The 72,089-nt window shown below is 34.9% G+C and overlaps 1 long non-coding RNA gene across 3 annotated transcripts; it reads left to right on the plus strand.

Annotated features, from left to right (window-relative positions):
- Positions 1 to 33,260: 33,260 nt before the first annotated feature.
- LOC105374696 (uncharacterized) lies at positions 33,261 to 52,623 on the plus strand. Of its 3 annotated transcripts, none has more exons than XR_001742504.1 (3): positions 33,261 to 33,334; positions 33,656 to 33,764; positions 52,591 to 52,623. It is a non-coding gene; the product is annotated as an uncharacterized LOC105374696 (long non-coding RNA). The 3 variants fall into 3 exon arrangements; XR_925875.1 differs by lacking the exon at positions 52,591 to 52,623 and adding an exon at positions 36,328 to 36,405; XR_925876.2 differs by lacking the exon at positions 52,591 to 52,623 and adding an exon at positions 34,507 to 34,582.
- Positions 52,624 to 72,089: the final 19,466 nt, after the last annotated feature.

Consider the following 72,089-nt stretch of genomic DNA (forward strand, 5'->3'; position numbering starts at 1 on the left):
TTGTGTGCATTCTTAACACCTTTAAAAATTTGCATCATCACATTTTATGATCTCTTTAAAAGCTTTATTTAATGCTATTTCTAACTTTCAGGTTAAATATTTTAAGCATTTGTATATCTGCTGCTACCTCCAGTCAACCTCTTTAAAAATTCTATTTCACTAAAGTCAATTAAATTTCCTTGAGTCAATTTTTATTGTACACCTAAAATGTGCCAGGCACTGTTTCTGACAAAAAAGATAAAATGACAGTTGAAATAATCCCCACCATTGATGTGCTCATTGTTTAATTCATCTTTTATAATTAAGTATCATTCATTAAACAGCTACTCTTATTCAATAACTATATTTGTTCCTAGTTATAACACAAGGTTACTCCAAACAGACTTTTCAGGTTTCTGATAATGTCTGTCTTTTTAAAAAGATATGTGGCTGGTGGTGTTGCCATGTATGAACATAAGAAGAGAGGCAGATGTGATGAGAGATGAGGGTTTGTGATGTAGCAAATGGCTAGATCACGTCTTATGTTTCATAGTGTAGATTCTATGCTTTCAGTTCGGAGAGAAGTCTCTAATAGCTTAAAGAAAGAAAATAACATGATTCAAATTATGTTTATAAAATTATTTAAAAAGAAGGAATAAAAAACTTGGAGCGTAATAGAAACTCCATATGGAGAAGCTAGAGGAGAAGCAATATCCAAAGACAGCATTTTAAAAATAATAAAAAGCATCATTCTTCAGACTAAAGAAGGGGAGTTTGGGGCAAGATAAGTATATATAAATGTACATCAGCAGATCAGTTAGGACATAGGGACTCCTTTTAAAAACAACTAAAAATGCACATTAGTAGATGGAAAACATACTTCTCAAGAACAAAACTATATGCCAGGAAGCAAGAAAATAATATATTTAAAGAGCTGAGAAAATATGCTACCAACCTGTAATCTTATACCACGATTAACTATTATTTGATTTATACACAATAAAGTATTTTCAGTAAAAAATAACACATAAAACTAAGATAAATGAACTACAAGAACTATAAAAATTGGCATTTCAAAAAGAACAACATTGAATCTAGGTAGGAAGAATAAAATGTAAGATAATTTTGAAGAAAACAAATTGCACAATATAGAGATATTTTTAAAATTTTTGTTAATTCTGGAGGTGGAATATGTTGTCATTAACAAACTCAGACATCATACGAGACAGGAGGGAGAAGTAACAGATTTAAACCATTTCCCGTTTGCTCCAAGAATACTGACCAGCAGTGCTTGCAGCTTCAGTGTTTACCCCCAAATAACTTTTCTACAAAAGATCTTGATTTTATTATTATTTTCACATCACTTTAGTATATCACCTTTCAAAACAAAAGACATCATTCTATTTATAGCATTCTGTTTTTTGTAGAGGTATTTCCATTTACAAAATATAGTAATTTTCAATCGCTGAAAATGTCAAGTTTTAGAAAACATAGCATTCCTAAGTGTGATATTAACATAGTTTTCATACAGGTATTAGCTGAAGATTTATTTGATGAATTCAATTTTTCCTAAACAGATGATTCTGATGATTCAGACGATTCTGAAGTTAGTTCTGTTTAGAAATAAACAGAACTAACTTTTATATTTTATATTTTACTTTCATGTTGGAAATCAGTCGGATTTGCTTCAGCCTCAAAGAGAATGTTTATATAAAATTAAATGAACACAGGCAGTGAGCTGCACGTTTTTTTTTCCTAAACACAAAAAGGGTTCAAGATTTTTCAGCATTGTTCAGCTAGAGGGTGAGGATACAGTTAAATTTCACCTTTTAAGAAAAATGTCTGTATGCTTTAAAAAAAAAAGAAAAACAGATGAACACTGAATGAAAAATGGTAGAATACAGAAATTCTATACCTTTGGGTTATGGGGAGAAACCAAAGGAAAAGAGCAGAAAATGTGATCAATCCAATGGGAGGCAGAAAAAGAGAAAAGATAGAAAAATGAGAGATAATAGCAAAAAATGTAGTAAAAATGATTACAAGTAGATTACTGATAACAATAAATGAAAAAAATTTACCATGACACTTAATGAAAATTACTAACAGAAAGAATATAAATATAAGTTAACTAATATACAGATTAATAAAGATACATCCAAATAAAAATCATACAAAAAGTTATAAGATACATGATGGAAGAATAAATAGATTAATAAATTGATAGATTTCAGATAGACAAACGCATGTAGCTCAGGTAAGTATAAAACAAATGATGCTGGATTGTTCATATTAATGTTAGATAAAATTATCTTATATGAAACATCATTGTTAAAGATTAAGGTAGATACTAAAATAGAGTAAAATATAAAATTTCCAGTAAGTCATAACAATTGTAATGTAGCATGCAGCTAATAATAAAGCTTCCAGGATACATGAAGCAAAAAAAAAAAAAAAAAGAAAAGTCAAAGTCAACATAATTTCAAAGATAACTGACAAATATCCAATCAGAATGAGAAATTCTAACACATTTTTCATAGTATTAGATTAGGAAGAAAATTTTGATAAAAATCGAAACAATTGGAACAATATAATTAATAACTTTGACTGAAGATACATGTATAAATTACTATATCCAATGCACAGAAATAGAGATAATTTTGACCTACATGAGAAATATTTATGATATTTTAACATAGACTAGGATATAAAGAAACTCTCAACAATCTCCATGTATTATTCCATTTTCACACTGATGATAAAGACATACAAGAGGCTGGGCAATTTACAAAAGAAAAAGATTTAATGGATTTACAGTTCCACATGGCTGGGGAAGCCCCACAATCATGGCAGAAGGTGAAGATCAAGTCTCACATGGCAGCAGAGAAGCAAGAGAGAACTTGTGCAGGGAAATTCCCGTTTTTAAAACCATCAGATCTCGTGAGACTTATTCACTACAATGAGAACAACATGGGAAAGACCTGCCCCCATGATTCAATTACCTCCCACCGAGTCCCTCCCATAACATGTAGGAATTCAAGATGAGATTTGGGTGGAGACACAGCCAAACCGTATCACTCCGCAAAATAGCAAACATTAGAACTTGTTCTTTAATCAAAATCCAATTAAATTAACATCATCGGCAAGCACAGAACAACACACAACAGCAACAACAAAACCTTTAAAATAAAGGTTTTTTACCCCCAAGATGACAGATTAGGGGCTTTTAGCATGCCTTCGCTACTTGGAAACAGCAAAACAGTGCATAAAGATCTACTTTGAGAGCTTTAATTCAAGAAGGAAGATGGTATTTCATCAGAAAAATGAAGAACAACCCAGACTCCAGAAATGACAAGGTGGACAGCCGTCCTTGTGATGGTGATTGACTGATAAAAGTGAATGAAGCCCCAGTAAAGGAGAGGGGCAGTCAGTCTCCCTCTGTGACTTACCTTTCCACTAGGGATCTGTGTAATTCAGAACAAAAAATAGCACCCTATTTCCTCCAAGCCCTGGAGCCGACATGGAGAGAGGCTGAAAGACAGAGAGAGGAAAAGACCCCAGGAAAAGCAAGCTGCAGACATTTTCTCAGTTCCAGAACCAAAAGAAGAGCACCATTTTTTTATCCAGGCTCATACAAAGTCAGTCACTGTTTGGCAACCAGCAGTGGCACCCACAAGAATTTTAGTCTTGGGCCAGAGATTGTAATTACTGCTCTGGAGTGGGGTAAGGGCCCACATAGCCAGAATTGAGTGGGAGTGTGGACAGTGCCCCAGAGATGGGCACTGGAATTGGGCTCTCTGGCATCACAAAACTGGACTAGGAGGACAGTTGCTGAAGCTGAGATTTCTCTTAGCGAGTGAGATGTGCAGCTAGAAACGACTTTACAACCTAGAACCAGTCTGCATATGTCATTGCTGGGTGTCTCAGACTGCTCCCTTGGTCAGTTGGGGGACAGTGCCCTACCAGTTTCAAGGAGTAAAACGGAGGTGAACGCCGGTCACTTAGAGATCTAACCCTCGATGCAGACTGCCCCTAAGGGGGTGAGGAGCACAGCCTACCAAAGTCCCCCTGAGTTAAAGGAAATAGAAGTATGGTGCTAGCCTCTGAAGGCAACATCACCAATGTTAGGCATGGACTTGGAGAGGAGATCATCTCTAGCCTCCCACAGGAGCTCTTACCATTAGGATCCAGGTAGTGTGCTGAAAGACACTTCTCAGGTTTCTCCCCTGGTTCTGAGAGGTGACAGCGTGCTGGCAGTCCTCACAGCCCTCTCTCGCTCTCGGCGCCTCCTCTGCCTGGGCTCCCACTTTGGATGCACCTGGGGAGCCCTTCAGCCCACCGCTGCACTGTGGGGGCCCCTTTCTGGGCTGGCCAAGGCCGGAGCCCACTCCCTCAGCTTGCAGGGAGGTGTGGAGGGAGAGGCGCCGGCGGGAACCGCGGCTGCGGGCGGCGCTTGCAGGCCAGCTGGAGTTCCGGGTGGGCGTGGCCTTGTTGGGCCCTGCACTCCGAGCAGCCGGCCGGCCCTGCCGGCCCCGGGCAATGAGGGGCTTAGCACCCGGGCCAGCGGCTGCGGAGGGTATACTGGGTCCCCCAGCAGTGCCAGCCCACCGGCGCTGCCCTCGATTTCTCGCCGGGCCTTAGCTGCCTTCCCGTGGGGCAGGGCTCGGGATCTGCAGCCCGCCATGCCTGAGCCTCCCACCCCCTCCGTGGGCTCCTGTGCGGCCCAAGCCTCCTCGACGAGCACCACCCCCTGCTCCAGGCACCCAGTCCCATCGACCACCCAAGGGCTGAGGAGTGCAGGCGCAAGGTGCGGGACTGGCAGGCAGCTCCACCTGCAGCCCTGGTGTGGGATCCACTGGGTGAAGCCAGCTGGGCTCCTGAGTCTGGTGGGGCCTTGGAGAACTTTTATGTCTAGCTCAGGGATTGTAAATACACCAATAGGCACTCTGTATCTAGCTCAAGGTTTGTAAACACACCAATCAGCACCCTGTGTCTAGCTCAGGGTTTGTGAATGCACCAATGGACACTGTATCTAGCTACTCTGGTGGGGCCTTGGAGAACCTTTATGTCTAGCTCAGGGATTGTGAATACACCAATAGGCACTCTGTGTCTAGCTCAAGGTTTGTAAACACATCAATCAGCACCCTGTGTCTAGCTCAGGGTTTGTGAGTGCACCAATCGACACTCTGTATCTAGTTACTCTGGTGGGGCCTTGGAGAACCTTTGTGTCAATACTCTGTATCTAACTAATCTGGTGGGGATGTGGAGAACCTTTGTGTCTAGCTCAGGGATTGTAAACGCACCAATCAGCGCCCTGTCAAAACGGACCACTGGGCTCTACCAATCAGCAGGACGTGGGTGGGGCCAGATAAGAAAATAAAAGCAGGCTGCCCGAGCCAGCAGTGGCGACCCGCTCAGGTCCCCTTCCACACTGTGGAAGCTTTGTTCTTTCGCTCTTTGCAATAAATCTCGCTACTGCTCCCTCTTTGGGTCCATTCTGCTTTTATGAGCTGTGACACTCACCACGAAGGTCTAGAGCTTCACTCCTAAGCCAGTAAGACCACAAGCCCACGGGGAGGAAGAAAATCCGAACACATCTGAACATCAGGAGGAAGAAACTCCAGACGCGCCACCTTAAGAGCTGTAACACTCACCGCGAGGGTCCGCGGCTTCATTCTTGAAGTCAGTGAGACCAAGAACCCACCAATTCCAGACACAGTTCCACCACACTGAGAGTGAACTTATAATGGGGGAAGATGCTTTTGGTGCTTCTTCATTGCCTCTGACTTCAATGAGGATAAGCACAGGCAAAGAGTGAGAGCCTACCCCCTGGTCCTAACGCTTAAGCACCATCTACTGAAGTACTATCTGAATTACACCACAAAACAAAAGTATGTCACTACGACAAGCAATGTCTGAAAAAGCCACTACACGAACCCATCTGCCACCAAAGAACTGTACAAAGCCTTCACTCTCTGAAAGCACCCAGAAACAAAGCCAATCAATCATACACAACATACACCATAGTTGTACTCTCAAGTGGTAAAAAAAAATCAGGAAGCCCCATTCAAACAAAAGCAAATAAAAAATTAGCTTCCTCAAAAGAGAAGGAACCAGTACAATAACTGCATCATGACAAAAAGCTAGAGTGTTCCATCACCTCCAAAGTCTTATACTACCTCCCTAGCAGTGAATCCTAACCAGAATAAAATGGGAAATGATAACTAAAGAATTTAGAATAAAAATACAAAAGAAACCCTAAAAGATCTAAGAAAAAGTTGAAATTCAACAGAAAGAATCCAGAAAAAAATCCAGTATTTGAAAGACCACATACATATATTAAGAAAAAAACTGAACAGAACCTCTAGAATTAAAAATTTTTCTACAGGAAACATACAGTTGTAAGCCTTAACAACAAACGAGACCAAACGGAAGAAAAAACTTCAGCGTTTGAACACTGGTCCTTTAAATCAATCCAGTCAGGGACAAATAAAAAATATGTTTTTAAAAATGAACAAAGCCTTTGAAAATATGAGATTATGTAAAGTAATCAAATCTATGACTTATTGGTATTTCTGAGAGAGAAGAAGAGAAAGTAAGCAACTTGGAAAACATATTTGAGGATATAATTCAATAGAGACCCCTCAATCTTGTTATAGGGGTCAACATGCACATCCGAAGAATCCAGAGAACTCCTAAAAGGTACCACACAAGATGTCAATCCCCAAGGCACATAATCATCAGACTATACAGAGTTAATGCAAAATAAAAAATTTTAAAGGCAGCTAAATGGAAGGGCCATATTACCTGTAAAGGAATATCCATTAAACTAACAGTAGAAACCTTACAAACCAAAACAGAATGGAGGCTCATTTTTAGCACTCTTAAACAAAATGCTAGTCAAATATTTCATATCCTACCAAACTAAGGATAAATAAAGTCTTTCCCAGACTAGCAATATCTAAGGGAATTCATCATCACCAGACTAGCCTTACAATAGATGCTTAAGAGAATTCTAACCTGGAAATGAAAAAACAATTCTTGCTATCACAAAAGCACATGTAAACACACAGCCCACAAAGCCTATAAAGCAACTACATTATGGAGACTCCAAAACAACTAGCTAACAACACTACCACAGGAACAAAACATCAAATACCAGTGTTAACTTCGAACATAAATGGCCTACATGCTCCAGTTCAAAGATAAAAATGGCAAATTGCCTTAAAAAAAAAATCTGCCCTTTTGCAGTCTTCAAGAGACTCATCTCACATGTAGTAACTCCCATAGGCTTGGAGTACAGTAATGAAGAAAAACCTATTATACACATGGAAAACAGAAAGGATTAGATGTTTTTATCCTTGCATCAGATAAAACAGACTTTTAAACCAACAACAGTAAAAAATAAAAGGACAAAGAAGAGCATCACATAATGATAAAGAGTTCAATTCAACAAGAAGACTTGACTATCCTAAATATATACATAACCAATATTGAAGAATCCAGATTCATAAGTAATTCTAGATCAAAGAAAATACTTGGATGCCTACACAATAATAGTAGGAGACCTCAACACCCAAGTGAAAGCATTAGACAGATCGTCATAGGAGAAAACTAAAAATAAATTCTAGACTTAAATTAGACACTTGACCAATTGGATCTAACAGGCATCTACAGAGTACTCCACCCAACAACCATCAAAATCACAAAAACACATGATAACTAAACAGCTTTCTCCTGAATGATTTTTGAGTAAACAGTGAACTTAGAAAGTAAAAAAAAAATCCTTTGAGATAAATGAAAATAGAGACATAAAATACTGAAACCTCTGGGATGGAGCAAAAGCAGTATTAAGAGAAAAGTTTATAGCACTAAATAACTATGTCAGGAAGATAGAAAGATCTAAAATTAACAGCATAATCTCATACCTAAAGAAACTAGAAAAACAAGAACAAATTAAACTCAAAGCTAGCAGAAGAAAAGAAATAAAATCAGATAAAATCAGACAGAAACAAATAAATGTGAGAACAAAAAAATCAATGAAAGAAAAGTTGGTTCATTGAACACATAAAGAAAATTGATAGACCACTCAGGGACTAACAAAAAAGAAAAAGAGAAGATACAAGTAAGCACAATTAGAAATAACAACGGTGACATTACAAACAATCCCACAGAAACTGGCAAGATTCTCAGAGACTACTACGAACATCTCTATGTGCACAAACTAGAAAATTTAGGGAAAATGGATGAAATTCTAGTAAAACACATTCTCCTAAGATTGAATCAGAAAGAAATAGAAATCCTGAACAGATGAATATTGAGTGGTAAAATCGAATCAGTAATAAAAAAAAAATCTCAGCACCGGAGGGACTCATAGCCAAATTCTACAAAACATGCAAGAAGAGTTGGTACCAGTTCTTTGGAAACTATTCCAAAAACTCAAGGCAGAGAGATTCCTCCCTAACTCCTTCTACAAAACCAGTATCATCCTGATTTCAAAATCTGGCAAATATACAACAGAAAATAAAACTATAGGCCAATATTCCTAATGAAAATAGACACAAAAGTCTTCAACTTGCAAATTGAATCCAGAAGCACATTAAAGAAAGTTGATTCATCAGGATCAAGTGGGCTTTATTCCTGAGATGCAAAAATGATTCAATATATGCAAATAAATAAGTTTTTAAAATTTATAACCACATGGACAGAATTATTTTTATCACAACATAAATTTAGAAACAAGAATTATATGATTATCTGAATAAATTCAGAAAAAGCATTCAATGAAATCTAACATCTTTTTGAGATAAAAACCCTCAACAAACAAGGCATTGAAGAAACATACCTGAAAATATTAAGAGCCATCTATGACAAACCCACAGCCTACCTCATACTGAAATGGCAAAAGTGGAAATGCTTCCAACTGCAATAAGACAAGAACGTTCACTCTCAAATCTTCTATTCAAATGGTACTGGAAGGCCTTGCCAGAGGAATCATACAAGAGAAAGAAATAAAAGACTTTCAAACAGAAAGAGGAAGTCAAATTATATGTCTTCAGTGAAGATATGATTCTACACCTAGAAAATCTTAAAGATTCCAACAAAAGACTCCTAGACCTAATAAACAACTCAGTAAAGTCTCAGTATACAAAATAAATCTACAAAATCAGTAGCATTTCTATACACCAATAACATCCAAGCTGAGATCCAATTTATAAATACAATTTTATTTAAAATAGCCATAAAAAATACATATCTAAGGAAACATCTAACCAAGGAGGTGAAAGATATCTATAAGAACTACAAAACACTGCTGAAAAAAGATAGACCCCCCCCCCCAAAAAATTAGGAAAGCATTCCATGGTCATTGATTGGAAGATTCAATATTCATGATTCTCTCAATGTTAAAATGTCCATATTGTCTAAAGCAATCTACAAATTGAATGTTGTTCTTATCAAATTACCAATGTCATTTTTCACAGAATTAGGAAAAACAATTTCTAAAATTCATATATGTATTACCCCACTCTTGATACCAATTTATTGTATCAGTCCATTTTCATGCTGCCAATAAAGACATACCCAAGACTGGGTAACATCTAAAGGAAAGGAGATTTAATGGACTCATAGTTCTATGTTCCTGGGGAGGTCTCACAATCATAATAGAAGGCAAAGAAGAAGCAAAGGCATGTCTTACATGGTGGCAGAAAAGAGAGATTTTGTGCAGAGAAACTCTCCCTTATAAAACCATCAGATCTCATGAGCCTTATTTGCTATCACAAGAACAGCATGGGAAAAACCTGCCCCCATGATTCAATTACCTCCCACTAGGTCCCTCCCATGACATGGGAGAATTGGGGAATTGTGGGAGCTACAATTCAAAATGAGATATGGGTGGGGACATTGCTAGACCATATTATTATGGAAACAGAAAGGAGTCCAAATAGCCAAACCAATTCTAAGCAAAAACAACAAAGCCAGAGGCATCACATTACTCAACTTCAAACTATTCAACAAGACCAGAGTGACTAACACAGTATGATATTGCTACAGAGAGACACACAGACCAATGGAACAGAATAGAAAACCATGGAATAAACCCATATACCTCCCACCATATCATCTTTGGAAAAGTTGACAAAAATAAATAAAATAGGGAAAAGATACCTGATTCCATAAATTGTGCTGGGAAAACTGGCTAACTATATGCAGAAGAATGAAACTTGACCCCACACTCTCACTATATAAATATATTAACTCAAGATGAATTAAAGACTTAAATGTAAGTTGTAAAAATCCTAAAAGATATTTTAGGAAATGCTCTTCTAGACATTGACTTAGTGAAGGAATTTATGGCTAAGCCCTCAAAAGCAAATCTAACAAAACAAAAAATGAATAATCGGAACTTAATTAAATGTAAATGCTTCTGCATAGCAAAAGAAACAATCAAGAGAGTATACAGACAACCTACAGAATAGGAGAAAATATTTGCAAACTGAATCAGACAAAGGACTAATATTCATAATCTATAAGGAACTTAAATAAACAAGAAAAATAACAACCCCATTAATAAGTAAGCAAAGCATATGAACAGACATTTCTGAAAAGAAGAAATAAAAATGGCTAACAAACATATGAAAAAATGCTCCACATCACTAATCATGAGAGGTACAAATCTAAACCACAATGAGATATCATTTCAAACCAGTTAAAGAGTGACTATTTTGAAGTCAAGAAATAACAGATATTGGTGAGGTTGCAGAGAATGGGGAAACTTAAACACAGTTGGTGGGAATGTAAATTAGTTTAGCTGCTGTGGAAAGCAGTTTGGATATTTTTCAAAGAACTAAAAAAGAATTACCATTCAGTCCAGTGATCCCATTGGTGGGTATATAACCAATGGAAAATTAATCGTTCTACCAAAAAGACACCCTCATTCACATGTTCATTGCGTCACTATTCACAATAGCAAAGACATGGAATCAAGCCAGGTACATATAAATGGTGGATTGGATAAAGAAAATATATACCATGGAATACTATGCAGCCATAAAAATGAATGAAATTATGTCCTTCACAGCGGCAAGGATGCTGCTGGATGTGATTATCCTAAATGAATTAACACAGAAACAGAAAACCAAATACCACATGTTCTCACTTGTAAGTAAGAGTTAAACAATGAGTATGTGCAGACACAAATATAGGAACAATAGACACTAAGGACTCCATGGCAGGGAAGGAGAAGAACAAGAAAAATTTTCTATTGGGGAGCAAGTTCACTATTTGGGGGATGAGATCAATAGAAGGAAAAACCTCAGCATCACTCAATATACCCTGTAAGAAACCTGTACATGTATTCCCTGAATCTAAAATTTAAATAAATAACATTTTATTCAAAGAAGAAACCATAATAAAAATATAAACATATTTATAACTGAACACTAATAAAATCTTTGATATTTAAGATTTTGTTATGCAATTAAATTGGTTTTATTAATTACAGTTCTCCAGGGAAATAGAACCAACAGCATATTTTACTGGTTTACGGCCTGTTGGCCTACTAGTGTAAGTCCTGGAGTCTGAAGCACTGAGAACCAGGAGTCGCAATTTCTGAGAGCAGGAGATAATGGACGTCATGTCTGAGCTCAAAAATAAAGAGGAAGGGAGAATTCACTCTCCTTCTGTCTTCTTTGTTATATTTAGGCCCTCACTGGATTGAACGATACCTCCCTACATTGGTGAGGGCAGATTTTTGCTCAGTCTGTTAATTCAAATTCTAATCTCTTCCAGAAACACCCTCACAGGCACATCCAGAAATAGTGCTTTACCAGCTATCTGAGCATCTATCAGCCTAATCAAATTGACACATAAAATTAATCATCACGTTGGCAATTAGAAGAAAATGGAAGCTCCAAAAGCCATATATATAATATATATATATGCATTTATCAAACTCAACTAATATGCAATTAATATTTGTACACTTCATTGTATTCAATTTTACACAAAAAGGCAACATTTCTTTAATCCTGGTTAATAAATGCACTCTATAATACCTAGGATGAGTGTACCAATATCTGTAATTTACTTTGAGATTCTTCAAAGAATAAGATGAATAAACAGATGTGTTAAACAAGAGTGGTAATGTTAATGTTTGAGTATGTAGGGACTCAGCGTAAAATTATTTCATCTTTGTACTATGTTAGACATTTTTAAATAAAATATTTTTAAAGATATATAAAGTTTAATAAACTTAATCGAGAGTTAAGTACTGCATTACAACAATGCAGTAGTAAAGATTAGTAGTGTTGCACATAGGGCTATTGATTTTGGAGTAAAACAGTGGTCACCCTCCTTCTATGGACATGGAGATGACACTTTGTATCTTATAGTTATTACTTAGAAGGGACCAAACATCACTGCCTCATTGTCATGCTATCTCTTAATATTGCGCTTAGCAAACATTTAATTATCTAGCATTGTCATAGACAATGTACGAGCTTGGGAATATACATACCTGAATTTTAGTCTTCAGCTTGGGCACATCTTGTTACGCTATATGTTTATTTTCAGGCCATATACTAAATGCCTATTTTATTAAATACCTACCCTGTTTCAGGCCATATATTAAATGCCTAAATTATTAAATATCTATCCTGGCAAATTGCTGACCTAGTTCTCTAGGAATACAAATGTGAATAAATCTCTGTCTCACAAGGTAAGGAGAAAATGTTGGTAAGGTAAAGAGATGCAAAAAATAGTCAATATTTCTGAAGAGGTAATTTGTATTAGATAGTAGAAATGAAGATGGTCAGAAATATTTTGAAGGTAATGCCATCAGAATTTCCAAATGGAAAGGTTTATGGTGAGTGAAATAGAAAAAGAGAGAGAGAGAGAAAGTTAATATATGCTATTCACAGGATATATTTTAAATTTGGGGGGAAATACAGCAATACTTAAGATTTGTTAGACATTTTGTGAACTACCAGATGAAAGAAGTTCACTGTTTTAAGATTAGATTGCACTATATTTCTCTCAGTGATATAATATTTTGTAGAAGCTTGTCTTTTTGAAGTTTTTGTGTAAATGGGAAGTATAGTACAAAAATCAATGTAGAAAAAAAGGAAAGTGGTGGCTGTCTAATCAGAACAATTTCTTAGCAACGTTCAAATAGACTTAGACTTCCACACAATAATAGTGGGAGACTTTAACACCTCACTGACAATATTAGACATACCATTGAGGCAGAAAATTAGTAAAGATATTCAGGACCTGAACTTAGCACTGGATTAAATGGGCCTGATAAAGATTTACAGAACTTACCACCCAGGGCCTGATACAGATTTACAGAACTCACCACTCAAAAACAACAGAATATATATTGTTCTCATTGCCACATGGTACTTACTGTAAAATTAATCACATGATCAGAAGTCAAATACTTCTTAGTAAATGCAAAAGAGCTGATATAACAGTCTCTCAGACCACAGAGCAATCAAACTTGAAATCAAGATGACAAAATTCACTCAAAACCTTACAGTTACATGCAAATTGAATAACCTGCTCCTGAATGAGGAAAAAAATGAAATTGAGGCAAAAATTAAAAAGTTACTTGAAACTAATGAGAACAATGGTATAATATACCAGAATCTCTGGGACTCATATAAGGCAGTGTTAAGAGGGAAATTTATAGCACTAAATGGACATATCAAAAAGCTAGAAACATCTTAAGATAACAAATTAACATCAGAACAAAAAGAACTAGAGAACCAGGAGTAAACAAACCCTGCAATTAGCAGAAGACAAGAAATAACCAAGATTAAAGCTGAACTAACCAAGATTAGACATGAAAAACCCTTCAAAAAATCAATGAATCCAGGAGTTTTTTTTTTTTAAAGTAACAAAATACTTTGTATCAGCCCAAAATCTCCTTAAGCTGATAAGCAACTTCAGCAAAGTCTCAGGATACAAAATCAATGTACAAAAATCACAAGCATTCTTATACACCAATAATAGACAAACAGACAGCCAAATCATGAGTGAACTCCCATTCACAATTGCTTCAAAGAGAATAAAATACCTAGGAATCCAACTTACAAGGGACGTGAAGGACCTCTTCAAGGAGAACTACAAACCACTGTTCAATGAAATAAAAGAGGATACAAACAAATGGAAGAACATTCCATGCTCATGGGTAGGAAGAATCAATATCGTGAAAATGGCCATATTGCCCAAGGTAATTTATAGATTCAATGCCATCCCCATCAAGCTACCAATGACTTTCTTCACAGAATTGGAAAAAACTACTTTAAAGTTCATATGGAACCAAAAAAGAGCCCGCATCACCAAGTCAGTCCTAAGCCAAAAGAACAAAGCTGGAGGCATCACTCTACCTGGCTTCAAACTATACTACAAGGCTACAGTAACCAAAACAGCATGGTACTGGTACCAAAACAGAGATATAGATCAATGGAACAGAATAGAGCCCTCAGAAATAACGCTGCATATCTACAACTATCTGATCTTTGACTAACCTGAGAAAAACAAGCAATGGGGAAAGGATTCCCTATTTAATAAATAGTGCTGGGAAAACTGGCAAGCCATATGTAGAAAGCTGAAACTGGATCCCTTCCTTACACCTTATACAAAAATTAATTCAAGATGGATTAAAGACTTAAACGTTAGACCTAAAACCATAAAAACCCTAGAAGAAAACCTAGGCATTACCATTCAGGACATAGGCATGGTCAAGGACTTCATGTCTGAAACACCAAAAGCAATGACAACGAAAGCCAAAATTGACAAATGGGATCTAATTAAACTAAAGAGCTTCTGCACAGCAAAAGAAACTACCATCAGAGTGAACAGGCAACCTATAAAATGGGAGAAAATTTTCACAACCTACTCATCTAATAAAGGGCTAATATCCAGAATCTACAATGAACTCAAACAAATTTACAAGAAAAAAACAACCCCATCAAAAAGTGGGTGAAGGACATGAACAGACACTTCTCAAAAGAAGACATTTATGCAGCCAAAAAACACATGAAAAAATGCTCACCATCACTGGCCATCAGAGAAATGCAAATCAAAACCACAATGAGATACCATCTCACACCAGTTAGAATGGCGATCATTAAAAAGTCAGGAAACAACAGGTGCTGGAGAGGATGTGGAGAACTAGGAACACTTTTACACTGTTGGTGGGACTGTAAACTAGTTCAACCCTTGTGGAAGTGAGTGTGGTGATTCCTCAGGGATCTAGAACTAGAAATACCATTTGACCCAGCCATCCCATTACTGGGTATATACCCAAAGGACTATAAATCATGCTGCTATAAAGACACATGCACACGTATGTTTATTGCGGCACTATTCACAATAGCGAAGACTTGGAACCAACCCAAATGTCCAACAATGATAGACTGGATTAAGAAAATGTGGCACATATACACCATGGAATACTATGCAGCCATAAAAAATGATGAGTTCATGTCCTTTATAGGGACATGGATGAAATTGGAAATCATCATTCTCAGTAAACTATCGCAAGAACAAAAAACCAAACACCGCATATTCTCACTCATAGGTGGGAAGTGAACAATGAGAACACATGGACACAGGAAGGGGAACATCACACTCTGGGGACTGTTGTGGGGTGGGGGGAGGGTGGAGGGATAGCTTTAGGAGATATACCTAATGCTAATTGACGAGTTACTGGGTGCAGCACACCAGCATGGCACATGTATACATATGTAACTAACCTGCACATTGTGCACATGTCCCCTAAAACTTAAAGTATAATAATAATAAAATAAAATAAATAAATAAATAAAAAATTAAAAAAGTAACAGAATACATACACTGCTATCTAGGCTAATAAAGAAGAAAAGAGAGAAGTATGAAATGAACACAATCAGAAATGAAAATGAGGATATCACCACTGATGCCACAGAAACACAAACCACCATCAGAGAATACTATAAACACCTCTATGCAAATAAACTAGAAAATCTAGAAGAAATGGATTATTAAATGCCTATCTGACAAATCACTGACTCAATTCTCTAAGAATACAAATGTGAACAAGTCTCTGTCTCACAAGGTAAGGAGAAAATCTTGGTAAGGTAAAGAGATGTGTATAATAGTCAATATTTCTGAACAGGTCATCTGTATTAGATGGTAGAAATGAAGATGTTCAGAAGTATTTTGAAGGTAAATTAAAAATATTTAAATTCCTGGACACATACATCCTCCTAAGACGGAACCAGGAAGAAACTGAATCCCTGAATAGACCGATAACAAGTTCTGAAATTGAGACAGTATTAAATAGCCTACCAACCAAAAAAAGCCCAGGACCAGTTGGATTCACACCTGGATTCTACCAGAGGTACAAAGAAGAGCTTGCACCATTTCTACTGAAACTATTTCAAAAAATTGAAAAGGAGGGACTGTACCCTATGAGGCCAGCATCATACTGATACCAATATCTGTAAGAGATACAACAAAACGAGACCAACATTTTTGATGAACATCGATGCGAATATCAGGTCAATAGCCTTGATCAACATTGATGCAACAATCCTCAATAAAAATACTGGCAACTCGACTCCAGCACAAAAAAAAGCTCATCCACCACAGTCATGTTGGCTTTATCCCCAGGATGCAAGGTTGGTTCAACATATGCAAATCAATAAATGTGATTCATTACATAAACAGAACCAAAGACAAAAACCACATTATTATTTCAATAAATGCAGAAAAGGCCTCCAATAAAATTCAACATCCCTTCATGTTAGAAACTCTCAATAAAGTAGATATTGAAGAAACATACAGCAAAATAATAAGAGCCATATGTGACAAATCCACAGCCCACATAATATTGAATGGGCAAAAGCCGAAAACATCCCCCTTGAAAAATGGTACAAAACAATGGCCCTCTCTCACCACTTCTATTCAAACTAGACAATACTATTCAGGACATAGGCATGGACAAAGTTTTCATGATGAAGACACCAGAAGCAATTGCAACAAAAGCAAAAATTGACACATGGGATTAATTAAACTAAAAAGCTTCTGCGCAGCGAAATAAACTATCAACAGTTAAGTAAACAAGCTAAAAAATGGGAGAAAATATTTGCAAACTATAGATCTGATAAAGGTCTAATATCCAGCAAATCTGAGAAACTTATATAAACTTATAAGAAAAAAACAAACAACCCCATAAAAAGGTGCAAAGGACATGAACAGATACTTTTCAAAATAAGACATTCATGCAGCCAATAATCATATAAAAAAAGTTCAACATCACTGATCATTAAAGAAAAGCAAATAAAAACCACGAGGAGACACCATCTAATACCAGTCAGAATGGCTACTGTTAAAAAGTCAAAAAATTACAGATGCTGTCAAGGTTGTGGAGAAAAAGGAACGCTTATACACTGTTGGTGGGAGTGTCAGTTAGCTCAGCCATTGTGCAAAACAGTGTGGAAATTCCTCAGAGACCTAAGAGAGAAATACTATTTGACCCCGCAATCCCATTACGGGTATATACCCAAAGGAATATAAATTGTTCTATTATAAAGACACATGCATGCATTTGTTCATTGCAGCACTATTTACAATAGCAAAGACGTGGAATCAACCTAAATGCCCATCAATGATAGACTGGATAAAGAAAATGTGGTACATATACACCATGGAATATCATGCAACCATACAAAAATAATGAGATCATGTCCTTTGCAAGGACGTGGATGGAGCTGGAGGCTATTTATACTCAGCAGACTAACACAGGAACAGAAAACCGAATACCACATATTGTCACGTGTAAGTGAGAGCTAAATGATGAGAGCTTATGGACACATAGAGGGAACAACACACACTGGGGCTTTTCAGATGGTGGAGGTTGGAAGGAGGGAGAGGATCAGAAAAAACTTGCTAATGGGTACTAGGCTTGATACCTGAGTGATGAAATAATTTGTGCAACAAATCTGCATGACACAAGTTTATCTATGTAACAAACCTGCACAGGTTCTCCTGAACTTAAAAATAAAAGTTAAAAAAAAAAAAAAAAAGAAAAGTCAAGCCATTGACTGGTAGAAAATATTTCTAAAGCACGTATCTGATAAAGGATGTGTATCTTGAATATATTTAAAAAATTTCAATACTCAACAATGAAAAAAACCCCAATAACAATTTGACGCAATATATGAACTGACACCCCTAAAGAAGATCTATGGATTGCAGAAAGGCATAGAAAATGATAGTCAACATCAACAGTAAATTGATGGCATCAATGGATACCATCTTTGGATATTTATATGGATTGATAGTAAATTGATGTTGACTATCATCTTCTATGCCTTTCTGCAGTGACACCACATTGTAGTTTTAATTATAACTCACTTAATTGTAATTAAAACAATGTAAGAATCGCTAAAGCCAAAAAATGAAAATATCAAATACTGGTGAGAATGTGAAATAATTAGTACTCTGACATATTCCTGATGAGAACCTGAAATGTTATGCCTGCTTTGAAAAATTGTTTGTCAGTTTCTTATAAATTAAACATGTGTTTGTCTTACTACGTTTGACCCTACTCCTAGTTGTTACCCAAAAGACATGAAAATATATACCAACAGAAAACCCTGTATCTGAGTCTATAGTAGCTTTTTCCACAATAACCACAAACTGGAAAAACTCAAATGTCCTTCAACTAACAAATATAAAAATAAATTTTGATACATCTATCTATGTAATGGAATATTACATAGCAGTCAAAGATACTAAATTACTAATAATATGCAAATACATACACCAATCTCAGAATCAGTGAAAAAAACCTAGCAGAAAAAGCTACTACTTGATGATTCCATTCATATGACATTCTGGAAGAGGCAAAGCGACAAGAAAAAAACGTAAGACCGGGCACAGTGGCTCACGCCCGTAATCCTAGCACTTTGGAAGGCCAAGATGGGTGGATTACCTGAGGTCAGGAGTTAGAGACCAGCCTGGCCAAATGGTGAAATCCCATCTCTACTAGAAATACAAAAAATGAGCTGAGTGTGGTGGCACACACCTGTAGTCCCAGCTACTCTGGATAGTTGACAAAGTTTGGTTTGGAAGGAGAGGATTAACTAAAAAAAGGTCACAAGGCAACTTTTTGTGATAATATGGTGATTACATAACTACACATTTGTCAAAATTATTGACCTTCACATTTTTAGAAGTTAAATTTTACTAAATGTAAAATATATTTCAATAATCCTACTTTTATACACTTCAATTTTCTTTTAAAAGACATATCTGACAGACACATATGTAATCATTTCTTCACAACTTTCCAAATAATGCCTCCAATATACTCAATTATAATTTATATTTAATAATCTCTCATATCCTCTTCCAACTAGTATAAGAAATGTAAGAGACAAATTGGATGTCTTGGTTTCTCAGTTATACTACAAATATGAATATACAACTAAAATGTATTCATATTTATGCTACACAAAATGCAATGAAAAGCCAATTTAATTTTAATCTAATAATTTATAAATAATCTGCACATCATGTCCTGCCAAGCACAGAGGGATACAGTAATAACTAGTAAAATGTTTTCCCCTCCCTCTGTTCTCTTCTGGAGCAACACATAGTTGCATAGATGAAAATTGTCGCCAGCCTCCCAGCTGCTAAGTTTTAATTATGTTATCAGCTTAATACAGTTAATCAGCTGTCAAATTTAAAATATCACTTTCTCTGCTTTTATTATTTCCTAATCGTCCCCACCTTCTTCTTGCAATTAGTGTTTAGCTGCACATAATTTTTTGTTTAATTTTCAACATGCTTCTAGAGCACAGCTGGCACATAATATAACCTTGAAATTTAAAGCTATAATAATAATTATTTTTATTATTACTTTTCACAAAATATATTTTTATTTTATGTGATTAAGAGGACATTTACTTTTCCTTTGTAGAAATTTATGTTGCAATCTGTTAAGTTTCATTTGCAACATTATAGTCATAGAATATTTCTAGTCATAGTTTAAAATGTGTGCCAATATTTTACGTTTTGAGGAGATTTTAGATATGAGCTACACAATATCAACATTCAAAAATAAATATATTTAAGGCCCATACTATGCCAGGCATTATGTTAGATAACTGGGATTTAATAATGTATAAAAACAGATATGTTCTTTGAATATAGAAATACTCTTTGTATACCAAATAATTTAAAATTACTGATTTTTCTTTAAAAATATATGTAATATTTTTAGTCATACAAAATGAATAACAGAAGCACACTTCAATAGGGACAAATTAGACCTCTCTGGTAAAATATCAAGGGCTTAAGTGAAAGTAATGTTGATAAAACATACATTTAGATTTGACACCCAACTGTTAACATCTGAAATTTTATTAAATTAACATATAAAACAAACGAATGATTAGTCCAAATGTAAAAGTTACCAAAATTGTTTCTCCAAAAAACTCTTTTAATTTGAAGATATTTACCTGAAAGAAGAGGTTCACGTATTTTCAGAGAGCATATCTGACTTTTAAAGAACAGGTAATTCTAATGAGATTTTTAAAAGTCTTGTCCGTGAAATAATAATAATAGTAAAACAACAATACCATCAATATAATTGAAAATGTCTTAGTATATTTATAAAGTCAACATTATCATAAAAACATGCAATTTGCAAAAGAATAGGCACACATTTCCATGAAATAAAATAGAGGGTCCAGAAATTTATCATACTACATATAGGATTTCAGTAGATGAATACATTATTTCACAAGCCAAATAAATACCCACATGAAAATAAAACTAGACAATTATCTCCTATGACAATTCATTCAAAAATACATTTTCAGTGAATTAAAAGTTTTTTTATTATCATTCCTTTATTTGTTCATACTTGGTGAGATACTTTTAACTAGGCAGGCAGCAGAAGCTATAAAGGAAGAAAAATGAGCTATTCATAAAAATGAAAACTTAACACATTTTAAAAGCACAGGTAGTGGAAAACAAGACATTAGAAAAAATATTTGCAGTCCAAATTAAATACAAACTCTTATAGTTTATCCGTAAAAACCCTGTGTATAGGCCGGGCTTGGTGGCTCACACCTGTAATCCCAGCACTTTGGAAGGCCGAGGAGGGCGGATCACGAGGTCAGGAGATCGGGACCATCCTGGCTAACACGGTGAAACCCGTCTCTACTAAAAACACAAAAAATTAGTTGGGCGTGGTGGTGGGAACCTGTAGTCCCAGCTACTTGGGAAGCTGAGGTAGGAGAATGGCGTGAACCCAGGAGGAGGAGCTTGCAGTGAGAGCCGAGATAGCTGAGATCACACCACTGCACTCCAGCTTGAGCGACAGAACAAAACTCCATCTCAAAAAAAAAAAAATAAAAGCCAAATGTGTATGTACATGTATATTTATATATACATATATACATATATACATAAAGTTGTATATATATATATACATATTTAAAGTTGCATGTATGTGTATTTATGTATTTAAAACTATATTTACAGTTACTCCAATTAATAGTAGTCAATTAAACTTGACACTAATTACGTGTCATCTATTTCAAGAGTTGGTAAATTTTTTAAAAAGGCAAAATAATAAATATTTCAATCTTTGTAGGCCATATGATCTCTCATATATTCAACTCTGTTACAAAAGCAGCCACAGATAATAGTAAACAGATGGGTTTGGCCACATTCCAATAAGACTTCATTGGGAAAAATATACGGTGAGCTAGATTTGGCCATTTGCCAATCCCTGTATTATTAGAATTATGATTTTTTTTTTTTTTTGAGATAGAGTCTTGCTCTGTCACCCAGGCTAGAGTGCAGTGGTGCAATCTCGGCTCACTGCAACCTCCGCCTCCCGGGTTCAAGTGATTCTCCTCTCTCAGCCTCCTGAGTAGCTGGGATTACAGGCCTGTGCCACTACGCCAGGCTAATTTTTGTATTTTTCCTAGAGACAGGTTTTCACCATATTGGCCAGGCTGTTCTCGAACTCCTGACCCCAGGTAATCTGCCCGCCTCAGCCTTCCAAAGTGTTGGGATTACATGTGTGAGCCTGGCCAGAATTATGATTTTAAAATAGACAAACTTGGGAAGAGAAATAAAAAAGAAAAAATTGCATTCTCAAAGTGATGGCTTGCCGAAGCCTCATCAAAAATTTCTGCTCTTTCTTTTTTAATGTGCAAAGAATCAGAAGTGCTGTGAATTGGCTCTATTTGGGGCTGAGGTGGATGAGAGAAAAAAAAGGAAGGTAATTTGGGGGGATTCATTACTCTATTTGGATTTGTTAGGGAGGAAGGCAGGTGGGATTTTTCTTCTCATTCTTATCTCTTTCCTTCTTCCCGTCCCAGAAAGAAACTAAGAATAATAACCAAATTATTAAAATGACTCACCGCCCTTCCAATAGATTCCCTTTCTCCCTAGAACCTTGCCCTCTTCCCATACTCACACTCCCAAACTCAGAGTTTTGCAAGCAAAGTTGAATTAAAGAATACAATTTGGGGACATAGGTCTGAATGAACACTTCAAATTTCTGACCTCTGAATTTTTGATTCTTAGTTGCTCAGGCAGGGACCATACCTGACCTAAGTTACTCAGTTTCAGACACCAAAGAGCAGGTCAGCACTACATGTACATCTTCTGCAATTTTAATAATAGAGAAGCAGAAAGTATAAGAGAATAGTATTCATCAACTTAAGATATTTACTTCTCTTTACTCCTAATTAAGTGTTTTTGAAGAAGTTCTTGATGTATAAAGTTAATATTTATGTTAGTGATTTCAGTATCTTGTTTAATAACTCTACCCTATGCTCATGTCTTGAAAATATTTTACTATGTAGGCTTTTGTATGTGTATTTGTAATTCATAAGAATTTATTTCTATATACATTATGGGGCTGGAATACTTCGAAACAAAATTCATCACAGACCCAAAAACGGAAATTCAAAAAATTCTCACTTCTCTAAGATACTCATGAGAATATTGTCAGCTGCATATCTATGTCCTCTGATAGGCTGCAACTTAAAGAGCTGTCAATGTTGGCACTTTTAATATCTTTCATATTTGTATTTTATGTATTATTATATTATATAAGAGATACATAACATACATATAGGTAAATAAAATGTATGTATGTATATTATGTATATATTGAGACATTTATATCTATTTAATAGATCTGTATAATATATACATGTATGTATATGTGTATTTCATACATTTCCAATTATAAATTGAAATAAATAGGCAGGGCACAGTGGCTCATGCCTATAATCCCAGCACTTTGGGAGGCCAAGGCGGGCAGATCACCTGAGGTCAAGAGTTCGAAACCAGCCTGGACAACATGGTGAAACCCCATCTCTACTAAAAGTACAAAAATTAGCCAGGTATGCTGGTGGTGGGTGCCTGTAATCCCAGCTACTCAGGAGGCTGAAGCAGGAGAATCAATTTAATCCAGGAAATGGAGGTTACAATGAGCTGAGATAGCGTCACTGCAATCCAGCCTGAGTGACAGAGCAAGATTCTGTCTCAAAACAAACAAAAAAAGTAATAAATAAAATGAATATTTTAAAATATATCTGATGAAGTTATTTGTCTTAATGACTACAGAAACATCATGGATAGTATGCATATGTTTTCAAGCATGCTGAAGTAAATCAACACATATGGAAGAGATAACTTATCTCTGTGCTCATGTGAACAGCATCATGAATATCAGTGTGACTTGACTATAGCAACAACATGGGAAAACTACCAAAATAAATTATACTAAACATGGAAGTGATATTCACAGAAGCAAGATATTTCAGAATGCATCTCCTGCTGTCCAGCTCAGAAAAATACTTAGTCTAGAAACACTAAAGAATTTTATTTTCTTTCCCATATCCTGACTTTATGCTCACCGAGTATAATACTATATATTATATACTATAATATATAGTGATTTTAGTTTTTTTTTCTTTTTTTCTTTTTTTTTTTATACAGAGTCTCGCTCTGTCACCCAGGCTGGAGTGCAGTGGTGGATCTCGGCTCACTGCAACCTCCGCCTCCCCAGTTCAAGCGATTCCCCTGCCTCAGCCTCCCAAGTAGCTGGGACTACAGGCGCCCGCCACCACGCCCGGCTAATTTTTTGTATTTTTAGTAGAGATGGGATTTCAGCATGTTAGTCAGGATGGTCTCGATCTCCTGACCTTGTGATCCGCTGGCCTCGGCCTCCCAAAGTGCTGGGATTACAAGCGCGAGCCACTGCGCCAGGCCGATTTTAGGTATTTTAAGCCAAAAACATAACACTACACAATAAAATTACTTCATTGATATTTGGCTCATAAAATTAATGGGGGTTTGATGGAAGAGAGTTAGAGAACTGGTAGAATTCCATGCAGTTCTGCATTCTAAGTGGCAGGAAGCAGACACTGGGCACTTGGTAGGAGCAGTAAGCTTTTTGTGCCAATACCGCTGGTCCCATGGGTTTGATGCTTCACCCTTTTCACTTACAGCTTGGAGATCAGGGCTTGAGAGGCTATTTAGTCCATCTTAGGTTTAGTGTCTGCCATAAAATGTAGCAGAGGAAAAATATGGCCTCTTATTTCCTTTCATGGAAGATGGCTGTGAGATTGTCAGGCATCAGAGATTGTCACACTGCTAAGTACAAAAATAGGCCTTTTCTTGAAAGGAATATCTAGATAATTATTTTTAAAAATAGAGGAAGAATATAGGCAACAATTGTGAATGTTGGATAACAAATTAAAAGTAAAAATTATGCTACCCAAGGAAATGCTTAATAAGTAACCTGACTTCTCAAATATTCTGTTCCATGAGAAACAGCAGATAGGTTCTTAATAAAGTCATTTCTATCCCAGAAACTGTAAATATAAATCTACATTTTTCATGAATAAGCAGGCATATAGTTTATTCAACATTTATGTCTGAAATTGGTCAGTATAGCCTAATAGTTAACATACCTGTGGATTATTAGACTACCTAGTTTCTCTAACCAGAAGTCTGACCAGTCAATAGTTTTCAAATAATTTGTTGTTCTAGTTTGTTTAGACTGTTATAACAAAATTCCAAAGACTGAGTAGCTTCTATGCAATTATTTAATGGGTACAATGTACATTATTCAGGTGATGATTACACTGAAATCCCAGACTTCACAGCCACACAACATACCCTTGTAACAAAGCTGTACTTATACCCCTTAAATTTATACAATTGTTTTTAAAAGAGAGAAATAAAGATATAAATTAAAGAAACAAACAAAAAGGCAGTAGTGGAGCCAAGATGAAGATGCTGGCTAAATCTGTGTCTGGTGAAGGCCCACTCTCTGGTTCATAGATGGCACCTTCTCTCTGAACTGTCACATGGTGGAAACGGGAACAAGTTCCCTCAGGCCTCTTTTATCAGGACACTAATCCCATTCATGAATGCACTAACCTTATGATCTAATCACATCCCAAAGGCCCCACCTGCTAATGTGATGGTGATAAACATGGGGGTTAAGTTTTGACATATGAATTTTGAGGAACCGTAATACTTCTTCAAACATGAAATCCTGGGACCCATGCTATAGAAAGGTCTGATAATGCATATTTAGCTATAGTTCTTTTTACACTTAGAACTGCACAATAAATTTGTCTGATAAGTGAACTTTCATTGAATTGATTATTTTTCTTTGTGTTTTCTGTCTGGGATGCATTCTTTTAGAAAAATTTCTCTGCAACCCTTGATGTATCAAACCAGAAAAAAAAATTAATGTAAACTGACACACTTAAAAGAAAAAATAAAAACGTGGAAGTAGCTAAACCCAAATTGATTGAAGTTGTAATTTTTCCTCAGCTAATAGTTTTATCTAAGCATTAAACTTCTTGTTATATAAGAAATCTGTTTGCAGGATTCTTTGCAAATATATCACCCTTGGGAACAGCAAGATCACCTTCCTGACCCAATCCTGATGGGCTGTACTCTTCAAGTTTCTCCTGACTAATGTGGACTTTCTGGACGTGTATTGCTGTGTGCTGGCCCTGTCCACATCGAAGTTAGTTTTCAGGCCACTGGCATTTTACCTTTCAAATTTATTGCATACAGACAGAACATGTCTCTTTCCTCTCCTGGGATATTTAACTCAAGCAGTCTTGAACTTGTAGCCTGACCCTAGTAGTCACATTATCAAAGCAGATGGTACAATGCTTTGTCTATTCTGAGAGAGTATTCACCACAAAAATTAGAGTACCCTTATGAATGCCATCTATAATGGCAGAGTCTAAGTTTTCAGAAGGCTTATTTTGTTTTTACATAGGAGAAAAACTACATTCTCATGGAAATATCCAGTGTAAAGGATTCCACATTTGTTATATGCCTGTTATGCTTTTTGTTGTTACTAGTTAAGAATATAAATCCTCTTCCTTTCACTCATGTTTATTTCTCTCTCTGTTAAATCTGTCTCACCCTAAACCCTAGTCCTCTGGACCTATTCAAATTCAATGAACTTTATTACCCCTTGAACAACCACTCACTCCCATAACCATTTCTTAGAATTTGTTTTTTCCTGAACTATTTTGTTCCTGAAGTCACAAACTCATAAAATACTCCCCAACCACAGCCATTTACAAATCCTGTGCTCAGTTGTTCACATGACACTTGCTATATTATTCTCTTCAGGCTGCCATAACAAAATGTCACAGACTATATGGCCGAAATGACAGAAATCTATTCCCTTGCCATTTTGGAGGCTAGAAGTTCCTGATCGATGTCCAATAGCGTTGGTTTCTGAGGAGGGCTTTCTGCTTTCTTCCTGGTCTGCAAATGGCTGCCATCTCTCTGTGTGTTCACTTGATCTCTTCTTTGTGTTTGTTCAGAGAGAGAGAGAGGAGAGCTTTCCAGTGTTTCCCTCTATAAGAATACTAATCCTATTGAATCAGGCCCCACCCTTATGACCACACCGAACTTCATTCACCTTCTTAAAGTTTCTAGTCATCTCCACTTATCCCCGCAGAGGATACCTTCCAAGACTTGCAGTGAATGTCTGAAACCACAGATAGTATCGAATTTGATTGCTGTCAATCAGAACATGTTTTTCATGTCTTCCACCCACAAACATAACGCTTTTTCCATGTTAACTAAGCATTATTCCTGCACCGTGGCTGTAGCTTTTGCAGTTTGAAGTGTGACAACCAAACTGGCACAAATTCCTTTCTCCTTTTTCACAATTTCACAGGTAGAAGATTCATTTTTACCATAGCAATTTCAGCATAGGATATTTTTTTCTTGTTAAGTGAAGAATTTTCACTTAAAGGAAGCACTTTATGGCTGCTCTTTAGCATATCCCAATTGCCTGCATCACTACTCTTGAGCTTTGGGACTGAATAACATACTGAGTAATGTCAGGGTGACTTGAACACAGGCACTGAAATACTGTTACAGGTAGTTAGGAGGCATGAGCCGGGCAGGAGAGGGCTCTTCCCCCACCTACCAGGAATATCAGGTGATGGTTCAACAGTTATCACATGGCCTCTCTATAAATGATAATTTGACAGCAGGTCCCAGGGGTAAGCCAAAAGAGCTTCCAGTAAAATCTCAGATATTGGGAAAGTGAAGCCGGGCATGTGCACTAAGAGACAAAATGGTGAAATATTATTTTCCCAGGACACTTCACCAGAAAAGGGAAAGAAGCTTCAGATGGGCATGAATACAACTTCCTAAACACATTGCATGTGCGCACTTCCCAAGGGTAAGGAGGACACTGCACTGCGCATGCAGGCAGCCCACCCTAAGGAAAGAATCTTGGGAAAGGGGCCAGCTTATAGAGTCCTAGGATCAAGGTTAAACACTGCACTTGACCTTCAGGTGCCCGCTTGGGTCTCTTCCAAGTGAACTTTCCTTTCTTTCGTTCTCTAAAGTGTTTTTATTTTTTTTATTTTTTTATTTTTTGAGACTGAGTTTCACTTTCCTTGCCCAGGCTGGAGTGCAATGGTGCAATCTCGGCTCACCGCAACCTCCGCCTGCCGGGTTCAAGCGATTCTCCTGCCTCAGCCTCCTGAGTAGCTGGGATTACAGGCATGTGCCCCCACACCTGGCTAATTTTGTATTTTTAGTAGAGACGGGGTTTCTCCATGTTGGTCAGGCTGGTCTCGAACTCCCAACCTCAGGTAATCAGCCCGCCTCGGCCTCCCAAAGTGCTGGGATTACAGGCGTGAGCCACTGTGCCCGACCTCTAAAGTTTTTAATAAACTTCCACTCCTGCTCTGAAACTTGTCTCTGTCTCTTTTTGGGGCATATGCACTTCAGTCAAATTCTTTCTTCTAAGGAGGCAAGAATTGAGGTTGCAGCAGACCCGTACGGATTCACCACCAGTAAATTGAGTCCCTTCCACCAGTAACAATACCACAGCAGTTGATCTGGGAATCCAGAGGGATTCTAAGTGTGTCATGGGCGGATAGTGTAGACAGAGTGGACCTGCTAGACAAAGGAAGGATTCACATACTAGGCAAGAAGGAGTGGGATGGCTTGAGATTTCATCACACTCCTTAGAATGAGACACAATTTAAAACTTATGAATTGTTTATTTCTGAAATTTTCCATTTAATATTTTTAGACCATTCTTGACCATGGATAATTAAAACCGTGAAATGCAAAACCATGAATAAGTCAGTGGGGGGAGTTACTGTATTTCCAAATACATTCACACTGAGGGTTAAGGCTTCTACATAAGAATTTGGGGGAAGAGCAAAAACAGTCAGTTCATAAAACTGTTCTGTGCAATAATATCCCATTAAATATCTATATTTTTTCTCCTTCTACTACTTTGTCTATCCTCCCTTTCTGATTCTGCTTAGTATGTATATTATAAATATGATCAAGCCATTTGATAATATCAAAAGGGCGGATGAAATTTTGTGCCACAGAATGTAAGCTGGATAAGGAAATGAAGGCAAGAGAGAGAAAGGAAAGGCATTAAAGAACTACAGGTGACTGTGGAGCACAATAATAATTATCATTATAGAAATGGGCTAGAGAATCAATAGGTGTTTGTAGACAACAATTTTTGATTGTTCAAGTTAAGAATACACAAGTACAGTAGCTTTGATTCACAATCAACAGAACGTTTGCGTAAAGTATAGTGAACATGAAGGGTTATCTCAGGGCTCTGAAAACAATAAAAGGCATGTTTTGTTTTGTTTGTTTCCCTGTGGTTTTTTTTTTTAATAAAACTTTAAAATTATCCAAGACGGTAAGATTTATGTTTGGGAAAAATTATTGAGAACTATGCGTAAAAGTTTCATTGGTTAGAAGAATTTTAAGGGTTAACTAGTGTCTTAAGTATTCTGAAATATTAGAAGTATAGGGAATGCATATTTTCATATGTAGTCTGATTTTAGACTATAATTGATTTAGGTCTATGTATTTTGAAATGACTGAAGTAATATTTTAAATTCCTATGTATTATTTAAGTCTTAGGTTAAACTTTGCCACTTTCTCTTATTACTCCTCTGTACTGCTGTTCATGTTTGGTGGGCCAGTCCTTTCTAGTTTCTTCAAATGTCTCTAACATTGAATATTTTCTACTCCTCTACTTATTTTTGTGTTGGTATGTCTTTCTTATCCACCAGGCTCTTAAGGTACTAATCATAAAGTAGGTAGAGCTTGGCAAAGCTCTTAAGGTAGTAAATATAGTAGGTTTCTTGAATGAATGGATGAATGAATGATGATCTCCTGTTTTAACGTTTTATATTTGGTGTTTGTTTGCTTGTTCGCTTTATTTATGACAAACTCATGTTCTCAATACTGGGAGAGAAAAAATTATTTTAAAAATTAGCACCAAACTTACTTATTTTGAGTTTTAACAACAACAAAAAAAAAAGATTTTGGCATTATTATGAGAGTTCATGTTACCAAAAGTTAATCATTGTCATTTACACTCCAAATGGATAGTGATGTAACTGATGAGTAGTATATTTCTAGTATTGCACAGTAAAAAAGAAATTAATTAAAATAGAAGGAAATAATTCTTGTTCAGAAAATGTTCATTGAATATTATGGATATGTAAATTACCATTAATAGGCACTATGTTTACAGCAGTGAATGAAAGAGAAAAAAATAAAATCTCTGCTCTCATGAAGTTCAGACCCTAGTAAATATATTCATCATTAATCAGTGGCTCTTCTACTCATGTTAAGTTTTTGCGTGTACCTATGAATTGATATAAATACAATTATATTGCACATATTTTTCAATAGCCTATATTGTGCTTTGCAAAGTAATATTTACTTTCACCTATTGTGTTTCTGTTTTTTTTTTCGTAATTGTAGTAATGATTTACAAGTTCAAGGCTCTTAGATCCCTGATCTTATGAAAATGATAATTTAATATTTGTTTTTCCCCGTATATTTAAACCAACACTTCCCACTTCCCAACAACTACCCATACTCTAAAGACACAACCTATTATATCAAAACAGAATTTTTTAGCATATGTCTGAACCGAAGTCATTGTCCAAAAAATAATTTTCAACAAAAATAAAACTGTTTATACTTTAAGTATATAGCACAAGTTGTTGGAAGGCAGTTGAATATGCTCTATTTTCCTGTGTTCTAAAACTAATTTTCAGAAGGTAAAGACAACTTTGTATACAAAAAACGTATGTGGCTTATGAAAACACATTATTTAGTTCCTTGCCCTAAAATCTACTTAGAAATTAAATGATATAGATTTGTTTTAAATTTAATATCTAACTTAGCTGGTTATTTTAAAAACTAATTTATAACGGAAGCTTATGTATTTTAAGCATCGGTTTCAAAGAATCAGCCAGCTTCACAGTCATAGGATGCCCCAGGTACTCTCACACTGTGGCCTTTCATTTTCATGTAATGTGTTCTAGAAAAACAAATTTTGATGTAGTCCCTGCCTTACTCTTAGCCCTCTGTGACTTATAAAATCAAGTAATTAACATAGTTTGAAATAAAATCATTTTACTCCAGATTGTCATAGCACGTTTCTCCTACATCTTTGTGCCTGATTTGACCCATGGTGCCTGACCCTGTAAACGATTGCTTTACATAATACGTGGAGTGCATCACACCACATGACGGTAGCATAAATCTCCCTTTTAACAAACCATGTCACAGTGGGAAGACCTCATTTCACACATTACAGGAAAAGAGACAGTTGGAATCATTAATCAGTGATGAGGGGAAGCACATGTGAAATGAGTTTGGGGTGGCTGAACATTTCTCCAATTACCAGACTATATTCTACTGGGAAAAGATGATAATAAACAGGAGACTGAATATCCTTTGCTTCACTCTTCTAGGAAAGAAAGACAATAATTATTAAAATGAAATGTTCACTGATTTGACACATACAGCAGAAAATGATCTAATGTTCATAGAGTTTGGTAAGTTATTTCTGAAACAGAAAAATATACAGATCTTAAAAGAGCAAAAATATGATAGTGGCACATGTAAATTTCATGATGCAATCCTCTCCTTGTATTTTAATTTCTTCAGAGAAATTAGTTAAGTGCTATCTACCACAATTAGAGAAAAATGTACATTAAATGATTAAGTTGTTATAAAATTAGGAAATGAGAACATGAAGAAGATATTTCTAAGAAAAGAAACAGCCGAGGCTTATTTTATAAAAAAAGTAGTGGTGCCATTTTGAAAACAAGGATCAGGTGGCTTCCTTTTCCAAATGCTAATGACTGTGTGCACACTCATGAGCATATGCACATGCACGCACCAATAGACCTCCTAAGGATCAGCCATCTACAGTATATGTTTGTACTCTAGTTGCATTTCCCTGCTTTCTCCACATTCATACGGATGCATATAGTTAATGGTTGCTGCCCATAATCAGTATTATCCCCTTAGGATAAAATTGTTTCATTTACAAAGAAGCAGACAAAGGGATAATTGTGGTCTAATCTGTAAAGCTCTGTCTATTTTCTGTAATATTTACAATAAGGAAATGTATATGTGTGTGTATATATATGTGCGTGTGTGTATATATGTGTGCATATGTATATATGTTAATTTTTCTGAAGGCAGTGGTGTAAGAAAGAGAAAATACACAAAGAACAATATTAAAATATTTAAATTAAATGTTAAATAGTTTTGTTTTTATTTTTTAATATCTCAAAGTAAAACAACACAAAATCTTAAAACCCTTACAAAGGCTTTCCACATTAATGTTTCCATTTCTTAACATTTTCCCACAAGTTTGAATTCTGATCCTTTGCAATAAAGTCATTTCTTCTAACTCCCTATTATCATGTGACTTTCCACCAACATTTAATGTAACCCTAGCCCTATTAATATAATTTGGTTTAATTCCATGATTATTCCTTCTTGATGCCATATTTTAAAACAATTCTATCTTCTCTCCGGTAAAATGTCCTAAGAGGAGAAAAAGCCATTAGGCTTGGCCTTTGAGGCTCCAAGTCCTTTAAAATTATCTAAGGGTCAGGTCTCACTTCCTCCATTAAGCAAAAATCCAGTAAATGTGGCTTTGAGCATTTCATGTATGGTTTATTTTGACACCTCCATACCAATATATCCTTCTCTTTCTCTCTCTCCTTTTTGTCTCTTTCCTGTCTTTTCTTTCTCTCTTCTTCTTTCTCTCAGCCTTGAGTAACAATGAGAAGCCTCTTAAGTCGGTAGCTGTTGATATGGGAACTGAATGCTACCACATAAGACCATATTCCATGCCTATAAAGACCCTCCCACAAAAAAATGCAAAACCTGCCAATAGGGTAACTTAAAAAAAAAAAAAAAAAAGACCCTCACACACACATACACACCAACATGCACACACAGGTATATTTACAGAAGACTAAAGAGCATACAGGCTATTGATGTTTATAAGAGATTTTAACAATTACATAATATTTTTATGATACCTTAATCATAAGCAAAAATATCAATAAAAATGTGGAAAATGGGCCAGGCGCAGTGGCTCACGCCTGTAATCCCAGCAATTTGGGAGGCCAAGGCAGGTGGATCACATGAGGTCAGGAGTTCAAGATCAGTCTGGCCAACATGGTGAAACCCCGACTCTACTAAAAATACAAAAAAGTTAGCCAGGCGTGGTGATGGGCACCTGTAATCCCAGCTACTTGGGAGGCTGAAGCAGGAGAATTGCTGGAACCCAGGAGGTGGAGGTTGCAGTGAGATCACGCCATTCTAGTGAGATCACTGCATTCTAGCCTGGGCGACAGAGCAAGACTCCATCTCAAAATAAACAAACAACAAACAAACAAAACAAACAAACACACAAAAAACATGGTAAATGCAGCTTATGGGGCACAGAAATCAGGTAAGAGATAAGGTAGAGCAGGGGAATGCTTTTTTTAATTCTAATCATTAAATATGTGTTTAAGTACTTAATTTTTACATTACATTGATTTAAATATGAAAGTTAAAAAGCCATGTTAGGAGGTTATAGCTCTTGATCAGATGACATAAGCACACACCATTCTGTCTCTCCCACTACATGTAGTTATTAAACCTAGACCGAATGCTAGGAACAACTATCTTAAAATTGAATAGTAGGAGGCAGATTGGGGAAGAAGGCCAGGGTTTGAATTTCCATTGAACTAGCTGTGCTTACCTTTTTCTCTCTCCTGCATCCCCATAGCCTGAACTGAATCCCACAACCTGAACAAAAAAGTGAGCACAGGCCTGCTGATAACAAGAGTTCCAGCAGAAGCTGTGGAAGACTGAAAAATGGCCCCAAAGATACACAGGTCGTATTCTCTGAAACCTGTGAATGTTTTTTTTTTTTTATATGGACAAAGGAAATTTGCAGATGTTATTAAATTAAGGATCTTGAGATGGAGGGATTAACCTGAATTAACTGGATGGGCCCTAAATGTAAATTACACAAGTGTCTTTAGAAGAGGGAAATAGAGAAAGATTCGACTGTAAAAGAAAATAAGGCAATGTGATTTGTGAAGCAGAGATTGGATTGATAAAGCCATAGGCCAAGGAATGCTAGTGCTATCAGAAGGTGGAAGAGGCAATGAATAAATTTTGCCCTGCACTCTCCAGGAGGACCAGCACTGCCCACACCTCAATTTTAGCACGTAAAACTCCTCTCAAACTCTGGAACTACAGAACTGTGAGAGAACACATTTCTGTTGTTTTAAACCACTAAGCTTAGGTAATTTTTTATAGCATGCTTTAAACTAATAAAGAAGCCATCTGGCCACATGGTTAAGTAATGGAACTCCAGATGCTGAGAGAAAGTGGAGGATCCCTCCAACTTTTTTGGTTAATATTTTCTTTGTTGTTTCTTGTACTATGCCTAAAGAAATTCTTTGGCAGTGACATCGGGGACACCAACAACATTCCGTCTCCCCAAGAGAAATCAAACTCTAAGGAAAGAAAATATTTTTATTTCAGAGTTGAGGAGCTGTGGCCCAAAGGCTGTGGGGTGAATATTCATTTTTATTTTTCTTTATCTTTCCATGTGCTGCTTTATCCCAGATATGGGCACATTTGCAGAAAGTGCAACAGAATGAGCTAAGTAATGCCCAAGCTTTCTGGCCAGAAGATAGAAGAGAGAAGCTTCAGAGAACAGAAATTAGTTGAGAGATTTTCCAGAGGGAGGGGCTTTAGAAAGTGAACTCTTATTTATGATGAAAAACTAAATGTAATAAAGTGTAGTAGAGGAAATAGTAATGATTTCTTGTACGTTTTAGATATTTTTTGAATGAGTTGTGACTGATGTGATTCTGATAATTTTCAACAACATGTCATATTTTATTTAAAAGAAAAAGCATGTATTTATATTTATATTCTAATACATGCAATCTTATAATAAGGTTTTGGTCATTAATTGGCCCTGAACACTTTATATGATCATTATGATCTGACTTGTCTAGATTATTAAGCAATTCACCATATCTAAATCACTACTATTCATTTAATTTCACTTCATCAAACTATAGTTAATAAACTAAGACACCAGATAAAAAACTTGAACCATATTGACATTGAATAAAGAAATATACAATACTCTGGCATATAGTTAGCCTTTAATTTTAAAGAAATAAGAAAAGGAAAAAAGGTGAAGTATTAAAACAGAAATGAAAATCTTTACCTATAGTAACAAAGCCTTACCTATTTCTTGGACCATACCCAGAAGTAAGTTATATGAATAAGATAATAAAACTTTCAGGTTCACAGATTAAAGAAGAAGTGAAGGACTGAGAAATATCTGAGCACATTTATATTTCAGAAACAAGTGGGTTGTGTGTCAGAATTGTGTTCCTGAGTCAGTTGTTTTGGACTTAAACACACATCTCTTTTACAAACATTGTTGTCCATGGGATTAGCTCCCCAAGCTACTCTACAAAATTCTCTTTTCTATAAATTACCTGAAGAAAAATATGAATCACACATCTCTATGTATACTGTGATTCCAGATTTTCCAGTCACTGTGCTTCATTACCCAGAGTTGACATCTCAAAATCTGTTTCCCCTCCACACGTACCATAGTCATACTAAATAATTAATCTAGGTTCACACTTTTCTACTTCATCAACTTACCTTCAGCCATTAAAAGTATAAAAAAATCTAAAAGCACCTAAATAAAATCAAATAAGCCTAAATGCTTCACTCACACTTATTTGGTTATTTGTACAACATTTGTACTTCTCCCTTAAAGCAGCCTACTTTGGCTATCAGAATCATTTGGACTAAAATCCTGAACTTCTTTGGTTTGTTGGTCTGCTTAATGCTTCCTTTTCCTTAATCTACTTTTGAAATTTCAGGGACATTAATTGCTACTTTTTGTTGTTGTTGTTGTTTGTTTTTGTTTTTGTTTTTTGTTTTTTTTTGGATGGAGTTTGGCTTTTGTTGCCCAGGCTGGAGTGCAATGGCTCAGTCTTGGCTCACTGCAACCTCTGCCTCCGGGGTGCAAGCAATTCTCCTGTCTCAGCCTCCTGAGTAGCTGGGATTACAGGTACCTGCCATGACACCCGGCTAATGTTTTTTTTTTTTTTTTTTTTTTTTTTGTATTTTTTTAGTAGAGATGGGGTTTTGCCATGTTGGCCAGGCTGGTCTTGAACTCCTGACCTCAGGTGATCTGCCCACCTCAGCTTTCCAAAGTGCTGGGATAGGAAAAAAAAAAAAAACAGTTTTGGTACTCTATCTTCATTATCAAATTTACCTAGTTTATATGGCTGCCAAGCTATACCATATTTGCCAAGTTAATTCTTTCTCTTATTCTCTGCAGAGAAATATTGTTTCTTTAAAATAGCCAACCCTTCCTTTTCATGACTAAATTTGCTTCCTACATTTCAGATTGAAACTGCTTCAAACTTCAGCCATTATAACTGTAAATATATTTGAAACCACATTCCTTCATCAGTCAAGTTTGAGTCAAGAAAGTACAAAGTGCTCTAAATATTTCAAACTGGAAGGGATAATATTTAAGTTAGGTATTAGCAAGCCTATAGAAGAGCTGGTAGAATGAAAGACAGAGAATAATGCCACTGTTTTTCAGAAAGTGAAGAAGCTGCCACCAATAGCCTCGGCCACTAACAGCACTAAAGTACATTTGTTAAATAAAATTTCCAGAATTAGGGAGAAATTTGTGTCTACTTTCTGCTCTTGGGACTCCTATCCTTCTGGAAGACAATTATAGCTTCCAGTCTGTGTATGTTATGCACGTACCTCTTGATGGTGGAATCTAACCTGGCATTATGTTAGTTAGAAATCTGAGAAAAACCATTCTCAGGTTTCCAGTCCGTATGATACCAGGGAGAGTGTAGAAGTTGAAATTGCTGAAGCTTAATTGACTACCAGAAATCTGGCTCACCACTCTTTACTTTTGCCAACAATTGCAGTGGAAGATATAGCTTTCTCAGGGTGAGAAATAAGACTTCATATATTCTTTGTATTGCATCCATTTCTGTGCTCTCTAGAGACATTTTTCTATCAATTTTCCCTTCTGTTACCAACGTCTTCAAAATATTTCTGTTTGCTGGATCCCATCAGCATTTAAACAAAATCAGTTTTTCTCTCACCTTAGAGAAAAAATCATTAATAAAATTTTATGCATCCCATGTACTCAGTCTAATTAACATATAAGTTTTCACTTTTGTGAAGTCAACCAAAATGTTTAATATTTCTTATGTAATTTCTCTAAAAGTAAGTAATATCTACATTTATATTACAAATAGTTTTTACCATTTCAATATACTGAATGCTTCTAATAGTGAAAAATAGTTTGGAAGTTTTAAGCATATATGCTAATAATTATATTATAGTTTTCAATAATGTCCTATAAGTTGCTACAATGAAAAGTCCTTCAAAAATTAAATCAGGGCTAATCAAGTAAGTTTTATTTGTCCTGTGGGATATTGAAGAAAATTATCACAGTTAAAGTGTAGATAAAGCAGCTCCATGTTTTGTTACAGAGAAAAGTTTAAGTTACAGCCTCCTAAATCCAAATAGTTGGAATGATTATGTCTGAGGAAGTGTCATGTCAGATCTTCTAGAAGCACAGCATCTGTCCTAAGTCCTCGCTATACTGCAGACACTGATTATACATTAGAGATCTCTTATTCTTGTCAGTGTATCTCCTTAGTGTCAACATTTTTCAATGAACAAACAATCTGGTACTTACGATTAAGTATGCACCACATTTGTGAATTAAAAATATCCGGCCGGGTGCGATGGCTCACGCCTGTAACCCCAGCACTTTGGGAGGCCAAGGCGGGGGGATCACAAGGTCCAGAGATTGAGACCATCCTGGCTAACAGGGTGAAACCCTGTCTCTACTAAAAATACAAAAATTAGCTGGGCGTGGTGGTTCCTGTAGTCCCAGCTATTCAGGAGGCTGAGGTAGGAGAATCACTTAAACCCAGAAAGTGGAAATTACAGTAAGCCAAGATCGTGCCACTGCACGACACAGCGAGATTCTGTCTCTAAAAAAAAAAAAAAAAAAAAAAAAAAAAAAAAAAAAAAAAATTCCACCCATTGCACTAAGGCTACCTAGGCTAAGAGCTGAATTTAAGTCTATTTTCAAACTTAAGACTGTGAAAATAGAATAGGAGTCAGTTTCTTGGAAGTCTCCATGAATTACGCTGATAAGACCTTAGACCAGCTATGAGATTTATTCTGTACTTTTGAAATAGCTAAGAATACAAAATACTATGCAGTTTTATAGAAAAAAAGTTATTTTGGAATTTACTTTTAACTTACATAATTATAATGTTAATGTCTTACTGTAATGAGAAAAATGAAATCTAAAATTAGAATCAAAACAAAAGATGAGTTGCTGCCACTGGCTGTCAATAATCAGTTAAGTGAAGATATGTTGTACCAATAGAGTACCATTGGTATATGTTATACCAAAACTCTTAATCTGAGAATTTCTCATTCAACAATTATTCATTTACTAGGCAATGAATGAGGACCTAGAAAAATAAAAAAATACTAAGAGCAGTTATCATCTTTTGTAAGAGTGACATTTACAGTGTATTAGTCAGGGTTCTCCAGAGAAACAGAACCAATGGAGTGTGCGTGTGTGTGTGTGTGTGTGTGTGTGTGTGTGTGAGAGAGAGAGAGAGAGAGAGACAGAGAGACAGAGAGAAAGAATGAGAAGAAGGAAGGAAGGAAGGAAAGAGAGAGTGAAAGAAAGAAAGAAAGAAAGAAAGAAAGAAAGAAAGAAAGAAAGAAAGAAAGAAAAGAAAAGAGAAAAGGAAGACTTATTATAAGAAAAGATCTCCTGTGATTATGAAGGCTGACAATCTGAGTATTTCTGGGGTGAGTTGAAATGTTGGAGGCACACACAGAAGAACCAATAGTGTAGTTCCTGTTTGAGTCCAAAAACTTGAGAACCAGGAGAGCTGATGGTGCAATTCCAGTTTAACAACTAGCAGGATGAAGACCAAGGAGGAGCTGATATGTCAGTCTCAGTATGAAGGTAGGAAAAATTCTCCCTTACTTGGAGGAGGTTCGGCCTTTTTGTTCTATTTAGCTCCTCAGCTGATTGGATGAAGCCCACTCACATTAGGGATAGCTAGCTGCTTCATGGTCATCCTCCCTTATCTGCAGTTCTGCAGTTCCATTAACCCATGGTCAAGCATGATTCGAATATGTCAAACAGGAAATTTCAGAAATAATTCATAAGTTTTAAATTACATGCCATTTGGAGCAGCATGATGCAATCTCACAGCATCCCACACCTTCCCTGGTAGGACGCTAATCACCCCTTTGCCAACAGATCCATGCTGTATACACCGCCTACCCCATTAGTCACTTAGTAGCTGCTTGGTTCTTAGCTTGGCTTTTGCAGTATAGCAATGCAGCAGCAGTGCTGGTGTTCGAGGACCTCTTATTGTACTTCACAATGGCTCCAAAGTAGAATAGTGGTGATGCTGATAATTCAAATATGCCAAAAATAAATTTTAAAGTGCTTCCTTTAAGGGAAAAAGTGAAAGTCCTCAACTTAACAAGGAAAAATATTGTATGTTGAGGTTGCTAAAATTTTCAGTAAAAGCAAATTTTCTATCCACGGAATTGTGAAGAACAAAAGAAATTCAGGATAGTTTTGCTGTCCCACCTCAAACTGCAAAAATTACAGCCACAGTGTGTGATAAGTGCTTGGTTAAGATGGGAAAGGCTTTACATTTGTGGGTGGAAGAAATGAACAGAAATATGTCCCAACTGACAGCCATGAGATTCAGAACTATTTGTGGTTTCAGGCATACACTGAAGATTTTGGAAGCTATCTCCCTTCCAAGGATAAGATGAAACTACTGTACTCAGTGTACCAATGCACAAGTTTATCTCATCCAAAACACCCTCACAGAGAGACCCAGAATAATACTAAATAGCTAAGTACCCAGAGGACCAGTTACACACAAAATTTATAATTACCTGTAGTTAGAGTCCAGTATAGTAAAAATTTTTGATATCTGCATAGAATGCTGTCAAATATATAGAAACTGCAGTTTTAATGTATACAGTGACTTAAAATTTAGAGTAGATTTTCATAATTTTTTATACCATTGAATCTTAACAATTTTTTATGGTATATACTCTTACCTTTATTTTTCGAAGTGACTATATATATAATTAAATTCTACTTTGATTGTTACAGAGGATGACATTTTTCTGTTATGTTAATTTTATTTAAATTATATTTATGAATTTATTTTCCATATATTCCATACTGAAAACTAGTTTATAGTAGTTTTTGATATATGCTAATAATGTTTATAACTAGAATATAGTGTTTTCTTCTGCAGCATTTGCTGATTGAATAAATACATATTACTATTGGTTATATGCTGGTCTACAATGCTCTAGTTTGATACTATATCCAGATGAATACAGGTACAAAATGATAAGTGAGTAATTAATGAATAGATGCCGTTTAATTATACACAAGTGCAGGGTATAGAGCTTCTGTTTGATATCACAGTTGATTTCAGTAGAGCTAATCACCAATATTATAAAATTAACCTTTCTAAATATTTTAACAACTTCTGAATTTATCATTTAAAATGGTACATGATTAATAAAAGGTCAAATTATTCTGTGATCATCAGAAGCTCATATGTATATTATCCTTAAGACATAGATTTTCAAGTTAAATATTTTAGTATCCACATAAAGAAATTATCTAAACATCAGTGGTATTCCTCTTTGACAAATAAAACCATAGTACTTGAAAATTTCTTTATTATTTTGATAAATGTTGAGACTTATACCATAGCCACTTGGATTGGAAGTGTTTATCATGGAAGAAAAGGGTATGGGCTTTCTAATCAAATAGTCTAGAATATTCTTTTAAGCTTTAGCACTTACGAGTGACATAATCTCAAGCAATTTACCTCCTAATGTTCAGATAGGTGGGTGATAGACAGGTACACATCTAGTACAGAGTTTGACACAGAATAATTGCTAAATTAATACAAGTTTATTCTTTCCCATAAATTTTGCATCTTGTTGAATTGTGTGTATTATCCATGGGTTGGAAAACACAGAGTGAAAGCCAGAGAGAGAGAGAGAACGCGAGGGAGCACAAAAGAGTATCTCTGGGGAAAACCTAACTATCTGCATACAAATGCTGCCTCCACTTTCGTTATGATTAAGTTAAAAATAAATTATTGTTGTTGATTAATATATTCAGAAATAAACTTTTAAGTTAAACCATTGCTATTTTATAATTCAAATAACAATAGTTTACTTTCCATTTTCTTCAAACTTATAAAATATATTAATAATTATATGCCTTTAAAAGTAAACTCTCTCTATATGGAAATGGAAATACAATATATTGTTTAAGATTGAACAGTGGTAACATAAACACTGGGGATTAATGAAGTATCTCTTCCTTTCCTTTATGCTTTCTCTACTAACTTATACCTTTCTCTAGTAAGGCACAGGTAACATTTTATATTCATACTTTGACAATAAACTTTATATAAAAAATTTGCCTTATCAAACCTAACAATGAAAGATCTGCCACAATCTAACAGCACAATACTTGCTTATTCAATTCAATCATTCCTATATTCAAATTAAAATTATATTTCATCTTAAGTTCTCAATTTGCTACTTGAGTACCATAAAACAAGCTGGATTATGATCATCATCATATCCAACATATTCTGAAGACATGGGAGATGACTGCTAATCAACTATGAAAAAATTCTGACTATAATACTAGCAGTAAGAACAGGTGAGGGGCAATTACAATTCTGCAGAGGGAAAGAAACACAATGTAACACACATGATTGATGTTTCTCCACTTAGCTTATTTTTAATAGTACAAACATGGCCAATTTTTATTTATTTCGACAGGCTTTAACACATGCACATTTGAAAAATTTTAATAGTCTTGATATTTTGTTTTTCAGAAGCGAATATAAAAACATTCATATTAATGTTACACTTTTAATGCCTTTTCTGACTTTTTAAAAGAGAGACTCAAAATGCATTCTGATCCATATTAAAATGTTTGTTTTGTAACAACAAGCCCTATGACATTATGTCTTACAATATTATGTGTGCTAATCTCCCGAGACCTCTTGCCTTAATAAATTGTCAACCAACTGGGAGGTGATTTTCATTCTTGACATTCAAAAATCCCACTTCAAAGTAAAGTGCTGTCATAATGGGAAGCTTAATTCAAATTAACTAAAATCAGAGAGTCAGAGTTTTCTGAAAGCAAAACAGAATCCAAGAAACTTTTGTCATGTAAGCACTCTGTTGTGGTGAATTCCCATAGGTTTATGTTGTCTTGGCATCCATTTTGAATACAAGTTTAATTTCTTCATACCAGAAGCAGAGTCCAATTACCCTTAACACCGTTTCTAGATCTACATCCCACTGACACGGGTCAAACATGGGCCAGAGATAAGAACTTAGAAACATCTTTTCTGACTAGTATATTTGACTCCCTGCTTTCTTGCCACTTTTTTAAAATGGAAAATTTAGGCATTTGTCCTTGAACTTGAAGTCACCCACACTCTATTCCCTTTTATATACCACTAGTTACCACTCACTCAATCTCTCTCTGTCTTTTTGCTTGACTCTTCATTCCTGTCTTGGATGACCCAGGGACAGAGGACTGCCCTCATTATTCTTTCCCTGCCCAGGTTCAAGTAGAAATCTTTGAACTAGTTTCCTGTCATGGTGGTATATGGAATATGTGCCTTCCACTTGGAAAACTAGGGGCTTCTCCAGCCCAGGATTTCCCTGGAACACCAGGGGGAACACAAGGTCAGGCTCTCAGCACCACAGTGATGGTCAGACAGGCATAAAACTGGACATGCTCACACAAGAACCACACACAAGGGCCTCTGACAGTATAAACAAGTTTCTTGTGCAAGGACCTGTACTCCGTTTCCCAGGTATCAGATTGGACCACTAAGCATAAGGCCATGTGCCAGGTAAAAGAAGTATCTCATGGCAGACACCCTGTAAACACTCACATCCTGTTCCTCTTCATTTCATGTTAAGACAGGGTTGCTAGGGTTGCTAGCCACTCTGGTACTGGAATCCCAATTTAGCTAGGCACTCTCAAAGCATCTATAAAGTCTAATTCTTTTTACTTTTATTAATGTTTGTACAATATCAAGTTAACATAAATGTTCTCTTACATGTGTGCCTTTCATAATACTAATTCTTGTAGAAATGAAAGCCTCTCTAAAGCCATTTTAAGAATTTAAATAACATATACAAGCACAATTACCTTGAAGATCTGAGAATGGTATCTCCAGCTAATGCTGTTATTCCTTAGTGGTATTTGCCTAAGTGAAGTGAAAAATAGTCAAGAAGGGATGTAGAGTTGTTTGCAGGATGCTTTTATGAACTTAACACATCAATTGAATCAAGTCACAAGGTAGACACCTGTGTCCAAAAAGCCCTTTTGAATGTCTGACAACTAAATGGCCAAGTAAATATAAATATTTTTGTCTTGAATGCTTTCTTGAGAAAATGTTTATTAGTTTTCATATGGATGATGGTTAAGCTATTGCATATATTTATTTTAAATCGTAAACACTATTGCTATATTTACTTTTCATTTATTTAGAAGCAAATATATTGCAGGATAATATGTTAACTTTGAACTATAAGTATGAAATTTGAAGTATTGTCCACTAAGATTAACTTTTATATACTTAATAGTATTGCCATTTTTTTCTGATAGAAAAATTAAAAGTGATAGTCACCTAATTATCACTAAATAATTATAGAAAGGTTTATACATTTATAGTTTTAAGTAGGAAAGGAAGCAAACAGTTATTCAGCTACTACATTCAAATAGTTTATAATTTATCATCCCTTTCTAGGTAATATTGCAGTTTATATTTACTAACAAAGAGTTATTTATTTAAGAATATGTAATAACATAAATTGAATTTATAAATAGTGAATTCAAATTATTGCATGTACATTTTAGTGTCAGAAGGAAATTCAGATGGTAGTACCATTTAGTAAATAATTGTTTTGGGGCTGATCTTTTTTGAAAAAATAAAAGTAGTCTCTTCAGTTAATCAAATAACTAGTACTAGATACAAGTATTGAACACTTGAAGAAACACAGGTGTTTCCACAAAATTTAAAGAATAATTATTTCGTTCCCCAATATGTATGGGTGTCAGTGTTTTATCCAGAAGGAATAATATCACATTTAAGAATTAATTCAAAGAATAATAAATAAAATATAGTATCATAATAAAAAACATTATCAATAGGGAAAACAAAAGCCTTGATAAGACCATAAAACTAATGATCAATTATAGATTTGTGTAGTTAATTTTAAAATATTAATAAAGGCAAAATAAATGAATATGGATTTTTATGTGAAATATTATAGTGATTTCTTTTTCCAAAATCCTAGGTAATATAAAATAGAATGGGATATTTTGAGAATTGTTAATAATGTCTTGAAACTAAGCATAGTTTATGGAAGAAAGCAATGTGGGTTTTAAAATTTGTTTTATTGGCCGGGCACAGTGGCTCACACCTATAATCCCAGGACTTTGGGAGGCCGAGGTGGGCGGATCTCCTGAGGTTGGGAGTTTGAGACCAGCCTGGCCAGCATGGTGAAACCCTGTCTCTACTAAAAATACAAAAATTAGCCAGGCATGGTGGCAGGTGCTGTAATCACAGCTACTCGGGAAGCTGAGGCAGGAGAGTCACTTGAACCCGGGAGGCGGAGGTTGCAGTGAGCTGAGATAGCGCCACTGCACACCAGCCTGGGGGACAGAGTGAGACTCCATCTCAAAAAAAAAAAAAAAATTGTTGTATTAAAATTTATGTAGATCAGCGGCTCTCAAATGTGACCCTTGTTAGAAATGCATATTTTCAAGTCTACACCAAATTATGAATCAAAATTCTTCAGTGGGGACTTGCAATCTTGTAATCTGTCTTAACAAAAAGTGATACTTTTTAAAGAAATGAATGGACTAAGTTTGTAAAATGCCCAGCGTGACATCTTGAATATATAAAAGCTCAAATGTATTGAAATTGCTTACAATTGCTACTCTTACAATTTTTTATAATTGCTATATTAATATTGTATTAATTGTATTTAAAAATATTTTTAGACTCATTTTGACTGAAGTCTTTTTTTATTGATCAGCATTATTTGTCTAATATTTATGTAGTATTGGTCTATGTCTTGAATTTCTACATGGAGGTATTGATTGATCTATGCACATACATCATCATTAGACTGATTTTAATTTTAACCCTTTGTATTACATATTACATTGTACTACCTTAGTGAGTACATCTTCTTGTTATCTTTCAATACATTCTTATATCATTCATTTGTGGTTCTGTGGGTTTTTTTTGTTTGTTTCATTTTTAACTCTTGTATATACATGACATGGTATTATATTCTGAGAAAACTGCAGTAGATAGTACAGAGTCCCTGTCTCACAACGTGTAGTTTTCAGTGAGAGAGACAGATCATGTGGTTTCACAAACCACTTTAGTAATTATCTCTTGCTCTCTAAGTAGGATGTATGATCTCTGTCCCCTTGACTTCTTAAGTATCTTTCTAAGAATTTCTCAAAATTTGCTACTTTAGATCATGAAATATCTTGCAGATAATTGGGAGAAGAAAAGGTGTTATTCTTTCCAATCTTAAAAAAATAATAATTAGAAAAATCTCTCTCCAACATTGTTTTCCTCTGTGTATTCTAGTATTCTGCCAGCTGACTATGATTTTGTGATTGTTCTTGTGATGGTTAATTTTTATATGCCAACTTGGCTCGGCCAGTGTCTTAGTCCATTTATGTTGCTATAAAAGAATTCCACAGACTAGGTAATTTTTTAAAAAAATAAATTTATTTCTCACAGTTTTGGAGACTGGGAAGTCACATATCAAGGTACCAGCATCTGGCAAGAGCCTTCTTTCTGCATCTTCCCACAGCAGTAAACAGAATGGGAAGAGTGCATGAAAGAGGGAGTGGAAGAAGCCTATATTTATTCTTTCAGCAGGAACCAACTGTTGCAATAACTAACCCACTCCTGGGATAGTGACATTAATCTATTCATGACCTAATCCCCTCTTAAAGGTCCCACTTTTCAACAATGTAAAATTGAGGATAACGTTTTCAACACCAGAACTTTGGGGGACACATTCAGACCACAGCAGCCAGGTTGACATGTTTGCTCAAGCATTATTCTGAATGTTTCTGTGATAATATTTTTTGGTGAGATTTACATTAGGCTGGTGGACTTTAAATAAAGCAGATTTTTCTCCATGATATGAGTCAAGCGTATTCAATCTGTTGAAGGCCTAAAGGGAGCAAAAGTCTGACCTCCCTCTAGCAAGAGGGAATTATCCAGATGTCTGCAACATTGGCTCTTCTTGAATTCTCCAGAAGATGGCTTTTGTACTTAAGCCACAACTCTTTCCTGCGTCTCCAGCTTGCCAGCCCTCCCAGCCTCCACAAATAGATGTTGGACCCATCAAACCTCCACAATTACGCGGCCAATTTTTCAAAATAACTTATACACACACAAACACACACACATATTTACTTGTGTTTGTATAATTTATTTTGAAAAATTTATTTTGAAATATATATATAAATAAGATATACATTATGTATTACATTTAGATAAAGTAATACATACATACACACCCTTTTTGGTTCCGTGTTTGAAGAATCCTAATACAGTGATTGTGAGGGTGTGTGTGTGTGTGTGTGTATTTAACTGTGTGTCTTGAGGGCCTATGCAGTTCCTCTGATAGCATATGAAATATATGGCAGGGGCTGCTTCATGACTAAGGTTAACTCCCTAAATGATTGTGAGTCCGACTGTAACTGCTTGTATGGCTGTGCTTGTGTTTTTCTATGGATGTTTGTGTTTTGGGGGTTAGTGTTAGGATAATAAGTGTATTTACATGGTATGAGGCAGAGAATTGTTTATTTGTGAGAGATTCACTCTCACCTTCTGCTGCTAAAAAATTAATGTAATTCTGTTATGTGTAGAATAATAATAATGATAGGTAAAATTATAAACTTAGATATATTTATTCAACCATTATTTTTGTATCAGATATTTATGCGTTACATCGTATTGTTAATGTTAGAGTGAAAATGGTGAACACAAATATTTCATATTTTTATGAGATGAAGAGTCAGGTGGGGCCCTAAGAGATGACAAAAAACAGGCTCAGGAAAACAAAATTTATTATACTAATAGGTCTTAGAGACTGGAGGCATGGCATGACACTCAGGGCCACAAGAAAAAGACACCACGCTGGGCAGGAGAAAAAATGGTGGCAAGGAGGAGGCTTGGATTAGAGCCTTTATTGGGATTTCTATGAAAAAGAAAAAGCAGAGTTCACTGGGGCGGGGGACTCACCTTGCAGACCCAATGGGATAGGGGAAGTCTGGCCTTTTGGAACCACTGGGGTGGGAGTACCATCATCCAGAACTGGGGGTGGAGGTCCCGCCCCCACAGCTCTACCCGGCAGAGGTCATACCTTCAGGACTCTGCCAGGTGGCCCTGTCTTACAGCTCTAGGTGGCTGTGACCCCACAGCTTTGGGCAGTAGCCAACTGGCCTTTGAAAATAAGGCATTGTACCCTCTCTTGAAACCAAAAATGCAGCCCTAATAATCTCTGAGTCACCTTTGGTGTCATTTTTTCCTCTGCTTGAAGAATAGTATATGTTCTCAGTCTAATAGCTCTGTGGTCCCATTCAGAAAAATCTCAGAAGTCCAACAGTCTATTTTTATTCCTTACCATCTTCTTCCCCTTCAGTTCCAGCTGATAGTTTTCCTCCTGGCATGGCTGATTTAATTCACAGTTTACACTCATACTAATCTTTTTGTCAGACAAATGTTTGGCCACACTCTTAGTTCTCCCCTAAATATACTTATTTAGATTTTACAATATGGATAGGATGAGAAATTTTCAAATCTTTTAAGTTCTCTTTTTGCTCTGCTTACCAATTTTATCTATAAGTCATTTATCTCTTCTTGAATTTTATTACAAGTAGTCAAGCCGAACCAGACCACTCCTTCAAACAGTTGACTTAAAAATTGCTTCAGCTAAATATCCAGTTACATTGCTCAGAAATTCTCCCTTTCACAAAATACTAGAATATGAACACAATTCAGTCACGTTCTTTACCACTTTATAATAAGGATTGCCTTTTCTCCATTGTCCAATAGCTTGTTGCTTGTTTCCATCTGAGATCTCATGAGAAGAGCCTTTCTTATCTACAGTCCTGCAAACATTCTGTTCAAAATTACTTAGATATTCTAAAAGAAGACTGAGGCTTTTTATAGAGCTCCTCCTTGTTTTTTTTCTGGTCCCTCATCAGAACCACTCTTCATGGTTCAATTATGGCAATGCAGGCTTCTAGCATTCACCTCAAAACTCCTCCAGTCTCTGCACATCACCCAGTTCTAAAATTGCTTCCACATTTCTAGGTATTTGTTACAACAGCACCCCCATTTGTCAGTACCAATTTCTATCTTAGTCAGTTCAGGCTGCTATAACAAAAATAGCATACACTGGGTAGCTCATACATGTAAAGAAGTATTTCCCAGTGTTCTGTAGGCTGAAAAGTCCAAGGTCAATGCACAAGCAAACTCAGCATCTACTGAGGGCCTTGTTCCTATGGCTTATAGATGCTCATTTTCCAACTGTGTCCTCACATGGCAGAAGAGATGAGGAAGTTTTCCAGAGTCTTTTCTATAAGGTCACTAATCCCGTTCTTGAGGGCTCTGCCCTCGGGACCTAATCACCTATCATAGGATGCATCTCGTATTACCATCATTTTAGGAGTTAGAATTTTAACACACAGATTTTGGGGAGACACCCACATTCATTCCATAGCAGTAAGAGAGGCTGTATTTTTCTCATAAGAAAATGTTTTATTGTTTGTTTTCTGTTTTTATTTAAAATGTCATAACCTGATGGCATGCCAAAACTATACATATATATACACACATATACACAAAACAATAAACAATATAGTCTTATTGACATTATTATAGTTTGTTAAAAGGTACAGCAAAGAACAAGTAAGTAGAAAAACAATTACTAATTTCGCTTGGTGCTGTAAAGTAGAACAAGTGAGATTGTACTCAAGTGTAAGAGAGGAAGGCGATCAATACATGACTCTCTGGGAAGGTAATATTTAAGGTGAACATTGAAAAATGAAAAGGAATTAATTGTGCAAAGAACTGGGGTGAGACTGACACTAGTGGAGAAAATAGTGGTCATAGCCAGGGCAGGAGAGAGCTCAGCTGATTACAAATAGAAAGATCATCATTGTGAACTACAGTATTTGGTTATTCCTTGAGTCATCTTTAATGTGCCAACAAAAAACACACTTGCCAAACTTGTCAGCTATCCAGACCTATGTATTTATTTTTAGCAACTGAACAACCAAAAAAAAATTTAGAATTAAAAATGGCTTTTTAGACCTCAGAATTCATAAATGTTAAGTGATGAATTTCAACTTAGCACTTAACGAATCCAAACACTTCCTACATCAAGATCTACCTAAACTCTGTTCTCTAACATTTATATTCACATCTTCCCATTTTGGGAGGCTGAGGAGGGAGGAAAGCTTGAACTCAGGAGTTCAAGACCAGCCTGGGAAACAAAGTGAGGCCTCATCTCTATGAACAATAAAAAAATTAGCCAGGCATGGTGGCACGTGTCTGTGTTGCAACTACATGGAAGGCTGAGGTTGAAAGGTTGCTTAAGCTCGGGAGATTGAGACTGTGGTCATCCATGTTTGTGCCACTGTACTCCAGCCTGGGTTAGAGAGTAAGACTCTCTCTCAAAATAATTAATTAATTAATTAATTAAAAAGTTCACTTTTTCCTAGGCCTACCTTTCCAGTCACTTCTCAGTTTACCTTATTTATATGGAAATGTGTTTTTGAGAAATTACCTGATTATTTTCTGAGCTCAAGTTTTTTTCTCATATCTAATATTTACCTTACTTATTGTTTTTGCTTTTATTTAGCTCTCTAAAATGTATCCCCGATTTGATTTCCAGCTTAAATCCTACCAGAATAACTATTCAGCCTACCCAGAATAAATTATGCTTTCATTTTAACTCTTATATTGAATATCTGTAACATTTAATTAGCTATTAACCAAGCACTGCCTTCTATTAAGTCCTTGAGTTGTTCTTGCTCTTGTTATTTCTATACTTACGTATTTAAGCTTCATCTCACTGTTAAATCAAGTTTAGCCTAAAGCTGCCTCCTTACATATTTTAAATTTGGCCCAAAGTTTTCTCTGTACATAATGAACTATAACCTAAATAGAGTCATAAACAGACTTCAGACTACTGTCGTGCCAGTCACTGAGTTGTGGCCAAAGGTGGCTAGCTGTTCAAGTTGTGTTCAAATAAGGCAAACACCGAGGTGTAACCAATCCGGCTGTTTCTGTACCTCACTTACTTTATCTGTATCGTCACTTTCCTTTTTCTGTCCATAACTCTTCTTCCGCCACATGGTTGAGCTGGAGTCTCTGTGCCTACTCTGGCTTTGGAGACGACCTGACTTGCGAAGCCTTCTTTGCTCAATTAAATTCTTTTAAATTTAATTTGGCTAAAATTTTTCTTTTAACACCACTGAATACAACGTAAATTTAGGTTACAGAAAATGCCTTATCATATTTGTAAGCCCCACAGTATTTAGTTGGACATTTTAAAATGTATTTTCACCTGTGGGAAAAGCATCACTGGAAAAAAAAATTAGGCCTATTTTCCAAATTACTGTTTTTTAGCACTGCAAGAAGGACATTTCCCAGGCTCTCAAAACACAGAGTTGAGGCAATCGAAGTCAATTAATTAATGGCAAAGATTGTTGTTATGGGTTGAATTTCTTTTTTCCCTCAGATATATTTGAAAGTTCTAACCTTCAATATCCGTGAATGGGATCTAATTCGGAAGTACAGTCTCTGCAGATGATCAAGTTAAGATGAAGTTTTAGCGTCAAACCCAATCCAATATTACTGCTGTCCTTATAAAAAGAAAAAAAAATGGACATAGAGACAAACGTGTAGAACGGTAAGATGGTGTGAAGACACAGGGAGAATGTCCTGTACAAATCAAAGAACACCTGAGGCCACCTGAAGCAAGGAGAGGTGCATAGAAAAAAAACTCCCTCACAGCTCTCAGAAATAACTGACACTGCCATCACATACACTTTAGACTTCCAGCCTCTAGAGCTGTCAGAAATAAGTTTCTGTTGCTTAAACCACTCATTTTGTTGTTCTTTTTTATGGCAGACCTAGCGAATGAATACATGTATTTAATACAATATTTTAAAATGAATTTAAATTCAATTTAAATCTGTAAGTTTGCAAAAATATTACTTTGTAAAAGCAAAGTAAACAATTTGTGTGTGTTTGTACTTCAGCTTATATAGAGGGGAATCAAACTAAAATGGCTCTAAGTGTATATATTATATATACATATATATACTTAGTATATATTCTATATATATACTATATATAGTATACTATATATATGGTATATATACTATACAGTATACTATATATATGGTATATATACTATACAGTATACTATATATATGGTATATATACTATACAGTATACTATATATAGTATATATACTATATATGTATATATAGTATATATACTATATATGTATATATATTGTATGTATACATATTATATATATGTGTATGTATATAGTATATGTATATATATGTATACAGTATACTATATATAGTATATAGTATATATAATATATATAGTATATATGTATATATAGTATACATGTATTATACTATATATAGTATATATACTATATATAGTATACATGTATATATACTATATATAGTATACATGTATATATGTATATGTATATATGTATATGCATATATGTATATATGTATATATGTATATGTATATATGTATATATAGTATATATGTATATACTATACATATATAGTATATATACTATATATACTATATAGTATACTATATAGTATATATAGTATACTATACACATATAGTATAAATATACTATATATGCTATTATATATACTACATATAGTGCATATATATACTATATATATTATATATTCTATATATATATTCTATATATACTAAGTATATAATAATAAATATATTTAAATAATATAAATTTATTAAATGTACTTTTAAATAATATAAACATTTTAATAATACAAATGTTTTAAGTATATATAATGTATATATTAATTTATATATCACATATAATATATAATATATTAATTTATATGTCATATATAGTATACAGACTTATATAATATAATTTATATATTTATATAATATAATTTATATTAATTTATATTATATATAAATACATATATACTATATATACTTACATAGTACACATTACTTATATATACTTATATAATGTAATTTATATTAATTTATATGTCACATATATAGTATATATTATATATTAATACACCATATATTAATGAGAACATTTATATTATTTAAATGTTTATATTATTTAAATGTACATTAATACATTTATATTATTTAAATATATTTAATACATTTATATTATTTATCTATATACATATAGATACATGAGAGAGACAGAAGAAGGAGGAGGAAGAAAAAGAGAAGGAAGAGGAGGAGGAAGAGGAGCAGTGATGAGGTAGAAGAATATAATCAAAATCACTCTCTCCTATTGGCTTATTGTTCACTATCTTCAATTTTTTTCTTCTGTTATTGGTGCTTTCGACAATTCAAATGTGACTAAAATGCAACAACATAATACCTTTGATACTACTTATTTATCTTCTATTTGCATGCTATAGTGAGCTATGAGATGGTTTAGAAAATTGAAGTTCTACTCTCTCCATCCTTTAGTTTTTGAAAAACACAGAAACAGAGGTTAACTTAAATTTTAAGTAAATTATATTAAACAAACAGCAGTCAATGATCTAAATAACTAATTGTCTGTATTACATGTGTTTAGCCCCTGAAAACAGAAAGCAGACGGATCATTAAGGCAAAGGACATAATACAATAACGTATTTGTTGTCTTAATCCCCTCTTATCATACTGATTAACTCATTTTTGCCCTGATGTTCTTCCAGAAATAAGATAAATATTACTCTCTAAATGCCCTCACAGTGCTGAGCTGCATGCATTTCCCTGCTTTTCCTCTATGCCAGCTTTTCTTTGATGCTGAAGTTTCAGAACATTTTGTGCATCTAGGCATATTAGGTATAAAAGCTTTTAATCACACTAATTCCTCTAACTGTTCCTAATCTATATCTAAGTCTCTCATCTGTTTCTATTCTGACACAGCTGCTGCTGGACCTAAAAAAAAATGTTTCTTACATACTGCTTTAACTGAGCTGAACTCAGAATTTAACTAACATAGATCATTGTTTCTTCCTTTCTATGATATTTCCCCCTTGACCATAGTGACTACTCACTTATCTATGATGAAGGTTGATTTTTAGATTCTCTCCCCACAATAGACTTCATTAGGCTACTTTAAGTTTCAGTTGGCAAACATTTGGGAAAAAACGGACATATGCTTACTGCCTTCCGATAGATATTTGTTCTTTTTTTTTTTTGTCTATTTAAAATTTCTCTCTCCATTGTGGAGATTTAAAATAATTTTTGGGACTCGAGGAATCTTCTTAAACTCTATTTTTTTGTTTGTCTTTGTGTCATTTCATTACTCAAAATACTTCCCTCAGATTCTATTTCTGTCTATTCTGAATGACTTCCCTTCTTTTCTTCATAAGGGTGGTACTCATTCTTCCTTCTATCTTTTACTATCAAGACATTTTAAAAATATCTTGCTATTTACCCATTGTAAGCGCCCACAGTAAGAAATCATTTATTATTATTTAATAAATGTAGTTTAATTTTGCACTGTGAAAAAATGTGAATTCCAGAGATTACATTAAAAGCAAACAAAATACATATTTGCATAGCTTAAGTCTCCCAAAAGGAAAGGTAATTGGTAGTGAAGAGTAAAATGGTGATGTATGGGAATATAATAAATGTAGGGGGCAAATTAAAATTTTAAATAAAATTATTTATTAAAGGATAATGGTCTTCTGGAAGAATAAGGAGGATATTACTTTTTTTTTTTTTTTTTTTTTTTTTAGACGGAGTCTCGCTCTGTTGCCAGGTTGGAGAGGAGGACATTACTTTCTCTGAGACAAAAAAGAACATACTTGACACACCTGATAAATGATACAGAATAACAATTTTTTAAAAAAGTTTCTTCAATGATTTAAAACACATTTACACTCAATTGATTCAGTGTATAAACATTATTGTGTGACTGTGGTGGATCAGTCACTATAATAAATAACTGTTATACTAGACAAAAAATTTTATCTTTAAGAATTATCAAAGTACATAAAAAGTCTAGAATATTTTAATAAAGAGATTATATACATTGATAATCTAATTCTCAATTTGAAGACTGTGGTAATCTTTAAGTAATGTAATGGATGCTGATAATCTAGTGGTTAAATTGTATAGTATATTTATTTGTTTGAAATGTATTTCTCTCTTCACAGATTATTTTAAATGTAAACCTTCATATTAACAACACCCTGTAAAATTATATGGACCCATTTCAGATAATAAAAAAGTGTAATTGTGCTCTCAAAATAGACACTTTTAATGATGATGACAACATTGAGAATTTTAATATAAGGTATTATTTATTGACTGTTTAATTAGAACTGTGCTATATTTTATATATGGCTTATTTTATTTAATCTGCATTACGGCCCTATAAAAATGACGTTAATTTAATTAGAAAAAAGAAAAGGAGTTAGGGAGATCAAATAACTTGCGGAGAATAGCCAAGAAATTGTAAGTAGTGAAGTCTTTATGTTTTGTAGTCTAGCACTGACTGACTTTAAACCCTAGCTTTTATTCTTTTTTGCAAATGCCTTCCTTTTATTTTTATTTTATTATTTTACTTGATAACTATTTTTGACATGAGTATTGGCTATTTTGGCTCAAGCCCATACTAGTACTTTTATTGGAATTGAGATTGTTTAAAATGAGAGAGCAGAAAATGTTCGTTCAGAGTAATCTGTGGAATCAGACTTATCTCACTTCATCCCCAAGAGTTTAATTCGTACAACAACCCAGAGGAGTCATAAGAAAGCCTTATTAAAACCAAGTAAGTAGATTTAAATCATAATTAACTTGCCTAAGATTACATTACTTGTAAACGGCAGACTAGAAATTTAAATAGATGGAACACTCACTCCAAAGACTGTGTTGTAAAACTCTATGATATGCCCTCTTTTAAAAGAATCCCTATTATTTTAGAGAAAAACTTGGTTAATCAGAATAGAAGTACCTTAAATTACATTAAACTGTATTTGCTTTAAGAATGCAACAGGCAAGAAGGAAGTGACTATAAAATGATTGATTTGGATATAAATACAATAAATATGCTCTATGTCTTTGAAGTATTGCGTTTTTAATGCATCATACACCTTTAGATTTCTGAACTAGAGATATTGCACCATGAATTTAATGTAGCACTTTTGAATTACTAAAATACATTGATATATTTATTTAATTACTCCTGGAAAATAGCAGACTTTACAGTTATTAAAAAATAGACCTAGAAACCACAAGATAATTAATGATAAGATAGATCAATAAATTATGTTTAGAAATATAGAGACTTTATAATTACATGTTAGGGGCATTATCAGATTAAACTTAACTGTTGCATTTCTGGATCTTGAATAAAGTGTAAAAATTAAAGGGGATTTAGAAGGGAAGTATATTTATTTAGGAAAAAAGAAAGACAAAAACTAGGTTATCAAAAATAAGTTAGCCAGATTTTCATGAGAGTAAGAGAAACACTGAGAGAAAGGAGATGTGAGAGAAAATGAAAGAGACTATAGAAATTGAGACAAATTTAGGTGAACTCTGATGGCAATGTGCAATGTTTTATATTCTTATAAATGGCACAACGATGGTACCACAAGTACCAATACAAAGTTTTGGTGAGTACTTTTGGTGAGATTGCATCTACCTCACTCAAAATTGGAACAATACTCAAACTGAAGCAATTATCTTGTAATGAAGAAAAATATAAATATGGAAGAACTTGATAAGAAGTTTGGACCACAAAGAGTAAGGTCAAAAAGTAGAATATTTTAATTATCATTTTTTAAAGTTTGTCTTGAATCATTGACCTTGAGAATTCTGGTAACCAATTACCCACCACTTCTTCCACTAACTCTGGTCATGTCAGTGTGGGTGATATAGCTTGTCATTGCATTTTTGAATTGTCTCACTTAATCTGGTCACCAACATAGTAGCAGAAAAGTCCAAGGTCTTCTGGGGAAAGTCCAGAGCCTTTTCATCTACTTCCAATTGCAAGTTGTTCTGATATTAATACGGTCAGGTTTTCTGTTGCCTAAAGTTCTCGCTATTGTTAGCATTAATAAGATTATTTAAATGAGTACAAATGTGTGGGTCTCAAGTAATGTGTTCTCACCACTACAAAAATAAATAAATACATAAAAATAAAGACTCAACATAAATTTAATTCAATGAAACAGAAAGTTAGATTAATCAGGGGTTCTCATTTTGCTACATTTAAGTTGACTTTTTCCACTGACCTTTTCCATCCTTCTTTTCTTCTTTTTAAAATTGTTTTACTAAATTTTGAATTTTTATGATAAAATACTTTAAGATAATAAATTCTGTTTTATGCTATTTAATACTTAGTAAGCAAACAGTATCCCTACTAAATAACTATTTATATAGAATCTTTATAGAAGTTTATCATTTAGAAAAACAGCAACATATTATCTTAACTGACTTTAATGCTCATGTTTTCCCACATGGAACGTCAGTGTTACATTTTTTGAAAGCCCTGTGCAGACATATGTTTCGATTTAATGATGCATCACATTAAATAACCTTTTTTGGGGGGAGGAACATAATAGTTATCATTAAGTTTTTATAAAATTTTACTGTAAAAAAGCCATAAATATTCTTTGAATAACATGAGAACAAACAAGATCTATCAAAAAAATTTAAAAATATACTATAAGGGGAGTGACATAATTAAGATGGTGAAATAGAAGACAGCCTGCTCATTTTCCCCCAAAACAGCAACAATTCTGCACTCATCAATAGTTAAAAATCTTTCTTCAGGAGCTTCAGGATTCAGGTAGGAGTTTGTGAACTCCAGCAGAACACAAGACCTTGGAGGGTTGTTTTGAGGGCAAACTGACACCCAGGTGGCTGATCCACCAAGGTCGCTCCTGGATTCAAGCATGGAAATGGCCTAGCCTTTCAAGGGGCTTGGGTACAGTCCCATTTGGCTTTCAGCCTGCAAGCAAAACCATTTGCCAAGCAGTCTAGAAGGAATCATGCACACTAGTACCTTGAAGGAAAGGGTCATCTGTCCACTGACACCAGTAGCACCTGAAAGTGGCCCTGTGGCTCTGCTTCAGCCTTCTTGAGCTGAGATCCCAGCTAAGAGTGGCTTATACAAGGATACAGAGAGAGAATCAGCCATATGTTGCAGTCTGGGCCTCCCTGATGGGCTCACCAAGCTCTGTCACAGAGCATATCCCATGAGGACACAATCTCAACTGTAGCCTTTCTCACTGCAGTGAGGAAACTATACCATCTGCGCAGGCACTTGCTGGGAGATGTGCACCCCTGTGAGCCAAAAAGACTGGGCTCTACAGCCTCTGCCCCACATTGGACTCCAAAAAGCCCCATCTCAGCTCCAGCCACTGCCTCGCACCCCTATGTGGCAACAGGAGAACTATGTCAATTTTGCAGAGACTTGTTGAGGGATACATGGCTCTCTAATTTAATAGGACCAGGCTCTCCAGCCTCAGCCCCATAGAAGATCCCAAGAGAGCTCAGTATTGGCTCCAGCTCCTCCAGCTGCAGTTGGGAAATTATCCCATATGTACAGAGTTCTCTTGGGAGCTGCATAGCTTCTGAGACACTGGAACTGTACTCTCCAGTCTCTGTTCTACAGATTTCGAGGGGGCTCAGTCTCAGCTTCAGCACCTCCTGCTGCAGTCCATCTATGCAAGGACTTTCTGGGAGATGTGTGCCTGTCTGAGTGAATGTGACAGGCAACTTCCATCCCACAACAAATCTGAAGGAGGCCTCACCTCATTTCTGGCAATTTCTGTTCTAGTCAAGGACCCATTCTACTCATGCAGAGACCTACTGAGAGGCATGCTTACCTGGGCTACCAGGACAGTCTTCTGAACTCAGGGCCCTGGCCAGCATACCCACACAGCCCCAGTACCCTGCTTGGGTTTTCCCCTCATACATTTGGGCCACAAAGCCACATCAACCACAGAGTACTTGCAAGACTTGTGACAGGCCTTGGCTTAGAATATCGCATAGTTCTGAGATGGCTGAAGTGACCACAGGTTCAGGAAACACAACAGTCAGTCTGCTTAGAAGCCCTGGAGATCCCTCTGAAGAAAAACAGGCACAAACAAAGCCAAATTGCATAGACCAAGATGAACACCAAATCTCTCAATGCACATTGATATTGTCACACTTCCACAGACATCAAGGACATTCAGGGTAGCATGACATCACTAAAATGGACAAAAAAATAAGGTGCCAGAGACTGGCGCTAAAGTGATGGGGATGTGTGATCTTTCAGACAAAGAATTAAAACTACCTGTTTTAAGGAAGCTCAATGAACTTTAAGAAAACACAATGAATCAATTCAGAATTTTCTCAGATAAATTTAACAGAGAGATTGAAGTAATTTTAAAAATCAAAAAGATACTCTAGAGCTAAACATTATAATGAATGAAATATAAAATACAAACAAATTGATCACATGGAAGAAAGAATCAGTGAGCTTGAAGGCAGACTATTTAAAAATGCATAGTCAAGGGAGAAAAAAAGAAAAAAAATCAAAAGGACTGAAAAAAGCTTACAGAATTTGTCGTACAACATCAAAAGAGCGAAAATGTGCTGTTAAAGAGGGATCTGAAAAACAAAGCATTAAAAAGCTTTTTTAAAAAGAAGAAAAAAAAAACAACATTAAAAGAAAACTTTCCAAACCTGGAGAAAGATACAACTATCTATGTACAGGAAGGTCAAAGGTCACCAATCAGATGCAACTAAATATGAATACCTCAGTACATATAATCAGAATCTCAAAGGTCAAAGACAATGAGAGGATTCTGAAAGAAGCAAAAGAAAATAAGCAAGTAAAGTATAAGAAATACCCAGTACACCTGGCAACAGACTTCTCAGCGGAAACCTTGCAGGCTAGGAAGGAGCGGGACATTATATATAGAATGCTTAAGGAAAATTTTTGCCAACTAAGAATATCATAACTGGAAAAGATTTCTTTCAGAATTGAGAGATAAGGCTTTCTCAAAGCTGAGAGAAAGTTTCACTACCAGATATGTTCTACAAGTATTGCTAAAGGGAATTCTTAAACCAAAAAAAAAGAGAAAAAAACAAGATGCTAGTGTGATTGTTCACTAATATTGTAAATATGAAGTATAATCACCTATATCTTTACTAGGAAGACTAAAAGATAAAAATAATTAAAAATAATAATACTTAACAACAATTTGTCAAGGTAGGCAATATAAAATGCAAATTGTGACATCAAAAATTTTAAATGTGGGGAAAGAAGGAAAGTAATGTGTATGGGTTTTGTTGTTAATATGTTTCATTTTTTCATATTGTGACTAATATTAAGTTGCTTTAAGTTTTAAATAACTTGTTATAACAGTTGGATATTTTTGTAAATCCTTTGCTAATCACAAAGCAAACTTATAATACACTATTTTTTAAAAAAAATAAAATATACCACCAGAGATAAAGGAAGACAACAATAAATACAGCAAGAAAGCAAGAAAGAATGAAAACAGAAAAGGAAGGAAGGAATGAGGGAAGGAGCGGAGGAAGTAAGGGAAGAAGGAAAGAAGGAAGGGGAGGAAGGGGAGGAAAGAAAGACAGAAAGAGAAAGAAAGGAAGGAAGGCAGGCAGGAAGGAAGGAAGGAAGGAAGGAGAGAGAGAAAGAAAAAGAAAGAAAGAGAGGGAGGGAGGGAGAGAAGGATGTTATAAAACAACTATAAAACAAGTAGTAAAATGGCAATAGTAAAATGGCAATAACTTATAAATATATAAATATATAAATTATATAAGTATATATAGGTATATAATATATATAACTATAAATTATATTTATAGCAAATACATTGTATAATATGTGTATTGTAATATATATAGTATTTGCTTTAATTATATATTATATATAATCTTTGCTTTTACATATTTATAATCTTTGCTTTAATTATATGTCATATATAAATATAATTATATACGTATGTGAGAAAATATAGACTTTAGAAATTTCAATAAAATAAGGTTTTAATTATATGTTGTTACCTTATACCCTTTAGATATATTTGTTTGTTATTTAAAATTTTTTGAGCAAATATAGATAGCACTGAAGATCAATATTAATAGGGGGCTTAAAAGTTTTAATGAACTTAAAATCTAAAACAAATTAGTATTCAACCAGCTAAAATTAATAACAACATAATTAACAAGTAATTAATTTGATGAGTAATTGGCTTTCATAAATACATAAATTAATGTTAGCATGGAAGCATATTGACAATGATAAACGTAATTCTTCTTGGAGCCTTGTGTATGACTATGGAGTGTCTATGACCATGCCACATAATAATAAATTATTTGTAGTAGATTGAATTTTTTTGCATTTAAACTTTTTAAGATATTAAATAAAATCCTTTCCTTTGTAAGAGAAACCTGAACTCCCACAACAGATATTTGAAAATCATAGTTTCACAGATTGCTGCACAAAGTAAACAAAAAAAGTTTGTTTTAGGCATAGAGATATATTTCAAACTTCATGATGAATGATACCACTGTTATAGTTTAAACGACCCCAAAGGTATTCCCAAAATTCATGTGTTGAAAACTGTCCCCAGTGCAACAGTGTTGAGACGTGGAAACTTTAGAGGTAATTAGGTTATCAGAGCTCTGCCCTCTTGTCATTATTGTGGGAATGTATTAGTTATTTTGCAAATCTATTCATGACAAAATGATCAGATCAGCCCCTTTCCCCACCTTCTCCCAGGCATGCGCATGTGTACACATTCTCTTGCAGTTCTGCCTCCTGCCATTACATGATGTAGCAGGAATGTCCTTCCAAATGCTGGCCCCTCAACCCCAGCTTCCAGAAATAAATCTCTGTTCTTTGTAATCCAGTCTCAGGTATTCTGTTACAGCAGCCTAAACTGGACTAAGATGGCAGCCATTACTGGAATCATTTTGTCTAAAACTTGATGATTAATTCTTTGCTTGTTATGCTTGAAATTTATTTATCTTATAGCATTTTACTTGAGTGATTGTTATTTTAAGTCCTGCTGAAAGGTAAATTGAATGTGGTACAAGTTATGCATACATGTATAACCGGAATTCAGCTTATGAATCGTGGACAATAAAAGCATCCTATAAGAATATAACATGGATTAGTTTTAGAGAGTCTAGAAAAATCAAATATAACATAGCCTCAAAAGTCCATGTGACCTTTTCCAATTGATGCTTGAGAAATGATTTATTTATGAAAGAAATTGCTTAGTCTTCAGATAATTGGCCAAACCAGCGAGGTAGCTTCTATTTGGCCAGTACGTTTCTTTCTCAAAGGTAACCTTATATGGGTTAGTTCTGTTTCCTAAGTTGATCCATCTTGCATATAAATGTGTACTTTGGAAGTTATGCTATAGACCAAAGAGTGAGAGTAAAATCTACCATTTAAGTGTATATATATTTATTTTGGAATTTAGAAAGAAAAAAACAAAAGAAAGAACAGGTGGAATTCAACCCAGCAATCTCATTACTGGGTATATACGCAAAAGAATATAAATCATTCTATTATAAAGATTCATGCATGCGAATGTTCTTTGCAGCACTATTCACAATAGCAAAGTCATAGAATCAACCTAATGGCCATGAGTGATAGACTGGATAAAGAAAACGTGGTATCTATGCATTAGGGAATATTATGCAGCCATAAAAAAGAATGAGATTATGTCCTTTGAAGGGACATGGATGGAAGTGAAGGCCATTATCCTTAGCAAACTAATGCAGAAACAGAAAACCAAATACTGCATGTTCTCATGTATAACTGGGAACTAAGTGATGAGAACACATGGACACACAGAGAGTAACAACACACACTGGGGCATATAGGAGGGTGAAGGATGGGAGGAATAAGAGGATCAGGAAAAATAACAAATGAGTACTAGACTTATTCTCTGGGTGACAGAATAATCTCCACAACAAACCTCCATGACACAATTTTACCTAGATAACAAGCATGCACACGTACCCTTGAACTTAAAAGTTAAAAAAAGTGAGTGGAAAGGAAAGGCCTTAGCATTTTTTTTATATATATGGTTCCTGGCTGGGAAGTATAAGGGGAAAATTTCAACTGCCTTTTAGCTTAATAGATTTCTGTTGTTTTCTATAGGTATGATTGCTACAGTTACCTAAAACTTGATCTTATTTATAAGTGTTATCTTATTGTTTGTTACTTTTTTGAATTTAGAAAAAATCAATAAATGATGAATCCTGGCAAGTGTTTAATGCCAAGAAAAAAGTATATAATTTTTATTTCTGTTTTTCATACAAATTAAAAAATCAAACTGTAAAGTAAATATAGAAATTACTATTTAACTGTTTCATTTCCTCTGATATTTTTCTGCTTACTTTGTAAATTTTTATGTATTATTCCTAGTTTCATGAGTTTTAATGATATGTTTATTTTACTTAAATTTTAATTTCATGCATTTTCTTTTTCATCTCAACAAAACTTTCAATTTTACATAATCAGAATGAAGGGAATTACCAGCTAAAACAGAATCTTTCAGAGGATTAATTTAGCTTTGTAAAGTCAACTCCTTTGAAATGACTTTTTTGTTGAATTGGGAGAATTAGTAACTTTTTCCCATGAGTTATACAAATAGCAAAAATAAACAAACCAAAAAAAACTTTCTAAATAAGAATGCTTGCTAATCTAAACAGGATGAAATTGGAGATGAAGGGTAAATTTGAGCATAGGATAAATTTATCTTATACAATGACATTTATAGAAGTTTTTTAGTACAAAGTCAATCATCACTTCAATAGGGATGTTCAGGAAGTTTATGATTGATGGATTCAGATTTATGTGAACCTGAGCATCGCTATTCAATGCCAATTGAATACTTATTCATTCAGTTTAGTTATCATTAATTGAAGAATATAATTGGCAGATGTTTAGAATAACTTATAAAATTATTTTATGATAATTCATGTACATATTTATCCAAAATCATCTCAGACACTGCCATCCTTTTCTGGGTCCTTTTCTGGGAACTTTAATGATAGGTGGTCACTAAAAGTTTGAAAATCAACACTGTTTCCTCAAGGCAGTAATACAGCAGAGGGCATTTGCAATGCAGGCTTTTAATTATTATAATTTTGTTGCTGCCCTTATTTGAGGTAAGTGGAAAGCCACCAATTCACCTTCACCTCCACTGTTCACAGTTTTCTCACACCATGACTTCACTGAGACGTAACCCGCAGTTGCCAGGATGGCCCTAATGCCACAAAGTATTGTCAAATTTAGCTCACTGACCTCATTGTCAGAAAATTGCTAGACAGGTGCCACCATATTATACAATATTGAAGATAAAAAACTTATCACCCACACTTTTCTCACTTACAATAATCTTTTGAAAACACCTCTCATTGAAGTGTGTAGATTTCTGTTATGACTTGAAGTTAACTGACACCTCTCCTGACATGAAGTAATCTTTTAAAAGTCCCTCAAGGTTTGGTTCTAAGACCTATTGACAATCTACATTTTTTCCCTGGGTAACATCATTACTATACCATCTACATTATAGGTTCTATATTCTTTAAACCATCATATTTACATATTCAAGCCCAATTGTTTTTCATAAGTTCATGCTTGTATGTCACACTGCCTATTTATCATTATTTGATAGTTCACAGTCAGAGAAACATTACAACATGTTTGAAGCTTGCTCACCTATACCTCCTCTACCTGTTCACTCTCCCAGCATTGTGAATAATTACATCCCTGTCTGCATACTTACCAAAGCCAGAAACTAGGAGCATTCCATTTGAAATTTTTTTTTAAAACCAATATATTTAATGGCTCAAAATGTTCTGTTGATCCTTTTTTCAAACACATGTTTATATACTTCTCTCTCTCTTCAACCTTTGACCATTCTCAAATGTTTTGCAATGTTATACAAGCCTATGACACATTTACCTCTGGGGCAGCATCTGGTGAGGCGCCCCCTCTTATGAAGATCATTTTAGATACAGTGACCTTCTAAATGGCCCTAGAAAATTTTATGCTGTTTTATACTAGGCATGTCTGCCCCTTCGGACTTGAAAAAAAATTATGTAGTTCTTTTATTCTGGCTCCTTCCCATCTTTGATGTCTTTGATGCTGTCATTTAGAAGGTCTTTCCTGAACCCCTTGCCCCATTAATCTTTACCCATTACTAGTTATTTCCTTCTTAGCTCTTATCACATGTATTATTATTTTTTCTTTTCTACTTTCTTTATTATCAATCATGTATAATTTAAATTTGGTAATAAAATACACTTGCCTGTTTTACACTCGAATCCAAAACATAGGGCTGAAACATAAGAGATTCTTAATAAATACCACGTAAATAAAACCATAAAGTGTATCACATTATTTTAAAAAATGTTTTTATAAAATTACATAGTAAAAAATGGTAGATTGTAGAAAACTAAGTTAATTGTCTAACACCTCCTACTCCTCATTCCTTTCCCCAGAAATCAGAACTCTTAGTACTCTTAGTTCTTCCAATTTTTGGTTCCAGGTCTCTAAATTCTATGTATGCTGTAGCTATTATTTCATGCGTCAACGTTAGATATTGACCACTTTCTGCTGGAGTGAGTGAGGATTTTCTCATGAACTCATATCCCTTCAATCTTCATTCCCTAATTGCTTTCATTGCTAGTTCATCACCACTTTCATTTTCTTTAGTGGACATACAAATTTAATCTTCAAAACAACTTCCTTTAAGAATAGGCTGACTCTTCTGACCATTCAGTTTTTAATATTTATTTTCAACATTTATGTTTTCATTATTTTGTTCATTTCAACTCTCCTCTTTTTACCTCCAAACTCTGTTCACTATACTTTTAAATTCAAAAAGAAAAATAATGTTTAATTTTTAGTTTATAATCATATATGACAATAAAAGTTTAATACTAAATGATAATGGCTACATGAATATTAGAATTAAATATTGTATGTGCTGATGATATGGTAGAATACAATTCCTTCTCTGAGATCCCAATTCCATAACCCAGAAGCCAGTAAAAAATATATACTCATGATAAAAAGTCCTATGTTTTTCTGTTATTCTCTCTCTCTTTCTCTGCCTCTCTTTTTTTCCCTCTCTTTCACACACATGCGTGCACACACACACACACACACACACTTACCTTCTTATCCACTCACCTCTTCTTCCAAATTAGACCATGGTTTGGTTGACTTCCTATTTTTAACATTACTTTCATGTATAATTTTTGTTGTCTTTTTTGCTAGAGTAATGATTGCTGCCATTGTATTGATTGATTACATGCTCTCTCTTTCTTATATCATTAATTTCACCTAAAGTGTGGATTCTACCAAAAAAATCTATAATCTGCCTTTTCTTTTCTTTTTACCTCTTTCAAAGACCCTGGACCGCCTCTTCTTTTTTTATTGTGGTTGTTTTCCATTTCGTCTCCTCTTCCGTCTACCTGAAACTCATGTCTCTTCTCTTGTGGATCAGTCACTGTATTCTATATTCTGTGTCTTCTTTTTTAAAATTTTTGTACTTTAATATTTGCTGGATTACATACATTATCAAGTGAGTTCTAAAAAGTGAATATGTTGGGCATAGCCATACAGACAGAGAGACAGAGACAGAGAGATGTATGTGTGTGTTGTGTGTGTATGTGTGTGTGTAATGTCTGTCAGTGGGTGTATATGTATAAATATATTGAGAGAGATGGGGAGGAGAGAGGGAGAGATCTATTAGTCACTAGCAGAGAGCAGAGTACAAGTTGAAAAACACAAAAATAATCCAATAAGTGATTGACGATGAAGAAAGATTTATAGAGAGAAAAATGATTATAAGGAATGTGGTGTTCATAAACTAGAGAAGCGGAAATAGAGAACAATGAGCCATACTAATGCCAATAGACTGTGGTTAGTCAATTCAACTTAGTTCACAGAAAGGCGTGAGCTGTGATGGAAATTGTGGATGTGGCACTGGTAAGAGTTATTAGTAGATCTCCGTTGTATCCTGCAAGTAATCATATTTTACCTGAGATACTGTCAAGCCTAGTTGATCCTTTTCTTTCAATTATTTCTGGCTTTCGTCTGAGTTCTTGCTTTCCTTATTGCTAATGCCCTAGAATGATACCTTCATTATCTGAGTTAAACTTAATGGATATTGCTCTTCAGAATCAGAAGAAATTTCACTCATCTACGTGGAGAGCGTGAGAAAGTAAAAGACAAATATTTAAGTTTCTATCATGTTTCCAATTTGACTTGTAAAGAGCTTGGAATTTGCCACTTCTATCCTCACAAGAAAAAATAACAAACAAACTAAAAATCAACTTCTTTTCTTACATCCGTCAGATAATTGAAGTCACAGGGCAAACTGCTTATCCTAAAATTGAAGAAACAGACAGGCAGATAAGAAAAATAGTACTTTACCTCAGTAGAAGCCTAGGAACAGAAGCCCACAGATAGATAATAACTTAGGGAGACTTAAGCTGTACTTGACAAATTGATGGAGGCTCAATGTAGAATAGTTTGAGAGTAAAATACTCCAAGGGGGCCCAGACTCAGGGGAACTTCTACACTTCCCAGAGTTTTGCCACTAAGGAGCCCTACTCCTTCTCACCATAAAGATGGAAGATAAACACCATCCTGATTTCAGTGCAGAGAGGGGAAATATATTTTTAGATATGCTCAGAGCTCTCTGTTATCCTTCACAGGGCCTGTCCTCAAGTGAAACTATTTCACTGGAGCCTAGCACTACCAGGCTTTACCAAAGCCTCACCAATGTGGAGAAAAAGAAATATTCATCTCTAGTTCCCTCTGTCCTTCCACATGGGGCAAGAGAAATAGCCAACTCAGCCTCACTAAAAGACTAAGACCCAATCATAGAATTAGAGAAGGCTTCTCTCTGCCAACACCTTCCCATCACATCCATAGTGTTCCTTATAATTACGAGCTATTACGGTTAAAACATCTACAAGCCTCAGAATCTATTTAACGAGTCTCTAGGAAAACCCAAAAACAACAGGGGAGACAACAACAAGCATACTAGAGGAAATTTTAGCCTCGACGCTAAAGCTACAGCAGAATGCAAACAAAGCTGAACTCTTAGCCACATAAATATAAAATTAAAGGCCAACATACCTCACTGCCTTTCACCCAATACATCATATTCAACCTTCATCAGAAGACTGTAAGGCATTTTCTTTTGTGTAGTTAAAATAAGAAGGTGATCAAAGTATGATTTCACCAATCAAATGTTTTATTTCCATACAAAGATATTTCTAGAATTATTTTTCACAATACTTAAAGACAAGGAGAAAACGGTAACAAATCTCAGGGAACATACTTGACAGACAGGGTACATTAAACACATAGTGAATAAGTTCCAATTTTGCTTAGAGTCCAGTATTAAAGACTAGTTGCTAAATTACAAATGGAAGCAGACCTCTGTGCATGTATAGTGTAATAGAAGTTTGAGGCATACCAGGGTGTCGTTCTGTTGCTCAGGCTGGAGTGCAGTGGTGCAATCACAGCTCGCTGCAGCCTCGACCTCCTGGGCTCAAGTGATCTTCCCATCTCAGCTTACTTAGTAGCTGGGACCACAGGCACGTGCCACCACACTCAGCTATTTCTTTGTATGTTTTGTAGAGACAGGGTTTCACCATATTTCCCAGGCTGGTCTCAAACTCCTGGGCTCAAGTGATTCTCCCACCTCGGTCTTTCAAAGTGCTGGACTTACAGGTGTGAGTCACCACACCCAGCCAAGGCACACCTTTCTATGTGATGGGTTAACCATCACAGTGGAGATTCACAACAAAGCCCAAGGTCCCTAATGCTGGGGAGCAGTTCCATGGGACATGGGCAAGGCTTTGGAGAAAACCTTACAGGCAGGCAGAGAGTAGTCCTTGCCCCAGTCTACATTGTCAAATTGTATGTCAAAATATTGGTTTTACATGTGTTTGAAAGTTCAGTAGTTGAAGCCAATGGCTCACACACGTGCTCTGATAAGGTGTGGTGTAACATTTTCGTGGGGAGAGAGATTACAACTATGCTTTTTTATCACACCAAGTCATGTGGTCTCTCATTTAGCAAACACCGTAACTGTTTGGAATCACTTCAGTGTTACACGACACATGCTAAAAGGCATGTAACCTAAATTTGGTAATGAAATACATTATTAAATAATGAAATGTTATTAGCAAATTCCAAGAAGATCTAAAAATCTGAAATCACTAGTCTAAGACATACTGAGACGAATGGCTGAAGTTGAAACCAAAGATAGAGGATTAATCTAGGTTGTCAAAGAATCTACCCTGTTGAGTATGAATTTTATTCTATAGTTAAGGGTATGTGTTTTTTAAAAAAAATATTTTTAAATATGCACTTTACATGCTAACACTGTAGTGTCAGAAAGAGCAATTATGACTCTCAGTTGGCACATATCTATTATATATTTCTTTTAACATGCTGAATTTATATTTTTCTATAGATATAAAATCTTCCAATTTTTTTTCTCTGTCATCTATGGGATGTGAGAATAAAAGGAACTAGCATTGGTAAGCTCACAAATAAGCTTCTACGGATATTTGCAATACGCTTTGCATATTTTTCACTTTAAAGCAACATTCTAGTTAAGAATTAAGAGGAATATGATTTATTCCCTGCAAAATAACCTACATATTCTTTAATATAAAACATAAATATAAATGTGCTTCTTTTACCTAAAGTTTTTGTAAATACGACATTGATAAAGAATAGTAAACTGTAAAGTGCTAATATAAATTCAAACACATGCACACACATTACCACTTCCTACATACCTTGGTGATCTGAGATATGTGGTCTTCAAATTTTAACTTTATTATTGTTATTTTTATTTTGTTAACAATGAAATTATATTAATAGCAGCCTTATTAATCATAACATTAGAAATCATATGGTTTGAACATAAACAAAATAATTTCAATAATTTCATGGATTCTTACAAACAGATCAATGAGATGCAGACATCACTGACGAAGAAGGATTGGTACATTATTTTATTGGCAGTCAGACAAGCACCGACTAACTTTCCTTTTTCATCTGCAAATGTAAGGCTATTAGAAGTTTGTGGCAGAAAGAATAATTACACAGTTTCCTGTATGGAAGTGGCAGACAGAAAGAGAATGAAAGTTCTCTTCTGTTGGTTCACTTCTTGGAAACAACCAGTATAATAAAAAACTAGAGTGGGTCATTTTTTTTTCCTTTTTTAAAGAATTACACATGTACACATGAGTCCTACAAGCAAGAGCTTGCATTGTACAAGAACAGTGACCATTAGAATTTTTTTTTTAGGTTTTAATTTATATTTTACTGACAGGGGAGAGAAGAGCTCCAAATGCTTTCTATAACTCTTTTGTGTACTGATAGAATTTTCTATTCTATTTTCAACGATGATAGAGAAATAAGTTTTCTTTCAAATATTTCTCATTTATTTTGTTCTTACTAAAAATGCTCAGTCTATTTAGCAGTATGTCTATTTTGTTTATGAGAATGAGCTGTGACTTGTTCAAAGTTATCATTATAGTCAAGGTTGGAATAAGATTTTGTAATGCCAAAGTTTGCAGCATATAATGCCTTCACGTTAACATCTTATTTCATACCGTTGTCAATGTAAATAATACTTTATCCATTTAGAATTAATTCTGCTTTTCATAGTCTTTCAATGCTGGAAAAAGAAAAACAACTCATTATTTTTACTACATTAAAATTTGACTCTGGAAACATTTATGTTCCCCAAAAATATTTTCTTTAAATATATTTCTTTTTTGTTTCATAATGTAAGGATATAGTTCATGATGATAAAGAAAATGAAGACAATTTAAAACATAACTGTAGAATCCAAATGAATAGTAACCTCTGTGGGTCAAGTTTTCAATAGAATAGATGGATGAATAAGTAGATATAGATAGAATTTGATTAAGTAGGGATTTGGTGTTTTTTGTTTGTACGAGTGAATGTTGGAAAACATGGGAGATTGGCAGAAATGAAAGTACAAGAATCTGTCCAAGAATTTTATGGAATTCCATGTAAGATATTACAGTGGCTTGCCTAGAAAAGTGGATCTGGAGGTAAAAATAATTATAGAGGTCTTTAATTTGTATATTAAAGAGTGAAATGACAGGACTTACTGATTGATTAGGTGTGCTTCACAGAGTGAGAGAAAGAGGAGATATCAAAGAGTATTCAAAAAAATTTAACATAAGCCACACAATAAATGAGTGGGGGGATAAGTGACATGGAGGGCATAAGTAGATTAGTATGTTGTTGAGAGATGTATTTATTTTTGAGCATTTTGTGCCTTCATGACAAAAGTTGGAATGTCTTGTGTGTAAATATATACACCTATATGTTTGATTGTTTTATAGGTAATTCTAGAGTAGGAAGAAAGGACGGAGTTAGAAATTTAACCTGAAACCATTGGAGTGCATGAGTTTACTGAGGGAAAGTGTGTTGAATAAGAATTTGGGAAAAACAGACAAACAACAACTATGAAAACTTAGGGATAAGGTATAGCAAGAAGAATCTGCACAGTTAATTGAGAGACAGAGTTTTAAAATAAGTAGAGCATGGTAACATAAAACCTAAATAAAGTGTGTGCTCTAAAATAAAGGAGAAGTTAACAGTGTTAAATGATTCTTAAAATATATGCAAGGTAAGGATTAAAAATGCTATATTTTATTTAGGGACTTTTGAGACCTTGCCGTGGAAAGATTTATTGGAGTGCTGGGTTAAATTTCAGTTCTTAATGTGCAAAGAAATGAATGGGAAATGATGTAATGTGAGTGAATAAAGATACTTATTTTTAAATGAGACTTAAAAGCAGCTGGAGTGTGATATTTCATTAACTCACGCATGCGCTTGTGTTTGTGTGTGTGTGTATGCTTCACGTTTGTTTGCTTTACAATATGGGGCATATTAACAGTGATAAGAACTAAGAAACAGAAGACCGAGAAAGCACAAATAATCAATGAAATAAGATTCCCGAGAAAGTCAGATGAAATACAAATCAGCTCCATGTCAGCCAAGATATCTTCTTCCCCAGATTTCCACGCTGCAGAAATTTTTAGTCTTTAATATTTTAATGTGCATTTGGAAGCACCAAGAGGAGAAAGCACTGAGGTCATATCTGAGTCAGAACTTCCTTTCCAAAAGCTGTTTCCCTCTTACCCAACAGTATTATTAAACCAACATAGAATAAGAAATGGAAGGCTATTTATTTTGCCAAATAGCGAAAGTACATTGGCTGTGTTTTACTAAGAAAAACTGCAGTATGTTATCATTTCCAGGTTTATACTTAGCTTGGAAATATGCGTCTTCTATAAAGGAAATTGATAATTGAATAAAAAGTCTACATTAACATTCCCATCTCATAACCATACAATGTGCTCATTGAGTCAAATGGCAGCATGACCTGCTTAATTTACATGGTTTTCTCCCTTTTTCTCATAGTAAATATAATAAGAAAAATTTGAATAAGAATAATACCATATGATTCTACTGTACTCTAGTATAATATGCAACATTCTCCAAATTACTTATTTATTACGTAACACATTTTACATATTACAGAACTGCATTTTACCTAAGGCAGGGCATACACATTCTCATTCAAAATGGAACAAAGTATACAATATATTCTC

Source organism: Homo sapiens, chromosome 5, assembly GCF_000001405.40.
Source record: "Homo sapiens chromosome 5, GRCh38.p14 Primary Assembly".
Taxonomy (NCBI): Eukaryota; Metazoa; Chordata; class Mammalia; order Primates; family Hominidae; genus Homo; species Homo sapiens.